The sequence below is a fragment of the Rhinichthys klamathensis genome, unplaced genomic scaffold (assembly GCF_029890125.1).
Source record: "Rhinichthys klamathensis goyatoka isolate OS25496 unplaced genomic scaffold, OSU_Roscu_1.1 h1tg000299l_1, whole genome shotgun sequence".
Lineage (NCBI taxonomy): Eukaryota > Metazoa > Chordata > Actinopteri > Cypriniformes > Leuciscidae > Rhinichthys > Rhinichthys klamathensis.
In genome coordinates, this window is record NW_026606818.1 from 455,035 (window position 1) to 527,123 (window position 72,089).

At 40.4% G+C, this 72,089-nt stretch overlaps 1 protein-coding gene and 1 long non-coding RNA gene across 2 annotated transcripts; both read right to left on the reverse strand.

Moving 5' to 3' along the window:
- Positions 1-27,569: 27,569 nt before the first annotated feature.
- On the reverse strand, positions 27,570-41,528 carry si:ch211-195m9.3 (galaxin). The gene is made up of 6 exons (XM_056270220.1): positions 41,420-41,528; positions 35,927-36,064; positions 30,987-31,072; positions 30,644-30,864; positions 27,990-28,348; positions 27,570-27,887 (listed from the first exon to the last, which is right to left on the reverse strand). Exons 1-6 carry the CDS (start codon positions 41,487-41,489, stop codon positions 27,628-27,630), a joined length of 1,134 nt encoding a protein of 377 aa, XP_056126195.1. The 5' UTR covers positions 41,490-41,528; the 3' UTR covers positions 27,570-27,627.
- A 58-nt stretch (positions 41,529-41,586) lies between these two features.
- Positions 41,587-44,133, reverse strand: LOC130103877 (uncharacterized). The gene is made up of 3 exons (XR_008809405.1): positions 44,037-44,133; positions 43,901-43,942; positions 41,587-41,701 (listed from the first exon to the last, which is right to left on the reverse strand). It is a non-coding gene; the product is annotated as an uncharacterized LOC130103877 (long non-coding RNA).
- Between the last annotated feature and the right edge of the window lie 27,956 nt (positions 44,134-72,089).

Consider the following 72,089-nt stretch of genomic DNA (forward strand, 5'->3'; position numbering starts at 1 on the left):
GTATCGATTGGATTTTTAACACCCCGGCTGCATCACATCATGGCGGCGTTTGGGAGCGCCTCATTAAGATAGTCAAGCGAGTTCTGTATTCTGTTCTGCAGCAACAGTCTTTGGATGACGAAAGCTTCCATACCATTCTGTGTGAGGTGGAAGCCATTCTGAATGACCGTCCGATAACCAAGGTGTCTGACGATGTTAACGACTTGGAAGCGCTCACACCCAACCACATCCTTTTGCTGAAAGGAAAACCTGTTCTTGCCCCTGGAATCTTTCAAGAGAATGATCTTTACATTAGAAGACGATGGAGACAAGTTCAGTATCTTTCAACTTTGTTCTGGAAAAGGTGGATAAGGGAGTACCTGCCGCTGTTACAGGAACGGCAAAAGTGGGCAAGGCCGCGAAGAAGTTTTGAAATGGGAGACATTGTAATCATTATGGATCACACTGCTCCGCGTGGATCATGGATTATGGGAAGAGTGACAAAGACTTACCCAGACAAGAAGGGCTTCATACGTGCCGTGCAGTTGAAGACTAAGACAGGGCAGTTGGAGCGCACTATTTACAAGCTTTTCCTGTTGCAAGAAGCTGTGTAATGGTCATGACCCAACGCTGGTTAACATCCAATCCAGAAGAAAGAAGACTTGAAGACCTTCTTGAATGACTCCCTGTTTTGTAGTTTAATTGGGCACACTTTCCCAATTAGGGGCCGGTGTGTGGGAGCCATTTGCTATTGTTGATGAGTGGTGGTGGTCAACACTAGAGGGCAGTGTGCTTGCGCTATAGTAGCGAAGGTCACGGTGGCACAGGCGCGCCAGCTGATTTAATGCACAGGTGTAGCGAGGGAAAGTATGCTAGGGTGGCGGGGAGATCACACGGTTTTTACCGCTGGCACGCCACAGCTAGATTAGTCCTCACGTTTGCATATACTTTGAACTCTGTAAACCATCTTTCTATTAAATGGGAACATCACCCAAAGACGTTAAACGTTGTGGACTTCAAATTCATCCGAAGTGGACAAACAGCGCGTCAAAAACAGGATCTAGCCCTCACCCTGCCGAGTGTCTGATTTGCGTTAAGACAGTCACTACAACAAGGAATCCAATTCTGATATATTCTTCTTATTTTAAGTCCATTTTCATGTTAAATCTATTATCATAGTCATATTTAGCTCAAATAAACTGTCAATATCTCTGAAAAAGTCACATTGAAATATTACTCAGGGCTCTAGACCCATATTTTTTACCTCCAAGGTATGCTTTTCTTTGTTGATTATGTCAAAAATCACACGTTGTGACCAAAAGGACCATTGTTGAGGCTTTAACCCTCTGGGGACCAAGGTGTTTTTGGGGTCCTTGAGATGTTTTGACATGCCCTAACATTTGTGCTTTTTTCAGTTGCTTATAAACATATTAATGGCACAGGTGAAATTACACTATTTAGCACAAACAGGGCTACTATAATATGTGAGCAACATGTATGTACATGTTTGTATTTTTGAGAGAATATTGTTTATGCATGGTTATTGAAAAAACAAAAAAAATTAGTTTCTGAAATAAAGCCACAAAACACATACTAAATATGTGTCCACAAGACTTTTGACTAATGGAAGTTGTGGCCTAGAGTTTTTGCTTAAAAATGATCTGAAAATCATCCTTTCTAATCATTCACATAAAACCATAGATTCTTTTAAATTGTGAAAAACATTTTTTGTTAGCCATGGCAATAAGCGAATGGGCGTAAACGGTCCAACCCCATTGTGAATAATTAGGTGGTTGAGAAGACAAAGACTAGGGCTGTGCTCAGAATATCGACACGACGATACATCGTCATGAACTCCTGACGATGCGCGTATCGATACAGCAACTGCTGTATCGATACTGTCGTGCTTTTAAATGTAGCCAATTCAGGGCTCGAATTTCAGCGCGGGATTGCAAGTATTACGCATTATTCTAACCATTCCCGCAGGTCTCCCACTTATAATGATTAATCCATACAGGTTATAACATCAAATTAGTCATTTTAAAATATTCGAGACACAATTTCACAAACAGCGTGAGTGTTCAGCTGTGCCGCGTCTTCTGTCTCTGTCTCTCAAAATGGGTTGCTTTCAGGAGTTGGGACATGACGGAATATTCACTTGCATATTCGGGCGAGTATTGCATTGTCACTTAAGTTTACCATTCGCTCGCCTTTTTAAGTCTTACCACGCAAAACATTCAAGCGATTTTAAACTATTCAGTGCTCGCACGCTCTCTGAGAGATGGTTTTCTCTGCATGCATACATAGAGTAAAGCTGCCTCACAAACAGCCTGTGAGTAACAAAAGTTCTTTTTCACGGATTATATCGCTTTTACGGACAAAAACAAGCAAAATGATGTCAAAAATATCAATCTTGGTGAGTATCTAATACAGTCGGTTAATGCATGTGACAGTATAATGAACACAGGATCCGTGCACTAGCTCTTAAAGTGACAGCAGCCATGTGTGTCTGTCATTAATATTGTCGTCAAAACAACAAAAGATAGCTTTAATTATAAGGAATCTGGATTTATAGCCAATGTATTTAATTTAGTCAGGACTAAAATACTACCCAATGTTATTTTACATTTAATTACTTTAAGTGTCTGTAGTATTTCTGAATACTACTGCTAGACCTATTCAAAAACGTTTCTCTTTATTGGTAGGCTATATTTATTCTATTGTATTTATTTGTTTAAAATGATTTCAACGTAATGTAAAGAAATTACTTTGTTTGGTGCACATTCCAACACTTATTTAATTGAACTCTCATTGTTTTTTAATGACAAAAACGAAATAGTTTTTCAGTTATCACAACTGTTATAACACTGTTTATTCAATGACGATATTACTGCTACTAAACTCTGCTCAAAAGAAATTTAAATTCCAAATTGATTCATATCGTGATACGTATCGTATTGTGGCTTTAGTATCGTGATGCGTATCGTATCGTGACGTTGTTGGTGATACACAGCCCTAACAAAGACCCCGCATATTAATGAGCCTTTCATTCTGGTGTCTCACACAAAGAATGCAAGGACAATACACCCACCCACACACACACACACACACACACACACACACACACACACACACACACACACATACATACATATACATATATAAAATCAAAATATAAATGAAAGTCAAAAGCACATTTTTAGTCATACCTGGAAACAAATCCTGTTCAAATAGGTTATATGGGCCATTCTACAGAATTGGTTCAAAGTTAGAGTTGGAAACATCTTGAAAAGAAAATTGTCTTTTTCCATAAATGTCTTAGTAGGCCAATACATTTTATCATACATATTTCAAAGTTAAGGATTCATTATTTTGATATAGCTTGCATTGGAACAAACTAGTGCTGCACGATTAATCATATCGCAATCATAATCGCGATGTCAAGCCTATGCGATTATATGACGCAAAATACTGCGATTTTATATGAAATAAACAAATTAGGGCTGTTAACGCAGCATCTTTTATTTTTTGTCATCCTTTGGCTAGTGTTACATGATCCCGCTCTTATCATGCGAATGCTTTAAACCATTCAGCGAGACAAGTCAAAGGCGAGCGCGCTGCCTGTGAATGTCCTGACTGAAAGACGCGCGCCAGTATCATGCGCATGCACAAGCAGTGGAGAGGCTTTGCCAGGTTCTCTCAGGTGAACAGAAAGGGAGACAGCGCTCCGCGAGTGAATGACAGGCGCTCTATGGATAGTAACCATGGCAACGGCTTCTGTGCGCTATGCAACTGTAGCCTTTTTAACTTAAATTAAAGTTATACATAACTTTACCTGATAGGCCTGCGTTTAGTTTAGCGGGGATGCTCTGCCATGTGAATTCCCTCCTGTTGATATCCTGATAACTATTTCGATTCTGGAAACTCACAAACAGCGAGCCGAGGATCATTCGGCAACGCGCGGGCGCGTGCGTGAGGCGAGCATGACTGCAACAGTTTCACAGGAACGCACCCGCTTGTCGCTGCACCTATGCTCGACCACTTCACCTCACTGTAGGCTGATTTATACTTCTGCGTCGGACTTACGCCGGAGCCTATAGACGCTACAGACTACGCGTTGGTTTTCATTTATATATCTGCGTCGTTGTCCGCGCTGACGCGGAATTACACATGCAGAGGGAGAGTGTGAAACCCGGGGAGCGGTTCTAGCAATCACAGCGCTTGCGGTACGCGTAGAATTGACGTTACATTTTTGGAGAGATGCACGTCAGGGTATGCGCGCTACACAGCTACGTGAGTTCGACGCAGAAGTATAAATTGGGCTTTACCTCTGTTTAATCTAATCTTACGTGGGAAACCATGGCATGCCATGACCAAACCTAAGCTGCTACCAGAGAAGTAACGTTGGTCGACTTATATCTGTAGTAGTGATCATGACCCTTTGACTACATAGACTGTTTCTGCTGCTCCCTGATACAAGATACCTGTTCAGAAAAAAACACACAAGAAAACAGGACTCGTTTTAACAAGCTAGATAAAAGGTAATGCCCTGGCAGTGGCAAATAGCTTTGTTTAAATATTTAATTTGATTACATTAATGTTTAAGTTGAGATTTACAAGAAATATTTTATTGATACTGTGTAAAGGGAATACTGCTGGTATAAAAGCTGTGACGATGTTCGGCTGGATTGCCCTCGAGTGCCACGAGAGGGCGCTCCACCTCTGCACTGCCTTCCCTTGGACTGTTCACGCACACACCCTGGACTGATTACTCACACACCTGTTTCCACTGATCACTCTCACACCTGCATCTAGTTCCACACGCAGCTCCACACACATTTATACCTCACTGTCACTATCACTCTTTGCGTAGTATTGTATGACTGTATGTCACTGTCTATTCCTAGTGTTTCCTAGTCTTGATTCCAAGTCTGCTTTAGAGCATTTCCATGCCTGATATCCTGCCTGTGTTTCCCGACCTTCTGCCTGTGTTCCTGGATTTCGTATCGTCTGCTGCCTGCCTCTGATCTCTTGCCCGGTATTTGGACCACGATTTAGCTTTGTCTCCTATGCTGTGTCTGCTGTCTGTGACCCTTGCCTGTCTGACTACCCTGTAAATAAACCTACGCTGCACTTGGATCCCTCTGTGTCTGGTGGTTCATGACAGAATACTACGCCATAACCAGATCCAGCAGCATGTCAGCCTTGTATGCCTCCCAGTCAGCCAGTGCGGGTCTGAGCGCCGTACACCAAGATCAACTGGACGAACTCACCTCGTCGCTGGAGAGGTTGGCCAAGATGGTTTGCGGTCTTCATGTTCCTCCACCGGGACCATCCCAGTTTCAACCCGTCTCCACTGTTGTCAGCCCTGATCTGATCCCATTTCCAAGTCAAGCTCGCCCAGTGAAGTACGACACGGATACGGGAGCTGATATCATGCGACTCCAGCAGGGAGATCAATCAATTGAGTGGTATGTCGAAGAGTTTGTTGAACTGGCACGTCTCACGCTTATGAGCACCGAATGTCTAATGATATTTTTCCGCGAAGGGTTATCTGAACCGCTCCGGTCACTGATGCCCATCCATGATCCTCACGGTACTTTAATGCAGTATATGGACATGGCCCTTCTTCTGAGTGGTTCAGCTCTCACTGTGGGTAAGATGGGGAATCTTCAGGTCCTGCCAGATTTTCACGACATGCCAGAGCTTCTTCCCGCCGAGACCGTCAGGCCTGGGTTTCGTCCTGCCGAGTCAAGTGAGTCAAGTCCCGAGTCAAGTCCCGAGTCAAGTGCGTCAAGTCCCGAGTCAAGTGAGTCAAGTCCCGAGTCAAGTGAGTCAAGTCCCAAGTCAAGTGAATCTAGCCCCGAGTCAAGTGCCGAGCCGAATGAATCAAGTGAGTCAAGTCCCGAGTCAAAACCCGAGTCAAGTGAGTCAAGTCCCGAGTCAAGTGAGTCAAGTCCCAAGTCAAGTGAATCTAGCCCCGTGTCAAGTGCCGAGCCGGATGAATCAAGTGAGTCAAGTGCCAAGTCAAGTGAATCAAGTGCTGTGTAAAGTGAATCGAGTGAGTCAAGAGCCGAGTCAAGTGAGTCTAGTGCCGAGACAAGTGAATCGAGTGCCAAATCTAACCAAGTGAGTGAATCCAGCCAAGTGAAAGATTCAAGCCCAGTGAAGCGCTGTCGCAGAAGGAAGAGGAGGACTCGTTTGGCTCGCCAGGCTCCGGAGGGCGTTCCCAGATGCCTCGCCCTGCCGGCCCCGCCTCGGCGCCTCGCCCTGCCGGCCCCGCCTCTGCCGACCCCGCCTCTGCGCCTCGCCCTGCCGACCCCGCCTCTGCGCCTCGCCCTGCCGGCCCCGCCTCTGCGCCTCGCCCTGCCGGCCCCGCCTCTGCGCCTCGCCCTGCCGGCTCCGCCTCTGCGCCTCGCCCTGCCTGCGCCCTTCAAGCTCCGGGAGGGCTTTCCTGAACCCGTGGATTTCCCCAAGTATTTTTGGGGGGGGGGGGGGCAAGGGTCCGGTGAGGAGACCATGAGGGCTGCGCCGCCATGGTCGTCTGCAGGGGCTTCAACTCCATGGCCTTCGCCTCGTCCTGCTCCGCCCTGGCCTTCGCCTCGTCCTGCTCCGCCCTGGCCTTCGCCTCGTCCTGCTCCGCCCTCTGCGGCCCAGGCCCGCCTTGCCTAGGTCCTGGTCCCGTTCCCCTGCACGGGCCTGGCCCTCCGTCACCCTCCCCCAGGATCGTCTTCGCTCTGCCCCCCGCCTGGATCTTCTTTGGAGCGTCTGGAAGCCGCTCGTTAAAGGGGGGGTTATGTGACGATGTTCGGCTGGATTGCCCTCGAGTGCCACGAGAGGGCGCTCCACCTCTGCACTGCCTTCCCTTGGACTGTTCACGCACACACCCTGGACTGATTACTCACACACCTGTTTCCACTGATCACTCTCACACCTGCATCTAGTTCCACACGCAGCTCCACACACATTTATACCTCACTGTCACTATCACTCTTTGCGTAGGATTGTATGACTGTATGTCACTGTCTATTCCTAGTGTTTCCTAGTCTTGATTCCAAGTCTGCTTTAGAGCATTTCCATGCCTGATATCCTGCCTGTGTTTCCCGACCTTCTGCCTGTGTTCCTGGATTTCGTATCGTCTGCTGCCTGCCTCTGATCTCTTGCCCGGTATTTGGACCACGATTTAGCTTTGTCTCCTATGCTGTGTCTGCTGTCTGTGACCCTTGCCTGTCTGACTACCCTGTAAATAAACCTACGCTGCACTTGGATCCCTCTGTGTCTGGTGGTTCATGACAAAAGCACCTTATTTGTTTAAAGTTTTTGCAAACCACATGTTATTGCACTTTTGTAGCAGTACATTTAAATCAAAAGTGTGCAATACACTACTTTAGAATTCATTATTCAATTTTGCGCGTAACAATGCGATTAATCGCAAGAAGATCATGCGATTAATTCGATTACATTTTTAATCGTTGCCCAGCACTAGTTATTACATATCGCGATTAGAACAAAGCACAAGAATAAAAACACTTACAGCCCAGCTCGCTCCTCGAAGTGAAAATAAACCAGCACTTGTTCTGAGGTAGGTAAATGTCCCAGGATTATTCCTCACAGGAGCAAGACGACAGTACATTAATCTGACTAAATATAGTGTGTTTACCGAGTTTATGTGTCATGTTAGTGGGCGTTTACACGTCTCAATGTGTTGCTTCAGATCATTAGCGTTTGAATAGCGCGCGCTCCCCGTGGGCGTGTCACATTAGCGGAATAATGAGATGCGAGAACGATAATGGGAACGGCTGACACCTCTCTCTTTTTATATAGATTACATAAACAGAGAATATTTATTTTAGTTTTAAATTAGATAATTTAAAAGTACAAACTTAAATGATCATAAACATATATTGCTCATGTCTGGGTGAATAGTATTCGCTGAGTTTTGTTTAAGTTTAGAGACGTGCTCCAGAAAAAAAGTTCACGGACACGGAGAAGCAGAACGCACACCCTGTTTATTTTCTTTATTTTACAAAAGCACAATATTTTATTTCGATTGTAGAGTGGGCACATAAAAAAGTAGACATTTAACAGTGTATTTTTTAATATGTCTTAACTCTGTGTGACCAGAAATGGAGTAGTTTAAGTCTATTTTTCTTCTATGTGAAAAAAATCTGCCAAAACGCACCGATGCGTTTGCCGTCCCCAGAGGGTTAAATGAACACAACTTCAGAACTATGCCAGAGTGAAAAGTTATATTAGGCTTTTCACCATGTTAAGGATCAATATTACATTTTAGTCAAATAACACACAAAAAAAAACAATACATACTTAAACATCATGTATTTATTTTAAAAAAAAATACAGTACAGCGAAGTCCATCTCGGTGGCACTTACGGTCACACCAAGGCTTACCTAAGGACAGTAGATAGTGATGTGGTTGTGCTGGCTATCAATCTGTTCCAGGAGTTAGGTCTCTCAGAGCTGTGGATGTAAAGATATTCCAATCCACCATATCTCAGAAATGTTGGGATCTCAAAAATGCCAAGCACTGCCCCTCTTCCACGCGTTCACAGGATGTGACGTTGTATCAGCAATGTATGGAATTGGCAAAAAAAACTGCATGGAATGCGTGGGCAGCTTACCCAGAAGTCACCGACACCCTCATTGTGATCACCCAAGACCCAACCAGCCTCACACTGGAATCAGTGCACATGCGAGTTCTCGAACGCTGGACTGTACTCATGTATAGTAAGAACTGCGGTGTCAATGAAGCCTGTAAGCTTCTTTTCACTAATGGCCTCAAGTCCCTGGATTCAATCCCCCCGACCCAGCATGCCTTATTCCAGCATGGGAAGCGTGCCCTGCACACTGCAGCTTTTGTCTGGAAGCAGTCCCTCTCCAAAACTCCAGAGATTCCAGACCTCAGTGAGTGGGGTTGGGAATGGAATGACAGAACCAAAGTCCGGGTGCCATATTGGACAGATCTGGAAGATGTTAGCAAGGGATCCTCACTCCTCCTAAACTGTGGCTGTGTGGTTGCCAGTAAGGGCAACTGTAAGTGCCACCGAGCTGGACTTTGCTGTACCACATTGTGCAAGTGTGAGGGAGGCTGTACTAATAATGATGAAGAGTGAAACAATTTTTTTTTTAATAAACACAAGGGGCCCTATCTTGTACTCAGCGCAATTGACTTTGTACACCGGCGCATGTATCATTCGTATTTTGCACCCGCGCAAAGCGGGCTTTTCCCTCCACAGACGCACGCCGGCAAACTAGGGAATAACTTGCGCTCCCCTGGCGGTTCAGCGCAAAAAGGAGGCGTGTTTCGGCGCAAACATTCCCTAGTGCTATTTTGCAGTTCCAGAAAACAATTCCGCCACTGACCAGAAAAAACCTAGTCTAAAGTCAATGGGGCGTTGCGCGTTGTTCATAATGCTATTTTAAGCGCGCATGCTTGGCCATAATGTAGCGGGTGCACAACGCGCATACACTTTGATTCTCTCATCAACACAGATGCAGCAGTTTTTATTTTTGGAAATCATACATTATAACAAGGAAAAATATTAACCCATGAAGGAAATCCTTTGTGGTGTCCATGAAGATGTAAAAAAATTTAGTTTTTTTCCTCCCATGCCTGTTTAAGCGACGCTGATTTGGGTGGGTTTCTCTCATCCCCATACAAGGTCATTTCTCTGTCTTTCACGGTCCTGACAAGAACGTCGGTCTCCTCGGCTGTGAACCGCTCCTGGCGCGCGCTTGGTAAATCCGCCGTTATAATAGCAATCCGCCATGAAACATGCGCACCTGTTCTTAAAGGGTATGTTGGACGACGCTCTGATTGGTTTATTTCACGTTACGCCCAAACCACACCTATGAATAATGAAGCTACTTCAGACCAACCCCTTTTAGATTTGCGTCAGGCGCAAGAGGCATTTATCCCGCCGGGAAAATACTAACAGCGCCGGGATCCGCCCACAAAGTTACTTGCGCTTTGACACTTGCGTTTCAGATCGTTAAAATAGGGCCCATGATGTTTAAGTATGTATTTTTTTTATTTATTTTTTGTGTGTTATTTGACTAAAAAGTAATATTGATCCTTAACATGGTGAAAAGCCTAATATAACTTTTCACTGTGGCATAGTTCTGAAGTTCTGTTCAATTAAAGCCTCAACAATTGTCCTTTTGGTCACAACATGTGATTTTTGACACTATAGTGATAGTGACCTATCCAATCAACAAAGAAAAGCAGGGTAAACGTACCTATTAAGCTCAAGTACCCATTAAGCACACTGCCATCTTTGAGCTCAGATTATAAAAAGAAAAAGCAATGTATTTTCCTATTTGATGTTTTAACCAATTGATGTGTTTGTTACTACATACCTCCTGTAATTTTAAACCAATCAGACCATTGCACACTGAGATATGTGTTTCTATGTGTTCACACTGTCTGGCGTCCATTTTGAAAGCTGTCTGGAAACTTTCACCAGAAGAGGAGCCCCTCAAATGTGCATTTTTTAAATATATTTAAGCTTTTATTTTGGGTTAGTTCATCTACTTATTGCAAAATTTAGAGATTAATGTTTAGACTTTTGCATATTTTAACCTGGAACCTGGATGTGGGAAATAATTACAGTTAGATCTAAAAGATAGTTTTAGCAACATAGTGCAGATGCTACAGAACATAGCTAGCTTACTAGCTGTATAAGATTGTGTGCTACACTAATATATTTCTTTACAGGCATTAATGCCTTGTACTTTTAAATCCATAATATTATAATTGTACATTTTATTGATAGTCTGTGGTTTTAAACTACTGTAATTTGTAAAGAATTAGTATTATTGTTAGGTGAGCTTAAAGGGTGCACTACTATGAAAATCACACAACTTCAGTGTGACATCAATTAGAAAAAGCATAATTTCATAGATATTGTCAATAATAGTTGTTCATATTCAAATTGGTATAAGCCTAATACATGACCTAGATTATTTATTTAGCTAAATATTTTCTTTTAAATGTCATGTAATATTTATTAATTAACAAATAGTTGTTGCTCCAATTAAGCACAGTGTGCTCCCTTTAAGCTCATCCACATTGAACGTCTATGTAAATACTTCATAATCAGACTTTAAATATTAACTGATGGTTATCAACAAGTTAATCTTCATAAAATGATTAATAAACTTATTTTCACAGTCTTAAGACCCTTCTACTTGAAGAACCACCAAGATATAGACGATCTCTACAAAAAGAAGAGAATATAAATAAGTTGACATTATGAAGAGGCTTCATAATGTGTCTAGTTTCTGTGTTCATCTAGCCTGGTTAAAACCAGACCATTCTCAGTTGTAACTGAGTTATGGTCTGGCAAAGCGTTATAGACAAATCATTTCCAGAGGGGCGTCACCAACGGACGTCGCGGATAGACCTAAACCCAATCAGAGCGATGAAGGAGATGACGTATGCAGAGCGGTGGAGAAACATCTCAGAGTGTTGTTCTTTGCTCGGTTTTTAACTAAAAGGAAACGTTCAAATCGCTTAAAACAGACGCGATGGCTGATTCGAACGAGTGATGTTCGACGGCGGCATCCATCTTTGTAATGTAGGCTACAAAATCTGCTTCAAAATCTCAGCGCTGTCGTCATCGTGTAAAGCCCGCCCCAACGTTTCTGATTGGTGCCTCGATTTCGGCGGATTGGAAATGGGCTTGAATGAGCTCTTTGCCAGACTAACTTTCAAAGCAAATCTAAATTTGCCGGAAGTTGTCTGGGTTTTCCCAGTCTAGTGTTCATCCCCACGAATTAAATGTTTTATTGGTTTGTTTTGTTATTTAATTGTTCAATATGTGTTACTTAGCTGAACGTGGACTAGTCTAGATGTTGCAGTTTGAATGACACGTCACTATGAATAGGATAGGCTACCTGATCAAATTGAATGCCTTGTTGCTTGATTTTAGTGTTGTTTTTTTGTGATTGACTCTGTACCTTCAAATAAAACTTTTTTCAATTATTCCTTAAAAAGGTTGTTTAAAATAAACAAGATTTTATAATAAAACTTGTTGTGAGCTTATTGGGAACAGGGGTGTGCTTAAAGGGTACACAAACGTACCCATTAAGCCCAGTCAGACTTTTGGCATTTAATGATGTACATTTTAATTTTAATGCTTTTGTCATTTAAAATAAAATAAAATATTGTAGTTTAAGAGATTAATATTTTATTTTAACATAACTTTTTTTACTAAAACCAATATCCTGTGCCCTAAAAATGTCTGAATGTAGATTTTGGTGAGCTTAATAGGTACGTTTACCCCATACCTTGGAGGTAAAAATATGGGTCTAGGGCCCTGAGTAATATTTCAATGTGACTTTTTCAGAGATATTGACAGTTTATTTGCGCTAAATATGACTATGATAATAGATTTAACATGGAAATGGACTTAAAATAAGAAGAATATATCAGAATTGGATTCCTTGTATCAAACAAAGTAGAGAAAATTACATTATATAACAATTTAAGACTAAAGGAAGCTGAGATTTAACCTTTTCTCTTTTCGGCGGGGGCCAATTTGGATTTTATGGATAACTGCCACTAGGGGGACCACCCCAGCTTGTATCCATGGTTTTTTAAAAACCTTAGGCCCATACCTAACACCCTGCCAAAAATCAAAAACTTTTCCAGAAATGCCCAATCTTCATGAATTTTCACGTATTCCTTCCCAGCTATAACAGTGTCAGGTTTGGTTGCGCCATTTCGTTGTCTCGTGCTGCTGAATTCCTCTTCAGTAACCGGCGATTGATAAGCAGAAAATGAGTGCCGCAGCGAGCGAGGAAATTGTAAATAAAAGAGGAAAAGTCAGCTCGCCAGTATGGAAGTTTTTTGGATATTATAATTCTGACCGTATAGTCAGACTAATCTAGACTGCAGTTATGCTAGACCGTCGTCCCCGCCAAGACTGGTAATACCACGAACTTGTTTTACCACCTTAGCCACGCTCACCCTTTGGAGCACAGCAGTAGACAACCAACAACATCTGCAGCTGCAACACCGCACAAGCAGCAGAGCAGACCACCATGGAGAGGTACTCTGCATACTTTATTAAGCATTTCTTACATTTTCTTTCATTTTGCACCTTAAATGTTAAAGGATAATTCCGGTATTTAACACTTTGAGTCTATTTTCTAGTTTGTTTTGGATGAACTAGAGTGGTGGACTTAGAAATTTTGACGATGGGTCCTGTCTCGACTTTTTGACTATTTTAGAATCGCCTCTGAGTGCTTCAGAGTGGCTGTCTATGGGCATGCTCAAACATGTCCTTAAAACAACCCTTAACGTTCGTTTTCAAAACTGTGCAACTCACCGAGTGGTTAGTGGTGTTCGTTGATGTTCCAAAACAAGTAGCGTAGCGAAATACAGTTTCTGTCGTGTTTTATTTGCCATTTTTTAAAATCGTATTGATGTCTGCTGGAGGACTCAGTGCTCGTTGATATTACTGCGCTACCGGAAACGGAAAGGGGTCTGTTTACATTTGGTTGTAGTCTTTTCGCTCGGTTCTCCGTCTCTCAGAAGGCTAGCGTGAGCTGAGCAGCTGCGGCAAAGTGGTTGTCGCCATCAAGTGGCCGGGAGTGTGCAAATGCTTCAGACTCAAATATCGAGCGGAAGTTTATACGCGGTTGTGAGGTATCTGAAAAAATAGTTCCACTATAGCAAATAACACGGATTGAAAGCATGCATTGCGCCGATATATTTGTTTTTAATCATCAACGAACACCACTAACCACTCGGTGAGTTGCACAGTTTTGAAAACCAATGTTAAGGGTTGTTTTAAGGACATGTTTGAGCATGCCCATAGACATCCACTCTGAAGCGCTCAGAGGCGATTCTAAAATAGTCAAAAAGTCGAGACAGGACCCATCGTCAACATTTCTAAGTCCACCACTCTAGTTCATCCAAAACAAACTAGAAAATAGACTCAAAGTGTTAAATACCGGATTAATCCTTTAAGAGATAATTGTTAAGTGTTCATTGTGAATTTAGACTTATGTTTACATTTTAATTATTTGAGTTCCCTTTCAAGGCGGTCACTTCGACATTACGTCATACTGACGTATATGGGAACTCCTCCCTTCTCCATTTTCACTGAAATCTTATAGGATAACGCCAGCTGGAGACAGCTGGCCAATTGACGCAAAACATGCAAATGCTGACCGGTCCGCGGGCAGTATAAAATAGCATGGGCGCGACAATTACGTCAGAATCTCTTTCTTCACGCTAGAAGTCTTATCTGAAGTCATCGTGGAAGTTGCAATAGAGGTTACTCACCATGTTTCCTCCCCGCATCCGATGGCTGCTACATGCCAGATATGTGCGGTATTGACTCGCTCTACCCAAACAAGGATCTACCGAGGCCGCACTCACGGACGACTGGCATACGTGCTGGTCTACCAGTGCGCGCCCTCATAAACTCCGGGCATCAGCAGGGATGAGGCCCACTGCCGCCAGCGGCTGCTGGTGGGCCCTCTCACGCCCAAAGAAGAGTTGACAGTCGTTCTCCCCTGTGGCCCAGTGGCGGAACCTGAAGCCTTCGCGCGAGAGACCCGTGTTTGATCCCGGCTCTCGCAGCAGATACATTTTAAACCTGCCCGTCGCCTCTCCGGTCCTTTTCGCGGGCTCGCTAGACGGACTCGACGCGATAGGCTTCGTCGGAAAGGATACTTTTATTATTTTACTTAGCCCGGTATCTAACAGCCAGGCTACTTCAAGAAAGATTCCGTCTTCACGACGTCCTATGGTAAGTCATGCGAAGACGCATCCAGAGAGACGAGGCAAGGCGATGGCTCTGTGTCTAAAGGCGCGAAAGTGGTTGTTTCCCCCTGTGGCTCAGTGGCGAACCCCAAAGCCGTCGCACGGGAGACCCGTGTTCGATCCCAGCTCTCACAGCAGATAAAATTTAGTCGCGCCGCGGCCAGACATTAAACCGAAACTTTTGATCTCTATACGTCCAGCCTTCCTCGATGTCTCTCTTCGTCGGCACCTCGTCCCGCCTAATTCAGCTCAAGCCGCCAAAACGGTTCGAACCCATAACGAACCGGATCTTCACCGTTGGCAGAGGGCGGGACCGGGAATGTGGCGACACAGGCCACGGAGAGCGCCGCGTCAGGACGCCCCGCTCTGGTAATGGAGGTGCACAGCTTACAGTTTATGTCGTCAGACTGCCCTGTATCCTTCAGTGCAACTGGCCATTCTGATTTAACCACGTATCCACAGTTGTTGTCGCTACGCCACTGACGCTGTGTTTATGTTCAGACTACACACTGATATGTGCTATGATTTGTGCCGTCATATATTGCCCTGTTTCTTTCAGTGCGAATGGCTATTCTGATTACCACGTATCCACAGTTGTTGTCGCTATGCCACTGACGCTGTGTTTATGTACACACTGCACACTGATATGTGCTATGGTTTAACTGTTATATCCTTATATATTGCCCTGTATCCCTCAGTGCAACTGGCTATTCTGATTTAACCACGTAATCACAGTTGTTGTCGCTACGCCACTGACGCTGTGTTTATGTACACACTGCACACTGATTTGTGCTATGATTTAACTGTTATGCCCTTATATATTGCCCTGTATCCCTCAGTGCAACTGGCTATTCTATTAACCACGTAATCACAGTTGTTGTCGCTACGCCACTGACGCTGTGTTTATGTACACACTGCACACTGATATGTGCTATGGTTTAACTGTTATATCCTTATATATTGCCCTGTATCCCTCAGTGCAACTGGCTATTCTATTAACCACGTAATCACAGTTGTTGTCGCTACGCCACTGACGCTGTGTTTATGTACACACTGCACACTGATATGTGCTATGATTTAACTGTTATGCCCTTATATTTTGCCCTGTATCCCTCAGTGCAACTGGCCATTCTGATTTAACCACGTAATCACAGTTGTTGTCGCTACGCCACTGACGCTGTGTTTGTTCACACTGCACACTGATATGTGCTAAGATTTGCGCCGTTATATGCTGCCCTGTTTCTTCAGTGCAAATGGCTATTCTGATTACCACGTATTCACAGTTGTTGTGCGATGAAATGACGCTGTGTTTACGTGCACTCTACACACTGATATGTGTTCATGATTCATGCCGCTATAAATTGCCCTGTATCCTTCAGTGCAACTGGCTATTCTGATTCACAGTTGTGCGATGCCACTGACGCTGTGTTTATGTACACTGATATGTGTGTGTTATGCTTATGCCACGATATTGCCCTGTACCCTTCAGTGCAACTGGCTATTCTGATTACTACGTATTCACAGTTGTTGCGTTGCAACGGACGCTGTGTTACGTACACACTACGCACTGTTATGTGTATGATTTACGCCATTATATATTGCCCTGTTCCTTATCCTTCAGTGCAAATGGCTATTCCGATTACTACGTATTCACAGTCTTGCGATGCAACTGACGCTGTGTTACGTACACACCGTACACTGCGTTATGAATTTTGCCGTTGTTGCCCTGTATCCTTCAGTGCAAATGGCTATTCTGATTACTACGTATTCACAGTTGTTGTGCGATGCAACTGACGCTGTGTTACGTACACACTACACAGCGTTATGTGTTGGGATTTATGCCATTATATGTTGCCCTGTAATTTTCAGTGCAAATGGCTATTCTGATTACTATGCAGTACGTATTCACAGTTGTTGTGCGATGCAACTGACGCTGTGTTTATGTACACACTACACACTATGTGTTATGAATTTTGCCTTTGTATTTTGCCCTGTATCCTTCAGTGCAAATAACTATTCTGATTACTACGTATTCACAGTGTGGTGCGATGCAACTGACACTGTGTTACGTACATACAACTCACTGTTATGTGTATGATTTATGCCATTATATATTGCCCTGTTTCTTTCAGTGCAAATGGCTATTCTGATTACTACGCAGTGCATATTCACAGTTGTCTTGTGATGCAACTGACGCCGTGTCTATGTACACTCTACACACTGTATGTGTTATGCTTATGCCGTTGTACATTGCCCTGTATCCTTCAGTGCAAATGGCTATTCTGATTACGTACACAGTTGTTGTGCGGTGCAACTGACGCTGTGTACACGCTACGCACTGGTGTGCTATGTTTACGCCGCTAAATATTGCCCTGTATCATCAGTGCAACCGGCTATTCTGACTTACTATGTATTCACAGTCGATGTCGCGATGCCTCTGACGCTGTGTTTTTGTACACACTAATGTGACTATGCTATCGCGTTGCCCTGTATCCTTCAGTGCACCTAGCTATCCTATCTAACTGTGCATAGTCACAGTGTGTCGCTACGGCGACTTGCGCTGCATCTGTGTCCACACTGAAGCGATTATGCAGTTATGTTGCTAACGTAACTGACCATTATGTGAACTGTGCATATTCATGCAGTCTCGGTCGCTTCATCGACTTGCACCGCATTATACACTCAGATGTTTGATATGTGCACACTGATGGGTAATGCTGTTATGTTGCCCTCTATCCTTCAGTGCAACATCCAGCTATCCTATCCAACTACATATTCAGTTCTGTCGCTATGGCGACTACACGGCACGTACAAGGACGTGTTTTTGCTATTTTGCTGCCCTGTTTCCTTCAGTGCAAAACTAGCTATCCTAATCTAACCGTGCATATTCACAGTTCTGGATGTATGTACGTAAACGGATGTGTTATGCTGTAATGCTGCCCTGTTTCCTTCAGTGCTGCTAGCCATCCTAATCTAACTATGCATCTTAGTTTCTGAAAAATGCTGTACGTGCATGTGCTACGCTGTTTTATTGCCCCGTTCCTATCAGGGCAACTGGTTATTCTGTGCAAACTCATATATTCACAGTTGTAGCTACAGTTATGACTGTTTGTTTGCTTACTGAGGTGCTATGCTATTATGGGGCTATTTTCTAACTGCGTATATTCACAGTTGTCGTCGCTACGGCCACTGGCACTGTGTTTATGTACATTCAGTTATGTGTTGATTTGCACTTCTGTACATTGGCTATAGAACATCGGCTATGTTCTACAAGGTGGCACCCCAGCCCCAAGCTGTGGAACCTTCTTGTGTGTCCGCTGCTGGGTCCTTAGTTGAGCAAGACACTTCACACTGACAAGTGCCGGCTCTCGCCCCAGCGAAGCACTTGGAGACTTACGCTCATTCTAGTGAATGTTGTCGCATTGTCTCGGACCTGATGACTGCAGCGTCACTCCCAGTCCGATACCAAGCTACGTTCCGAAGTCGCTTACACTGTTCAGAGCACAGGTTGATCCCTGCCCGCCTTATCTGCTGAGTTTCAGCCTCGCATGATGCCGATGCTCAGAGTAATGTTGGCCCTGTAAGGGATTTGTGGATGTACGTGGATCACTTGGCAGCAGTCTACCAGCTGTTGTGTGCTTGGTGGATGGTACTAGGGACGTGCTGTTTTATACAGAGACTTCTCTCTGAATTCGATGCTTTAAATGGTTGCTTAATGCCTACGGGATTTAGGTATGCTGGCTGTCTTCTCAGAACACATTCGCCAGGGTTCCAAGTTTGATGCACCACCTTAGCGTCGTGGGGTCGGTGAGTTTTATCAATGTACTCATAAAACTGTTACCACCAGCTGTGCAGTAGTCTGTATTGCAGAGTTACCATTGCTGCTAACTCTGTGTTATGACTATAAGGTTACATAGCTGTTTCCACATTACGCAGTAGTTCCAACGTACTGTTAACTCTGTGTGTGGCTTAAGGTTATGCAGCTGTCACCGCTATGCCGTCGACACTGTGTTAGCTCTTGTGCTCGAGTGCTTATGGTATTCTGCTGCCCTGTCCAGTGCAGCCTTCGCCTCATTGCAGTGGATGCGCAACTTGGTAAGCCGGAGCAGACGTTGGTCTAGTTTCGCCTATCAGTTTTGAGTGCTCCTAGCGGCGCTGCTGGCTTAGAACTGTTGTTCCTGTGGGAGTGTAGCTTGACCCCGTTCAGGGCTTATCTTCACTGCGCTCACGGCGGGATTCTATACAGTTCCCATATACGTCAGTATGACGTAATGTCGAAGTGACCGCCTTAAAAGGGAACGTCTCCGGTTACTATCGTAACCTCGGTTCCCTGAGAGGCGGGAACGAGACATTACGTCAACCGCCGTGCTCGCCGTTTGATCAGCTGTGCTAGCGTTCAGTCTTGATTCTGACGTAATTGTCGCGCCCATGCTATTTTATACTGCCCGCGGACCGGTCAGCATTTGCATGTTTTGCGTCAATTGGCCAGCTGTCTCCAGCTGGCGTTATCCTATAAGATTTCAGTGAAAATGGAGAAGGGAGGAGTTCCCATATACGTCAGTATGACGTAATGTCTCGTTCCCGCCTCTCAGAGAACCGAGGTTACGATAGTAACCGGAGACGTTTTCCATGGTTGTGTTGACATTTCTGTCTTGGGATTATAATCAGAGGAAGGTTAAGTTTAAAATAAAAATGTTGAAATGTAATATATTTTTCTCCTGGTCCTTTTTTTAAATGGGTAATAAAAAAATCAATAATAATCGACAGAGCCGGCTTCAGACTGCGCTCAGCAGGGGGGCATTTATTTTCGATGGGTGGGCACTAGGTATGGGGACTTTTTTCCGGATATCAGATATCCTATATTTATTATTGCTACTACCTTTTCTGTTAGCTATTACCATGAAGTGATGCAACCCATACAATAAACACATAAACCATTACACATTGTTGCAAGACGTGCAACTCTTAAGAAATTTGATTAAATAAGGGTTAAATAGGCCTATACAAACAAATTGCAAGACCGACTCTGACCACTAGTCCAGTCATTTTGCAAATTGCAACAAATTGCAACAGAAGCAAACTCAACTGATTTTGTATCCTCAATATGTCCTGAGTAAGGGAAAAAAGCCCAGAAGAATCCCATTAGGGGAAAGTTTAGGAAAAGACCCAAATATATCCCATTCATATGCCTAATCATTCTTTTTCTCACGTGAAAAGGGTAAAATTTTTAACCTTTAGATATCATCATGAAAATCACTGAGTTGATTACTTACATCAAGATAAACAAAAAATGTATTACAAGTTTTTCGAAATTGTTTGTCAACATGGACAAACGGTGCATAATATAATTACATATGTGCTAATTTGCATAATTACCCAAACAGATCTAAACATTGGGTGTAGCAGGTGAAAATGTTTTTTTGAATCTTGTTGACATAATAATAAATAGTTTACTGTTTTATGTCAACAAAATTCTACAAGACATTTTCACAAGAGTTTGCTTCTGTTGCAATTTGTTCAAGGTTGACCCCCATTTTGGCTTAAAATGACTGGACTATTAGCACACTACATTATACCACTGCAAAACCAGAATAATGTATTAATTATTCTCTATGGAGTGCACACACTATTATGTTCATGTAATGGCAGCCTCTTTTGACAAACATGGAAAAGTTGTATATTTAGGATTGGGATCATATTCTCAGCTTGTATAATTTCCTTTAAGTAGTAAAGTAAAATAACTTGTCCTTTAAGTGGGATTGTAAGAACATCATTGTTTCTCTGAAATATGGCTTTGACAAATGAAATGAAAACCAGCCCTGTGTATGTGGTAACCAGGAAGCACGAGGAGAACCGGGAAACAGGAACTGAATCAAAACCACAGGAGTCACAGAAACCACACTATACATCAGTGTTTCCCAACCCTGTTCCTGGAGGCACACCAACACTACACATTTTCCAACTCTTCCTAATCGATCACACCTGAATCAACTCAACAGCTCGTTAGTAGAGACTCCAAGACCAGAAATACATGGGTCAGAAAAGGGAGACATCCAAAATATGCACTGTTGGTGTGTCTCAAGGAGCAGGGTTGGGAAACACTGCTATACATAACCGAGAACGGACAAGGAGTGAGGGAGAACACAGGGTTTAAATACACAGAGGACAGATTAGGGAAACAAGGCACAGCTGGGGCAAATTAACTAAACACAGATGAATGAACTAAACACTAACGAGGAGCGGTAAAACTGTGACAGGACTAAACCAAAAACACTAAGCAGGGGGAAACACGGGACATACATGTAACACCCTGGGCAACATACTTTGATATGTAGTCTTTCTTTGTACATTTCTATCGTTACCTCATTGCCTCTGTAGACACCTGACATGACCGGGGATAGCAAATCCTCTTTATCAAGGATACAGCACTGTCTGACCTGCCTGCTTCGTGGAAAACTGACACGGTTACTCAGCCTGCTCTTTGCTCAAACCAAACCTTACTGGCAGATTGCGCTCTGGTTGCCTCTTCTACTGCTAAGGACTGAAAGTTGAAAAATGTAATGCTATTTCAACAAAATAAAGCTATTAATGTAAACATTAAAACTAAATACAAATATTGGTTAATGATCAATGAAACTCAAAATATTAATTAGATTACAAGACTTACAATTTGTCAGGACATACCTCTTGCTCAGTTATCTGAAGATTGTCGGCTGGATTGAAGGCTGGAAGTACGCATCAGGTATCGCGTAGGGATCACACCCTAACGATGTTGATATTTTTTGAAAGTAGCGTTTCTTCTCATGGCAGTTGAGGTGCGAAATGTCTTTCGTAGCCATTTCCTTTATTCGTACGAAGCTGTAAATCATAACAAGCAAGCTAGCTAATGCTTGTCAGTACCATAGACAGTACTCGGTAGGTACTCAAGATGGCGGCAGTCAATTGGAAAAAGAGCGGATGACGTAAGAGGTCACGTGATTGGCATTCATGTATTAGACCAGGCAACCTTCTTCCACTGCTCCAAGGTCAGGTTTGATGCTTGTTTGCCTATACTTGGCTCTCGACAGGGGTCATGGGCACTCTGGCCAGTCTGCGCCTATACAGCTCCATATACAGGACTGTCGCTATAGAAGGGAGAAAGGTGGTGACATTTCTTGCGGCCCCCACAATTTCAACTTAGGGGGACAACCCCCATTCTTCAACCGCTTGAGTGTGTTTCGGAAATGTCACGGCCCTTATCAGAACTCCAAGTTTCAACATACTATTAACACAACTCACCCAGGCATTGTCCCCTTTTATGTGTGTATGTGTTACGGAGGCAGATAATGCAGGTAAACCTCACTCCCCTGATCTCAAGTGGCGCACTAGTGACTGCAGTCTTTAGGGTACTTATTAGCGTGCCTGCCTCCCACGCCAAAAACACCAGTTCGAGTCCCGCTCAAAGCACATGCCTTGTGACATGATCGTCTACACAAATAGTGGCATACAAACAGATACTTCTTTGAACATTGGTCCCCGTGTTTGTGATCTCAAACGGCAATGAATAGTGGCCCACTGTTAATGTGTAAGAGATGCCCTTTGATTAGTCTAGTTTGCTTGACCCATCATACCTTTGGATTTGCTGAGGGCTAAGAGAGCACAGCCAGATAAAATATACTTGAGAAGGTGAGGAGACAGGGGTAACAAACCTCCTTTGCCAGCAATAACTAACTTACTTGCAAAATTGTATTTATTTTTTTCCAATAAATTTTGCATTAAAGCACAGGTCTGTTCTGAATACAGAGAATCATGCCTTTTGGTGTTTACTGAGACCTGGTTCAGGATGCATGCATTGCCATTTTGTATTTGATTTTAAAACATTTTGTGGTCCCTGAAGTAAATGCTTGGCTGCTTTTTTTTAATAGTAATTTCTGTTCTGCTTTTACATTTACATTTATTCATTTAGCTGACGCTTTTATCCAAAGCGACTTACAATTGCTATATATGTCAGAGGTCGCACGCCTCTGGAGCAACTAGGGGTTAAGTGTCTTGCTCAGGGACACATTGGTGTCTCACAGTGGGTCTCTCACACCAAAGGCATGTGTCTTATCCACTGCGCCATCACCACCCCTTTTAATACTATTCAGGCAGGTGTAACTCCTTCAATTACACATTTGTATCACTCCTTATTAACAAACAGAACTCACAGTATGTTAACATACATACAACATACAAACAGTATGTTAAAGTAAACAACAGTTTAGAATTAAAATTACAATTAAAATCCTGCAGTGTTCTAGCTCACCGGTCCTTTTTACGCTCTATACAAATGAGTACTAAAGCAGTCACTCACCGAATTACATCCTAAAATATAATGACACTGCAATTTATTGCTATCATTCTGAGATTAAAATTGTTTGTTGACTGGTTTGATGTCAATTATTTAAACTTAAATATAAAGGAGATACTGGAGATTATATTTGGTCCCAAGTGCATTGGCTACCATGGACCAGTGCTTAAACACAACCAGGAAATGACACAAGTGAAGTCTTACAAATATCATGAAGTCAAAACCCTGTCACTTGTTTGTAAATAAATCCTATAAGCAAGTAAGCTCATGTCGGACAGTATATTTCTATGAGTGCGTGTAGGTGGGGGGCTTGACATTTTTTTTCTCTACATAAGAGGGGCCTGGCAGAAACAGTTTGGGTATCCCTGTATTAAAGTGTGAGAAGGCAGCTGTGGTCTAATGGTTAGAGAGTTGTAACTTGTAAAGATTGCGGGTTTGAGTCTCGGTACAGGTAATAAATGTAGATGAGGGGAGTGAATGAACAGTGCTCTCTTCCACTCATTACCCATAACTGGTGCACTTGAAATATAGCTGCCCACTGCTTCGGGTGTGTTTTCATGGTGTGTTTGCACTTAAATGGGTGAAATATATTCCAAGTACGGGACACCATAATTAGTTGGCTACACTTCATTTGAATTAAATTCGGTCTTTGATGGATGTGAAGATAAATTACGTCTTTGTGGTGTCTAGAGCAAAACAGGTTTACAGGATGTGAATAGTGCTAATGTCTCCAGCTCTCGTGGCAAGGTGCCATTCTCCTATTTGCCATTGTTGTAGTGTTTTAATGACAAGAACCCATGTCTGGAAGCAGACAGACTGGCTGTAAGCTCTCTTGAGGAATGGCAAAGAAATCAGGTAAAGTACATCACATTTCAATACATGATGAGACTGTGCCATACAGTCGTGGGTGGTGTGGGAGTGATTTTGGAGCCAGACATTTCATTAACAGAAAATCATTCACAGATATTTTGCTTATGACGGTATAGACAAATAGGCCTGACTAAAAGGTAAATATATACTGAAAGCAGCAAAGAAAATGAGGTCCAAGCATAACATGGGGGCTGAAGGCAGAATTGAATTTGAGAAGAACCTTTGCCCTATATTACAGGACTATGATACCATTTATCAAATTGAAGCAGAGGCATAAATTACTAGCCTGGTAATACCAAACTCTGCTACTTCACTTTGCTTCGTAGACAGAGTCTGGCATGGCATAATTGAAAAGTGTTTTCTTTCTAGGAAGGGGGGGGGGGGGGGGGGTCGGGCTTGTCTGAAGTATAAAATCATTGGTTACCCGTAACGCCGCCTTCACACTGGCAGTTGAAATCAGCTCCGATACGGCTCCGAAACGGGTCCGACCAAGTGCGGTGCGAAGAAAATCGCGTCCGTTGGTCATCCGGATGCGTTCAAAAAATTGAACTCTTGCGAAAAGCTACGGACGGTTCCTATCCGACAATTCCAGCGGAAGTTAGCGTTGCTATGATACTGATAAACAAACCTGAATTCTTATCGTAATAAAATCATTATTTATTTTATTAAAAGTTAAGTTGTCATGTCATTTTTTTATTTTCATGATTTGCTAACGTTATTAGGGCAGTTAATACAATTAAATTGTAGGCAGACGTCGAACTAAATGTGATATAGTGGAATAAATTATACCACTATATCACATTTTTTAGCCGACCTGACACGTCAACGTCCTGAGCAACTTTCCTCACGCAGCAGCCTTCCTATTAATATCTCTATAACCCTCATCAGAGAGATCATACAGAACTGACAGAATCAAACTTTCTAATCTCTCCGCCATTTTTGTTCTACCCGCTTCCGACGCTTTTCACTGTGTAGTACGACGTCCGTTGGGTCCGTATTGCGTATTACGGAGCTGATTTCATCTGCCAGTGTGAAGGCGGCGTAAGCCTATCACATAACGTCTGGTTATGACGTGTGTTTTTCGCCAGCTCAGCCGCATCGAACTTCCACTGTAAACACATGTATGATGCGAAAACGAAACCATCGAGCGAAATACCGGAGTGAACATGGCTGACCGAGTTTTGCTGCCTCCTGAACCTGATCCTCCATGAGTGCAACCAAGGGGGACACAATCACAACTATCGCCTTGCCGGCCTTTGGCCTCCCCAGTTTCTCGCTGACGATCGGTAATAGTTGATAAATTAAACTTTTCCCAAAACCTGTCGGGAGTAGGGCCACAACATCACCTCCATTCAAAATGTTTAACAAACACTCTTCTTGTTCGGGCTTCAGTTTTCAAATGCCGGGAATATTCTCCACAACAGAGCGAATTGTATCCCGTGTCTCCATATTTTAGGTTAGGTTTTCGATTTCCCTAACCTAAAATACAATCTTAAACTCGGTGCTTAGCGTCTACGTCACGGCTCTCAGCCCGCCCTCTGTTCGTTGATTGGCCGGCTGTTTACAGGCCGGAGGAAAACTGAGAGATGTTGGCCCCCCCGCCCAGAAATCTCTCTCCTGGTGTTTTTCAGAGTCGGTAGAAATGTCTCTTTAGTGTCCTAAGTTGTTGTAGCTGTGACCTTAATTGTCTACCGTCTGTAAACTGTTAGTGTCTTAAAGTCCCCGTGAACCGGAAGTTGCAAACGACTTTTCTCCAGTGTTGTGAAGTATTTCCGAGAGAAACGGAATACTAAATGAGGCAAAATGGTGGGCGTGGCTTTTTCCCCAACTAGCACCTGATTGGATCTAGAAAAGTAGGTGTTTTCATTCAGCCTGTCTACTGTCAGTTGGAGGGGCGTGATTACGGATGTTAAGAAGACGCCCAAACCGTGAAACCTACGTCATCAGGCAAGGTCCTCCAACGCAGAGGGGAGGGGAAATTTCAGATTTTGATTAAAGATTACGAAGCCAAAAAATTTTTTTGTGTGGATTGACTTGCATGGATGAATTGTTCACCACAAAACGATCAATTTAGGCAAACAAAGTAAGTATGGTCAATTTTGAATTCATGGGGACTTTAAGGACTGTTCCACAGGTGCAAGTGGAGTTTATGGTTCATTGAATAAGCATGAAAAACATTTACAAAGTTTTCAATAATGATCTGTAAAGCTTATATGGATTTTACAACATATTTAAAATGCAGTATGAAAAAATTATATTTCTAGTTTATAAGTGTATATAAATTTATAAATTTAGTCCTCAGCATAAATGGGTAAAAACGTCTAAACAACGATATTTCCCTCTTTCTAATGATCTCTATTACAATTCATTGATTGATGACAACCCTAATCTCCAACTGTAATCAAACTCACTTGAAGCAGCTAATAAAGCTCGTCAGCATCGCTTGAAGACGCACATGAAGGTGTGCTGAAGCAGAATGGAAATAAACTTAAGACAGTGGGGTTGAAGACCTCGGTTTTAAAATCCTGATAAAATATGCAGTCTTTGTGCTTCTCAAACATTTTTATTTAGAAAGAATAGAATTGAAATACAATCACAAATGGCAATATATTATATAATTGTTTTGCAAAATTCCATATCTGTATTTCTATAATTAACCTGAACGAGTGATCTTTCTTCACACAACAATAAGAAAGCTGTGTGATTAGCTTGTCTTCACAGTTATATATAGTTAATACATGGAAATTGATACATACACAATTTGTTAATGAATGTATATATATATATATAATCCGCGTGCATTTACAGTATACACACACACACACACACACACACATATATATATATATATATATATGTGTGTGTGTGATGTAAATGCACAGATTTTACATACAAATCACGTGTTTGCACAGTTAGTGAAGGAGAACCATTGTTTAGAAAATAGCTACAAACCTATACAGTAGATTTGTCATTCAATGAAAAGAAATGATTAGAATATAAAAAGGAATACATAGCTTCTACAACTTTACAGTTGAGTTGTCATCAATACAATTAAAAAATATAAGTAGGAAATAACTGCTGTCTTTTTGTGAATCAGGATACAAGCCATTAATTGCTTTTAAACAAACAATTGCAGTTAAATGTTAAAAGCACTTTTGAGCTATAATGCATAATGGCCAATTAAACCCCGAACAGACATTGGAATAGACCTGAGACTGATAAAATATCAAAATACAGTACGATCGATTAAAATTGCTCATTAGGTATTGCAGTGCTTTTGTAATACATAAATTTAACACTGCACAGCAATTTAAATTTTAAAGGAGAGAACACAAAATACTGAATTACAAACCTAAAAATAACCTGAATGACTAAATAGCTTAATGCATCACTCCAAACAGGATTCATCTGTTATTGGGATGAAAACAAAAATCCAATGAGGGAAAAAAGCACAGATGCAAAACATGCAATGCCTCTGCCATGATGCTGAGATATTGTCAAAGGTTCTAGCTTTCAAATACAATAGCTTTCACATTCAGTGGTCATTTAGCACTAATGATGAAAGATAATATTTCTCTCTAGAAAAGACATCTAATGAAAATCAACATGGATGGGCTTCGAAATGACTGGAAATAGACATCAATCCATATTTCTATCCTCCTTTCTGACACTTATGTTTACACACAGTAAAGAACATGTGAATGTCAGAGATGAGGTCAAAGGAGATGGAGAGAGGCTTGTACACATTGCTGTTTTTCTCCCAAAGGTATGTCATGCCGTTCTCCAGGACAGGAGAGCTGCAGTGATCCAGGGACACGTTAAGCCAAGGGTCCTCGACGACATTGACAACTTTCAACACAATGTGCCGCTTATGTGGGCCAAGTGCCACACTCTCCACTTTACCAAAGAACACTAGAAACACACACACAAACAAACAAGATCATTTAGTCAAATTCCCCCAAAATGTATTTAGTTTTTCAGGTCGCACCCCAATATATTGTTAAAGAACATCACCTGTTTTATTGCATATGTCAGGAATCAGCTCCATCAGTGGTTTAAGTCCGTCTTCTGTATGAGAGCTATTAGGGCTTGGTGTTGGTTTGAGATGTTGAGCACAGCAGCTCCACAGGGACGTGTTGTAGTAGTAATGCCCACAGCAATGGTGATTTGGTTTGGTGTCATAAAGAATGGCATTGGTTGAGGAAGAACAGCAAATTTGATTGGTTTTATTCACCAAGAGGTTTCCACAGCACTCTACTTTCACGTTGTATTGGGTAAGGTTGTAGAGACGACCCGAGCAGCACTTCATAAACTTTTTGTGGTGGTCATAGACATTTGAACCACAACAGAAATTACCATTCGTCTTGAGGTGGCTGAATAGAAAAAAGTTGGAAAGAAAAGTCATTCAATAGGCAGCACAGATACAAAATACAATTTACAAAGTCTATTTCACCAGCGCATGAGCCCCAGAAAAATACTGCACTCACAAAACTTGTCTGATTAGGGAAATTATTGTATTCTGACATGAGAAACATTTTCCTTCACACACTCTTCTGTGATCGTGTTGTTGACTATATTTGAAAATATTTGTTCTATCATGCAATGAAAGTAAAAAAAAAAAAAAAAACACCGCTTTGATCAGACGCTGTTACTGTTTTGTGGCGGCATTGGGATGTTCGCTAACGATATACAGCTGCAAACGTATTTTAAACCTCTTTTTTTTTTTACTGCCACAAACTGCCGCAAAGAAGAATTATGCCCAGTGACAGAAGAACATTAAAAAATGACCAGATGTTTCTTGCTGGTCTGCTAAAAACAATAGAAAATTACAGGTTTTGTGAAAAAGCTTATTTATAAACTTGCTTGTGTTTATGTGAAGTTCTAAGATAATTTGAACATGTTTTCCACTCCTTTGCAAATGTATGTTAAATGATATATTTGGAATACTTGACTGCTTTTGTTATTTACATAATATTATTTACATGCTTTTGTAAAATAATAATAATAATAATAATAATTTGGTAACACTTTACTTGAAGGAGTTTAAGACTGACATGACACCTTCATAATCATGACATGACACATGTCATGAATATGAAGGAGGTTTTATGCATTTTTACGACAACTGTCATTAAGTGTCATTCGCTCAATTATGACATTTTTAATGCAAATATGACATTGTTTGGTAATGACACCTTGACATAAACCAATACATCATAACCTGTCAGTGTCTTGGTAATGACAACTTGACATTGACTAAGACAACACAACCTGTCATAAATATGTCATAAACATGACATAGCAGATTCATTATCAAACTTAAGAAACCACTTAGCTTTATGGGTTAACATTACATTAAACTGTCAGGTGGTTGGTTTTGACATTGGCTGTCATGAGGCCATTATAACATTTTAATGACAAATTCAATTTGTACCACTGTAGTTAAAATATTCATGACACAGTTATAATGGGCTCATGACAGCCAACCACATGACAGTTTAATGTAATGTTAACCCATAAAGCTAAGTGGTTTCTTAAGTTTGATAATTAATATGCTATGTCATGTTTATGACATATTTATGACAAGTTATGATGTATTGGTTTATGTCAAGTTGTCATAACAAGACAACTCAAACAATGTCATATTTGAATTCAAAATGTCATAATTGAGCGAATGACACTTAATGACAGTTGTCATAAACATGCATAAAACCTCCTTCATATTCATGATTATGAAGGCGTCATGTCAGTCTAATGCACACCCCTTCAAGTAAAGTGTTACAAAAATGGGTACATGATGATGAAAGTCTTTTGATTTTTGACAGATTTTTTAATTCTGCATCTTAAAATTTGGCAAAATTTTTTTGCAAATCAGCAGATTTTCTTTTAAGGTTTAATTTTTTATTATTAATTTTATATTTAATTCAGGTAATATTTAATTATTTATTAAATAATTAGTAAATCATTTAATTCAGTATTTATTTAACTGATTTACATTAAGAACAGTACGGTTATTTTGTTATTTGAGGTTGTTAGTGGTTTTAAAACTTGTTGTTGGTTTATGGTGGGTGGCCTAAATGACTAAGAGACACCTGGTCTCGAGCTGTGCCATTAATTATTTTTTGGCATTTGCCTCTACATGCGTTAGTTAGACTTGAATTTCCAGTTAGAGACAAAGACTCATTTGTCAAGATTTATCCTAAAGCTATTAGATTTTCAGAGAATCACACTGGTTCAAGCTATTTTTTTTTTTTTTTTTTACTTATTTGAGCAGGACTATACATAGAAAAAAAAACCGGTGAGTAACTATTTACATTGTATAAAGTGCGTTACCTCTGAAGAAAAGATCAGTACTTTAGACAAATATGTCATTCTACATAAGTTTGCCCCCTCATGGTGGACGTGTAGTTGAAATCAAGGGTCAAGGTTTGGCTGTTCAGGATCTAATCCCTTTACCGTCTAAATATATGGCTCTTTGCCCATTGAAGGTCATTTAACAGTAGCTGTGCATTGTGATGAAATGTGAAGTATTGCAGATGGCCCTTGAGAATGTAAATTGCATGACCAGTCGAATGCTACTTACATTTGGTTTCAAAATTAAATTATTTACAACATGAGCAAAAATACGACGTTTTTTTTTTAATCCAATCAAACCTTTGTACTCGTACCTGTGTCCATTACAGCAAATATGTGTTAGAGGACTGAAGGTTTTTCCTCCACAACAGTGCTCGCCAAGACGGGGCCGGGCAGACAGGTTGCAGTTAGAGTTGTCTGGAGAATATACAACGCCTCCGACACACTCGGATTTCTTAGAAACGTTTCTATGAAGGGTTCCATTACAGCACAGCACATGGTCATCGATCAGACGGTAAATATCTGTCCCACAGCACTGAAGAACACAGGCAAACAGTATATTAATGTATGCAGGGTTTTTGTGTTCACAGAAATCCCCAATTTATTTGAATGGGATGTTCTATAATGCTTAGTCTAAGTGTTAAAAGGCAATACTACCTTATTAAGTGCCGATGCTCTATACAGTTTCCCCGAGCAACACATTCTTTCCTTGGGATCGTAGGTTTCTGATCCACACTTCAATCCTAGAAAAGAAAGGAATTAGTGAGAGCATGGAATTAAATGCTACAATAATCCTAAAAGTCACTAAAATTACCAGTGATGTCGAGAAAGATTTATTATATAAGTTAATGCCTGAAAAATATCAGCTTAGGCAACAATCAAAAGTTACTGAAACGCAACAGTCTCTCAATCACTGTCTGATCGAGAGAGGGAGATTTGTAAAAAACAATAGTAGACAATGAGGATGCCAAGAACTTTACCTTGTTTGGTGGGACTGCTTGTAGAGATATCCAGAAGCACATAAACAGACACACAAACACATAGTGGTGTAAAGTTTTTGAGAAAATATAATTAGTTTTGTACTTAAGTATATTTTGGTTTCAAAGATACAAAGCAACTCTCTACTTGACTACATTTTTTGAGAAGTATATATACTCATTTTTCCATAGACAGTAAAAGAAATGGACACAGCGACCCCATAGACTTCAACGGAGAAAAGTGAAGTCAATAGACCTTATTCGCAAACACGGGAAGTAGCTAACCGCGGCCATATTGTTGACATGACATCTGTCTTGCTGCCCCTAGCCGCGCACAGATTTGAGTTGAGGGGAGCAGTAGCCTGGCTTCATCTCGTCGGTATCAAGAGAAGATAAGCTTGATTGGTGTGGACCCACATCAAATAGACCCAATAGCATTAAAGGATAATTCCGGTATTTAACACTTTGAGTCTATTTTCTAGTTTGTTTTGGATGAACTAGAGTGGTGGACTTAGAAATTTTGACGATGGGTCCTGTCTCGACTTTTTTAATATTTTAGAATCGCCTCTGAGCGCTTCAGAGTGGATGTCTATGGGCATGCTCAAACATGTCCTTAAAACAACCCTTAACATTCGTTTTCAAAACTGTGCAACTCACCGAGTGGTTAGTGGTGTTCGTTGATGTTCCAAAACAAGTAGCGTAGCGAAATACAGTTTCTGTCGAGTTTTATTTGCAATTTTTTTAAATCGCATTGATGTCTGCTGGAGGACTCAGTGCTCGTTTATATTACTGCGCTACCGGAAACGGAAAGGGGTCTGTTTACATTTGTTTGTAGTCTTTTCGGTCGGTTCTCCGTCTCTCAGAAGGCTAGCGTGAGCTGAGCAGCTGCGGCAAAGTGGTTGTCGCCATCAAGTGGTCGGGAGTGTGCTAACGCTTCAGACTCAAATATCGAGCGGAAGTTTATACGCGGTTGTGAGGTATCTGAAAAAATAGTTCCAGTATAGCAAATAACACGGATTGAAAGCATACATTGCGCCGATATATTTGTTTTTAATCATCAACGAACACCACTAACCACTCGGTGAGTTGCACAGTTTTGAAAACGAACGTTAAGGGTTGTTTTAAGGACATGTTTGAGCATGCCCATAGACATCCACTCTGAAGCGCTCAGAGGCGATTCTAAAATATTAAAAAAGTCGAGACAGGACCCATCGTCAAAATTTCTAAGTCCACCACTCTAGTTCATCCAAAACAAACTAAAAAATAGACTCAAAGTGTTAAATACCGGAATTATCCTTTAAGTAAAGATCCGTCCTTATTGCCAGCCGTAACTTATCCGGATTTTTATAACTATCTCGTTCATACAGTATCCGTATACAAACTACAATTTACCTCAACAAGGCAACATAATGAACGACACTCGTCTCATTCAGGGAGGTGGAAAAACAAGTTCTTTGTGACATGCCAGATTCGTTGTTAAAATGTTTGCGATTTTAATATAAGTAGGCTACATGGTTACATATTTGACCACTTGCTTGAGCAACTTAATATATAGAAGTAATGCATGGAATAATTGACTTACGTTGTTGAAATAATGAGTATGTGGTAAAAAAAAAAAAAAGTGAGTACCGGGGTGTTTGTGGTACGTACAGCCGCGGATCAGTTACGCACGGCAAACGCAGCATATAAAGCACTATAGGCAGAGACTATTTATATAGAGACATGCCACTTCCTCAATCCTCAATACAACTATATAGGGAAAACCCGTAACGCCAAAGATGGCGGTTGTCTGCACATGTCCCGCCCCTCCCGCTGGAAAGCCAATCGTCTGCTTTTAACAGTCAAGCCGGGAAGCATTTAAGCCTATCGTCTGGTTCCTCTGACGCATGCGCACATATGGTTTGCGACAGTGGAAAATACGTTACTGTTTGAAAAGGCAGCAGATTTGATATGCAGTGTATGTGTGTGTTGTGTAAATATCAGACATCCCAAGTCTCCCGGCAGATTGATAGCGGCTCCCTGATGCCCGCAAATTAGTTCAAATCTCCCGGAAAGAGCTCGCACATACTGTGCTTCAAACTGTGTAGCACGCGCACGAGAGAGAGGGAGAGAACCCTTGCGCATGCGTAGTAAAAGTATAACCTGTGGGGAAAAAGGCGTTTTAAACCTTATTTTGGGGCAAAGTCATCAAACTTTTTCAGCTATTTTTATCACATTTTACTGCTGTTTCTATACATGCAGTTTTTATGTCCCGGTGACCAGTGAAAGTGCAGTTCTGACTCTCTGCCCATTCATTTAGATAGGAGCCTGGTCTTGTTAGTCTGAAATAGCTGCCCGGAGGCGTTGCCAAGATGGCGGCCGAGTGGCATGACTTGCCTAAAAGGACTTTGCTATAGGCTAGCGCATCCTGCTTCTGTACCGTATATGCACCACACACGCATTGCACACGGATTGTGTGTGAAATGATGGGAACAGACTTTTCTGTGGGGAGTTGGCTGAAAGTTTAGCCTATTTATCCTAGCTAGCCTCTCCTGCGCTGGCTCAACTCTGTCTCCTTCCCTTCATGTTTTCTGACAGTCGGTAACTTATCGCATAAAAACTAACTCCGGGGTTCTTATTGCTGTTGTTAGAACAGCCGTGTATTACACAACACACCATCACGCTGTTTAAAAAAAAAAATACAGTGATAATACCATGGATAATACCGACGCTGCCTCGCTTGTCAATTGACAGACTGACAGTTGCCGTGGTTTCTATGTCAACAATATGGCCGCCGCAAACATTGATGACGCAGAGCGAATAACATCTTCCTGATGGCTGAGCGACTGTGCAGGCTCAAACTGAGCTTGACGACGGGGATGTGACGTGAGCAACCTGTCTGACAGCTGTACGTCTTCTAGTAGCTGTGCCAAGAGGAATCTGAATCATTCCCTTCCGAATCTCGCAGAGCCGGAGATCGTGAGTATTAGCTGTCCATGAGCTTGCAGCAGGAGCAACTTTATCACTCTATATGGGCTTCTCCCTTGACTTTATTCCTCCACGTCCCCCCGATTGCCCGCGAGCTTCTCCTCCTGTCTATACGGTATTTTCTCTACTGTGCGACAGAGTCGCGTGTTACGGGGCAATCGTTAGCCTGTTTTTACAAAAACTGCTTCTATGGGGCCATAACGTAAGATACAAGGTAATGGAGCCTTTTATACATTGTCGTATTTCTTTAGAAATAAACAATGGACAAATGGAGTCTTTAAACGCCTCAGATGTAAAGTTATTCGCTTGCTAGCCAATGGCGGCCCCCGGGGAGGCTTCAGTTTCCAGCTGGTGGATTACACCCTTGCATTTTTCATGGCACCAAAATTTTTCTGCAGCAGTTTATTTCTGCCACAATAGAAGCAATGTTGCCATCAACAGGGCATTGAAGGTACCATATCTTGTGCGTTTTGCCCTTGCTTGCCCAAACAAGGCTACTTAACACGAATGCAGGTGAATCAGCTGGTAGTTGCTGAATTGCAGATGTTTCATAAATTAGATGAGGACATGACTGCAGTCAAGCAGTCTATTTTTGCCTATTTTATTTCACTTAACATTATTTTATTTATCCGTTATATTGAAGAGACCTTTCTGAAGGATATTAGTTTATCTTTTGAGCACTTAACTGAGACTTAAGTGTTTGTAGACGTTCGTAGGCTGTTGATCTTGATTTATTGCAATATTGAGGTGTTTTATTTCAACTTTAGAAAATAAACAAGTGCATGCTCTCCTCACAAATCCACTGTCTTGGCATGTCTCTTAAATGTCAAGGACTAGTGCATCTTTGAGCCAACGTTAATACTTAAGTACTGTTAAAATCAGATACTCTAAGGCCTGATTTTACAGACAGGGTTTAGATTTTGTGAATTTTATTATACATTTTTATAGAAACTGCACTCACAAAGAGTAAAGCTAATAATTCACTATTTAAAAAAAGATTGATATTTTCAGGCTTTCCATGGTTGTGGGAAACCTGAGCATAGCAATTTTTGCAAATCAATTTAAACTTTAGGTTGCTTTAATCATTTGTTTAATTACAGAAGAAGGGTTCAGAATGAAAAGTGCTGAAGTATTCTGATATTTTTGTATTCAAGAGAAGGTTTTACTTTGTTGTCTCTTGTGTGGCACAGAAGCGCTTTTGAAGTGGTATTTAGGTGTTTTTACTCAGACTGTTTAATGCTGCTCAGATGTGGCATAAATGCATTTACAACAGAAGTTTCACTAGGGACTAAGGAATAATTTAGTCATGCTGTTAAGTAGCATTATGTCTTTACATGGAATTTTGAGCAGACACAGAGCAAAATTAAATCAGCTGTGTAAAGATGCCATGTAAAGAGAGGATTTTTGATCAGGACTGTATGACTCACCTGGTCAGAGCAGAGCTTTCTGAAGGATCTGTGAGAATAAGATTCAGAATATATGTCGTCATTAGGTACAGGGCTGTAAATGAGTGTAAGAAGTTACACTCCACTTCATTATAAAAGAAGTGATTACACCTGCTTGATCTAATGGTATGAAGATCCAAAAATCTTGATAAATCTTAACCATGTCAAAACTGAACAATGCAAAGCGTTCAAGTCGCATCAAGTCTACCTTTGCCCCCGTTGCATGTCATGTGAGCACTGGTTCGAGTGAAAACGCTGCCATTACAGCAAATCTCATTGAGGGGATTGTAAGCTTCAGATTTACAGCAGTCAGCCACCAGCTGGCTTAATCCCCGAGTTAGGGTACCTGCAACACATTAAAGTACAAAAAAAAACAAAAACAAAACATCCTAGTGTTCAGTCTTTGCAATTTCCTTGTAAATCATTACATGCATCACATATGTCATATACAGGGGTTGGACACTGAAACACTGGCCAATATAGGCTGCGTCTGAAAATGCAAAAAAAAAATGTTCGGAGGACGCATTCCAAGGTAGGAAGGCATCAAGGCACGTCCAAAACCAAAGTTAGCTGCACTCCCTGACTGTAGAAAAACTTTATTGCGAGTTAAACCCCAAAAGACATCGGTGCCTGATGGAATAAAGGGCAAGGTACTGAGGGAATTGTGTCAGCTTTTACAGCGGTCTCTTTTGTAATATTGTACCCCAGGCCAGGCCTGGATGGAACTTTCCAATATCATTACCATTATCTCATTGCCAAAAAAAGCCACATGCTAAAGAGCTTCAGGATTATAGACCAGTGGCTTTAACATCTGTGCTCTGTAAGTGTGTGGAGAGAGTCGTTTGTCAGGAACTTTCCCAGACACTGACTGTTAACCTTGATCCTTTGCCATTTGCGTAGAGTTGGGCGTGGACCCAAAGATGCCAGTCTCACTCTGCTGGACGAGGTGGCAAAACATATGGATGCGGCAGACTCCTGTGTTAGGATTTTATTTATGGACTTCTCTTCTGCCTTTAATACGGTGAATATAACACACTTCTGAGGCGTTTGGAGGAATTGCATGTGCCTCAAACTTTTTATTTTAATAGTTTCTTACTGGACCGACCACATGTGCTGGTTAATGGCAGAAAGTCAGAGAATGTGGTTTTAAATACTGGTCTCCCACAGGAATGGGTTTTATCTCCAAATCTTTTTTCTATTTATATTTTCTTGTTTCTATTTATACAAATGAGATGACGTGTAATAGGGATAATTTGATGCTTATAAAATACGCAGAGGACATGATATTGGTGGGATGTGTGAAGGATTCTCAATAATTGGATCATTATTTTAATTTTGAGATTTTTTATACAACCTGGATGGAGGAGATTTCTTTGCAGCTTAATACTAGTAAAACTAAATAAATGTGCTGTGGGACTAATAATGCAGGAATACTTTTTAAGCCTTTGTCAATTAATGGAGAGGAAGTTGAGCAAGTACAGTAGGATCTTTTAAATATCTAGGTACAGAAATTGACCACAAGTTTACATTTGATAAGCATTAAGAAGGCTTATCAACGTCTAGGCTTATTGAGGAAACTGAGGAGTTTTGATATTGAAAAGGACATTCTGATGTTGTGATGTAGTATATAAATCACTTATTGAATCTGTGTTCACTTTTAATATCGTATTTTGGTTCAACTCTCTCTCGCTCTGTTAAAAGTAAAAACAGACTTTTAAGGATTGTAAATTTGCCTGGTAAAGTAATTGGGGAGAAACAAGGATCGCTTACAGATATTTACACAGTGGGAGTAAAAAAGGAAAGCCTCAGTTATTGTGACGGATTCTTCCCATCTCCTGTATAGTGCATTTCAGTTACTTCCTTCTAGCAGATGGTATAAAGTACCTTTGGTAAAAAAGACCACATATAAGAAGACGTTTAAAGCAACACCAAGTAACTTTTCCCCTTTGCCGTCGCCCTACAGGTTGGAAGCGGAATTGTCCATCACCGCTGTCGTAAATAATTTAGCCTACCGCAGCCTACTGTCGCACGCGCGCTCGTTGTTTATCCAGCGCCGGCTTTGGAATGAACGATGTCCACAGACAAGGTAGAGTATGTTGCATGATTTCATGAAAGTATGATGTATTGCGACATCAGAAACGAAGAAAAACAAAATAATGACTATTGTAACGCTTGACGTAAAGCAAGTCAAATTTGTAGTTTTCTTATGTCTCATTAGAACTACAGAAACGCGACCCGATCTGCCAATCTTACATTGCGTGGTTATAGCAGATATAGGACCGCAAAGCGAATCCAGAAGTGGCTTTCACCCTGTTACGACTTGATGAACCACTGAAACGATTTTAGAAACATTATTTTAAAGTAACAACAGGTAACTTTTCAGCCTTCATAATATATTTCCAAGTCTCTTGTGATGGTACATCGACTTACAATAGGTTGAATGACACGTCTGCCATAGCCTGATGGGGTCTGTAGCGTTTTTAATCGTACTTTTAAACTTCGGGTCTCGGGTAGTAACCGGCGAACAAAGAGAACTACAAAATTCGACTGCTTAACGGCATATACGTCACTTCCACCACCACCCCCACTTCCTTAAAATCGGACTTGCGAGCCAAATGTTATAGTCATGGCCGAAGCAGCACAGAAAAACAAGAAAGCAAAGGTTTTATCGGAGCAAAGCAAAAAGAGAAAAAGAGAAAGTGATCGCGTTAAAGGCAGAACGAGGATCAACATTGCAGAGCTGCCAACTCTCACGCATTGGCCGTGAGACACCCGCATTTGATTGGTTTCACACGCTCACACGCCACACCCCCGGTTTCTCACGCTAAATTGTCAACCCGGTCGGTCAAATGCCTGAAAGATGAGTTTATCTATAGATCTCTACCTGTTGAGCCACTCGTGATCGACAAGTTATACCGCAAATTAGTTCAAATCTCCCGGAATCTAGAGCGAGCGCGCACGCGAGACAGAGACTGTGCTCCAACGCGCGCGGACGGCAGAGAGAGAAAGCGAGCGAGAGACCTTGCGTGTGCAGGGAGCATCGAACCCCCCATCGAAAAAAGAATGCCTCTCTCTAACCTCTCTAATTCGCTAGAGTAGTAGCGAATTATCAATCTGGTAGCTAGTAAACGATATTCTAGTTTTTGATGGTTAGCTATCGCTAGTATTCTCGTTCTGATTTGAACTTTGCAATCGATGAAATGCAAATAGCAAATGTTTGACCTAAAAAGTGTAGTCTACTCAACATGTACAAAGAAAGGAGGAAGATTATTAATAAAATCATATTTTAGGATACCTAACATGTCTGTGATATTTGTTTATTTGTCTTGCCTCAAGCTATAATGCAAATCGATTTGTAAAATTTGCAGATTCATTTATGGTAGCTTGATATTATAATATTGACGATATATGGTTATTATCAACCACTCAAACATTGCATTGAAGTATCATATAGATTCAGTAAAACGGTAACCAATAGACTAGGCTACTATAATGACGCTGGCTTGTAAACGCGATCATTTGTCGTTATAACAAAAATAAAACACATGAAATTATATTCATATGACATGCTGAAATATATGCCACTGTACCTGGGATGAAGACATTTCACACACGCGAGAACACCTGCATGTGACCTCCTCCTACAGTGTTCAGGGCTATCATGGTTGTCAACAAATGCACGTGCATGTAGGATGACAGTTTACGACAGTAGTAGAGGACAATACTGTTTCCCAACTGTAGGGGGAGCCCGAGAGCAAAAAACGACCTGTTGTTACTTTAAGGTAAAAAAATCTTACTTAGTGTTGCTTTAACTACTATTGGTATTTTAAATGGGATCTTAAGATTAATATTGTTTTTCTTAAGACCTGTGTAGGTCTTAATGTTTTTAATGATGTTTTAAAACTAATGTTATGTGTTGGGATTTTTTTGTATTGGATTGTTTGTGGGGATAGACGAAGTTTTTTTAATTGAATTGAATCTTCACTGATTGGACATTGATTCCATCAATAAGAGCTGAGTGTGAAGGTTGAATTAGCAGAGCGATAGCACAGATGTACATAAAATATTGCAATTAACAGTTCAGAAGAGGACAAATTGTTGGTGTGCATATCTCTGGCTCATCTGGGACCGGGACAGCAAGTCTTTGTGGTGTATGCAGAGCCACGATATCCAGGGTAAAGTCGGCATAATTAATTTGTTACATTTATATAGCGCTTTTCTAGGTACTCAAAGCGCTTTAACACATGGAAGGGGGAATCTCCTCAACCACCACCAATGTGCAGCATCCACCGACGGCAGCCATATTGCGCCAGAACACACACCAGCTTACTGGTGGAGAGGAGACAGAGTGATGAAGCCAATCAGTATAATATGGGGATGATTAGGAGGCCATGATGGACAGAGGCCAATGGGCAAATTTGACCAGGATGCCGGGGTTAAACCCCTACTCTTTTTCGAAGGACATCCTGGGATTTTTAATGACCACAGAGAGTCAGGACTTCGGTTTAATGTTTCATCTGAAGGGCGGTGCTCTTTTGACAGTATAGTGTCCCGATCACTATACTGGGGAATTAGGACCCACACAGACCACAGGGTGAGCGCCCCCTAACGGCCTCACTTACACCTCTTCCAGCAGCAACCTGGTTTTCCCAGGAGTCTCCCATCCAGGTACTGACCAGGCTCAACCCTGCTTATAGCTTCAGTGGGCAACCAGTCTTGGGCTAAATGGTGATATATGGCTGCTGGCATACTTCCATGAAGGGCGAACCACATCCAACAGGAGTAACTGTTGACGAAAGAGATGTCCACGTACTAACCCAGATTGTATCCAAAAAAACCAAAACCACAGCCGCCCAACTCAATGCAGAATTAAACTTGCAGCTCGCCTTTTCTGTTATCACAAAAACTGTTTGTCAGGAGATTCACAGGGTCAGTAATCATGGTCAGGCTGCTAGAGCCAAACCTTTGGTCACTCGTGCCAATGCAAAATGTTTCATTAGATCCAACAGTACAAATCTTGGGCTGTGGACAATGTGAAACATGTACTATTCCCTGATGAGTCCACCATCAATGTTTTCGCCACATCCGGGAGAGTTACGGTGTGGAGAATCCTCAAAGAAGCTGAACTGTTGCTGGCCAGAGTGAAGCACTGCGGTGGATCAGTGATGGTTTGTGCTGCAATATCATGCCATTCCCTAAATTCCTTGATGGGCGTTACTGCCAAGAACTACTGAACCATTCTGGAGGACCATGTTGCCATGCATCAGGATGATAATGGACCAATACACACAGCACGACTGGTGACAGAATGGAACATGAAAGTGAAGTTGAACATCTCCCATGGCCTGCACAGTCAACAGATCTCAATATTATTAAACCACTTGGGGGTGTTTTGGAGAAGCAAGTCAGAAAGCGTTTTCCTCCAGCAGAATCACACAGTGACCTGGATACTGTTCTGCAAGAGGAATGGCTCAAAATCCTTCCGGTCGCTGGGAAGGACTTGTATCTGTCATTTCCAAGAAGAATGGAAAAAGAGAATTTTCTGAGAATTTATACCTATACATTATTGTGGTCTAAACCCAGGTGTTTCAGTTTCATTGTCCAGCCTTGAACCTTATCTCATTGTTTACTTCCTATTTGTGAATCACATTTTCCTGTGACTCAGCAGCCACAAACTGAGAGTTGCAGGAGTCTTTCCTACCATTACAGCACGAATTTCCTGAGCTGATGAGAGACAGATTTCCACATCGCAACGGGGGGCTGCTTTCCATAGGCCAACTGGAACCCGTGTTGCTGCTGACATTATAAACAGGACAAATCAGTCTGATTTGATATTTACCAAAACATTCTGTTAATTTAAACTGTTCAAATAAATGTAAAATAAATAAATAATAATAAAAAAATCTCTCTAAAACTATGTTCAGAGGCTCTCTTATTAATGGTCTGTGTAAGGTCACTTACTGGCTTCCAGTGTCAGCAATTCCTGAGGAACAAAGAGATTATTCATTGTAAAAAGTGGTAACTGGAGTAATGGAGTAATTTTTTATATGAAATGTACTTAGTGCAAGTTCCTGGTCTTATTGTGAACAAATAAACAGTGCAAACTATTTGAAATCTTGAATCAAAATGCAGTAACTTGATATGCCTCTTTTTTTGCTGATGTCATCATAATGGCATGAAAAAGGGAATGAGAAGGGAGATCCCTCTATTCTGGTATGTAACACACACTTTTCAAAATACCTGGCAGGCAAATGTAAACCTCTCCCTACACTTTTAGTGACAAAAAAAGCATTGTGAACAGCATTTCATGATTTCCTTTAATAAAAATGAAAATTCTGTCATAATTTACTCAGCCTCATGTTGTTCCAAATGTCACAATGTTTTTTTCTCCTTTTTTTCATTCATACAATCGTCAGAGAGGTCCAAAACAACTGACTTTCATTGAATGGACAAAAACAGTTCTTCAAAATATCTTCTTTTGTTTTCCACAGAAGGAAGCCAAACAGGTTTGTAACGATTTTATGTGAGTGCATGATAAAGTGATACATTTAAAAAATGAAGTATTTCATTTTCAATGAAATAATTTAAATATGTATTAATGAAGTATTTCATTTTTCAGGTGAACTATCCCTTTAACCTAACCTATCCATGAGTCAGTGAATTTTCTTGCAAAAGTGAATACTTTTATTAATGGGAATCATGTTGTGTGGTTGAATGTGGGGTCTGATTTTCTTCTTTTAATATGTGAATTTTTTTAAGCAGCAGTTTCCACGTATTAATGATTTAAATTCTTGTACTCTCACCTTACGCCCTACTGATAGGCTAAAGGCCAATTAACACACTGCTCTGACAGGCGCCAACCAACAGCAACAGACAAGTTTGTTGGTTTTTGTTGGAACAGTGTGGTCTGCACATATTTTCACAGAAAGTCTTGGAATATCTTGTGTAATCTGGCGACTGTCAGAGCAGTGTAAATTGGCGCTTTACCCATCACAATTTACTCCCTCAAGTTGTTCCAAACCTGTACGGGCTTCTCTTTTTCTGTTGGACACAAAATAAGACATTTAAAAAAATGTTGGTAATCAAACAGTTGTAGCCATTGACTTCCATAGTAGTAAAAGAATGACTATTAAAGTCACTGGAGTCAATTGCATGGTTACCAACATTCTTCAAAATATCTTCCTTTGTGCTCAACAGAAGAAAGAAACTCATACAGGTTTGGAACAACTTGAGGGTGTGTAGATGATGATAAGATTAATACTTAAAGTAAATATATAATATTTCTTTCTGAAAACAGAGAATGAGAGTATCTATGGTCTGCATTCAACAAAGCGTAAAAATACATGTCAAAACAGAAAGCAAAACAACGGAATTCATCACAAAATCTAATCCAAAAGTTTGGAAACGGCACAGAAGTACAGTAAACAGGTTTTCGCGTTATTAGAAAACGAGAGGCACGGGTCAGCGAACGAGATAATAAACACCGCACTGCCTAGAGGCGCGTTTTTTTAAAAGTTGAACTTCTTGAACTCGTTGTTGAACTTTAGCGCCGCGTTTTTAGAACGCCGTATCGCGCTGCAAAATACGCCAAAACACGTGTTTTTCAAAGATAAACAAGAACACATGCAGTAGCGCAGTGGAATAAGACACCGCGTTCTGTGTAAATGGTCCCAAATCATGCCAAGAGTAATCAACTGCTCCACTACCACAAACATAATGTCCCTGGAAGCAAAGTCAACCCGTATCCAGTCTCGGTGGGTTTGTAACAGTTCCTTACTTTTCCTTGCACTGGCTGTCTGTAGCCTACTATTTGCCAAACTCCCAGATACAGCTTTCTCTCTCTATGCTACTTCGAGCGCGCTCCACCGGGAGCAACTTCATCACTCGACACAAAAGTGCTTTGCTCATACAGAGCATCAAAACGTCCCGCCTCCATTCAAAAAAAAAAAAAAAAAAAAAACCCTGACACACTAAATTGTAGCTAATCATTCTCCACATGCGTGGTTGCATATATAAATCCTTAACAAGGCACTGCTTTATATAAACCACTAATATTGAAATGACTCAATTATTCATTTTAATGACTTACTCATATAAATGACATTATCTGACACTAAAAAAACTAATAGTAGCCTAGCCTAAATACAAGCATGTCTAAAGTTTAATTTTAGTGTTTACTTACCTTGTGCAGAGAATGTGGCAATAATGCACAAGATTGTCACACCTGCAATAAAAAAAAATAATAATATTTAAAAATAATATTTATACAAAACAAATCTATAAGGCAACTCAAAACTTTAAAAAATTTGCTGTCATACATGCAGTTGATGTGTAGACCTCCATGTTCAATCCCTGCTCAATAAAGATTGAATATCCAAAGAAGATGCGATGATTATTTATTCACTCTAAAATAAAACTTTAGCCACGCCCTCTTCAGAGTGCATCATTGAAACAAGGAAGGACTACAGATTGTGATACACAACAGCACTAACGGAAGTTACAAGTATGGACATAATTCAGTTGACAGATTCATATTTCATTTGGCTGACGTTTGGCACCAGTTGCATCATTGCACGGGAGTTTGATTAGTGAACTGAACAGTTACTTAGATACATTAGTAATGATCTCTGAAGAGTTTCTACTAGTGCTAGTTGTTTTGGATAAGTTTGTTGTACTGGCATGCATCCTTTGGGCATTGTTTAATATCATTACATTATAAGTTAAGCCCTGTTCCCGGATTCGTGGGGATCATGTTTCACTAAATTCCGTTCAGCAGGAGTGGCTAGAATTTTTTTTTTTACTGCAAAAATATGTTTTCCACTTATCTTCTCCATTTGTTCTACAAAGTGTTTACACAAGATAAATACGTGTGTAAGATATAGACATAATCATAATGACAGCAGTGTAAAAATTTGTATCTCCTAAACTGTTTAATAGACCAAAAATAGTTTTGATAAGTTTGTCAGCATGGTCTAGAGAGCTTATTTGTGGAAAGTTTAGTAAAGGTCTGAAAAACGGCAAAGGAGTTTAATTTTTTTTAATTTTTTTATTAGAATGGGGGGGGGGGGGGGGGGGGTTTGTTAGATAATCATAAAAAAATAGCTTTACCATTGTTCATGCTTTAAGCAAGGATGCAGAATAAATTATTTTGATTCTGTAGAGTTATTTGCTTAAATGTGAAGTTGCTTATTATAGTGCCACCATGTGGCTGATTTTGACCAAACAAACCTCGCATATTTCCCTACTACATAGGTAAACACAGTATGTGACAAGAGTAGTATGTCCAAATTCACAGAACTCATAAAAGTGTAGTCAAAAAGTACCCGGATGACCTACTTCTTCCAGCGAGATTCTGAAGTGTGCCTCTAAAGGACACTTTACAATCCCATGAGGCCACGGGAGATGATTTGTGAATGGCAGAAAAGCGACACAACTGACGCTGGTAGTGATAATAACCATAGACATAAGACCCCCCTTTTACTGTCTATGCATAAGACTAATCGTTCGACTTTAACCGGCACATACCGATCTGTTTATCAAAGTACCGCGAGATTCAAAAGCACAGGGCCGTATAATTTAGTAGGGTCGCCAGAGGGACGTGTCCCTACCAGTGACACTGATTTGGTTGTGTAAAGCGGCAAAGCTTCTCCGAAGGAAACCTAGATGCGGTAAGCTAGGGAGTAATTTACAGTTCTGTCATTTTCATTTTTGGGTGAACTATCCCCTTAACTATCTCTTTAATGACAGATGCAGACATGTGCTTGGCTTCTTCAAAAAGCAAGGAACAGAGTAAAGTAAAGTAAACTTTATTTTATTTAATGTGAAAATTACATTTTATCTCAGTATGGGGTCTTCACAATTCTTATCCAAGAATAAAAAGCCAAATACATGACAAGTCTGAGCTTTGACAATTCCTTATTAAAAAACAATTTTTTACGTCTAACTATCAAGATTTTAAATAACTAGAGATGTAACTTTTTGTACACCGCGTACGAACCACTGAACGGTTGATAAATGTAAACGTTATTTTTGCTTTTATCCAGAAAATCCGCAGCTCACCCATTTACTTGCCTTTGTTTACAGTGCAGTCTTGCCCTCAGCAAAATGGCGGACGCGTTGACGTATCGCAGCAACGTTCCAAAGCGGCCAAGAGGGCGTCTGTGTATTTATTATGTCTATGATAATAACAACATGGTGAATGTAGTACGTCCAGGTTACATTCATAATACACACATTTATACTATATAGAACGCTCTTTTTAGTGGCTGTGAAGTAATTACGTATTCAAAATAAGTACCTACTCAAGAGAGTAGGCCTATACGATTTCGGACGCAGCCATCGTGTACAAATAGTTCCACTTTTGTGAAATCAAAATACTGCCATTCTATATAGTATGCAAAAAACTGTACAGATTCGATGGACATTTTACTATCGCATGAAGCCACGGGAGAGGATTTATGAATGGAAGTGAAGTGATGCAACTGGTGGTAGGTCACATGACAATGGCAACATGGTGGATGTAGTACGTCCGAATTTAATTTATACTACCCATATTCTTACTATATAGAACAATTTTTTTTAACTGTCTTGAAGTAAATTCAAATTCCATTGTAGTACCTACTCAGACAGATTTCGATTTCCTATACGATTTCGGACGCACTGCAAGTCATATAGGATACGTTAGGACGTCCATCAGAGAAGATGCCTACCAATTTTCAACTTCATGGATTATACGGCTGCAGTTATAAAGGTTTTTTTGTTGTAGCGCCCCTTATCGGAGGATAGGAAAATTGTAAATTGCAGACATTTTATAGGTGGAAATTAAATCGGAGATATATATATTTTTTATATACAAGTTTTCTGGTATATAGCCTACACATATTTTGTTTGTTTCAAAGCAAAATGCAAATTGTTTTATTTTAGCGCCACCTAGTGTTATACGTGTGTTTACCGCAATGTTGCAGCACAGCACCTTGCAGATTCTTCTAAATCCTCCTCTGATGTTTTATTCATCTGCATGTCAACGATTAGGCCTACATAAAACTACATAACATGAAGTTGGATGTCCTGGTGCTCTAGTGTTGATACCCATATTTTATAGCTCGTTTGATATGTCACTCCTCTCCCGTGGATTGGGGATTCCCTCTCTCAACAGCACCCATAGACTCTAGTTTTCCAGCACTCACTTCATCATGAAATGTTTTGCGGTTTCTGTTGAGCTTCTATTTGAACCCTGTAGAAGCATCACATTTTGTTGCTAAAAGACAGGTAACTGACAGCTTTCTCAAACCCATCCTCTCTGCACAGGGAGAATAACTTTTTTCATTCTGTTAATACTCGAGTCACAACCGCATTTTCAGCAAAATAAACAGTGTGAACAGAGTATGCTAAAATAGGAATATTGGCTATACTTTCATATACTTTTCAGGGTTCAACAATAAAGACTGCCCAATGGCTCAGGGCCAGCGTGGAAGACACCCAGTTGACGTAATTGTCATTTTGATCTCAAAAATTAATTATTTGCACATGTTTTAGTCTTGTCAGTGTAAACAAGTACAGGAAGACATGTTTGGAAGACAATTTGGCCATATCTGATTGTTGGGGGGGGGGCTTGTGTGACTATGGGGGTTAAGGAGTTGTGGTTTTACTGGAACATCTTTATCACATGCATAAACTGGACATAAATGTTTGTAAACTGTTTAGATTATATAAATTAGATTATTTAAATGCTGTAAATCAAATCAAAAATTATATTTCTTTTTTAAGATCGAGGTCATGGCAAAGTCAGGCCAATGTGCCTAATTGGCCTAGTTTTTGTGGTGCGTCACTGGCTGTTGGCACTAATCGAACTGCCATATGAGACTTTTTGACTGATTCAGCAAGTTGTAAGGAAATGTCATGATTCTGCCCTCGTGTCCCTGATTTTCTCTAGTCTTGAGGCAGGATCATGACAGAATCATGTTTTGTGTGCAAGCACATGGTCTTGTGTTTTGGCCATGTGCTTGTGATGTCTCGTTATGTAACTCCGCCCCCTTATTACCCTCGTCTTGTCATTATTGTCTAGTCAGTTTCACCTGTCTTTGTCATTAGTGTTCCCCTATTTCATCCCCTTGTGTTTGCTGTCCTGGGCCGGTTCATTGTGTCACACTTTGTGAGAGTCTACCTGTGAGTACCTTGTCTTAGAAGAACGTCTTGATCTTGTATTTGCTGTTTAATAGTCTAGTGTTTGTCAAGTGTTATCTAGTTTAGTTATCCCTCGTTTGTATTGCCTCTGTTTTGCCCCATCGTGGGCTTTATTTTCCCCTGTTTTTCTGTTATAATAAACGTTGTGTAATTGTCTACCGTCTGCGCTTGGGTTCTTCTGCTATCATCATAACAGAATGAACCGGCCAAAACAGAACCCAGCAGACTGTATGTCTTTTCCTGCTATTCGACAGTCGACTGACCAGGAATTGTGGTGGCAGTCGGCCATCGCCGACAGCAGGTTGGGCAAGCTTCCTTTCCCTCCCCAGGGAGAGAGGTCCCTGAGGATATATGCCCAGGCCGTGGAAGCAAGGAGGCTTTTCTTACCTGAGATCCTCACCAACCGTTACCTCATCGCGGGTCTCAATGTTCCCCCTCCTCTGGCTGAACGGGAGAGGCTGGTCCACCGCCCGTTCCGGGACATGGTGGACTATTTGTGTCAAAAGGAGCTGCAGGGTCCCACCGTGTCGTCACCCCTTGCCACACTACCTGTGATCCCGGAGGGTCACGTTCTTGCTGTTGCTACGCTTGGGGACCAAGCTCACTCGACTCCCGAGACACCTGTCGCATCGGTCAGCCTCCGCGGTAAGCGAGGAAGACATTTATCGTGGGAGTCAGTTTCGGAATCCTCCTCTCCAGAGTCTTCCTTGCCGGTGGTGGTTTCCCCAGTTCCAGCGAAGGACCCCGGTGATTCTTCATTGCCGGCTACTAGTTCGGTCATGGCCTCTGTCCCGCGGCCAAGGAGAAAGAGGAGGAAGAAGAGGGCTCTCTGTCCTCCGTCCCTATCTCCCCCTGTGTCCGCTATGAGTCCTCAACCTGCCGCGGCTACAGTGAGAGCTGTTCCTGGACCTGCTGCAGGAAGCACAATGCCCGAGTGTGTGGCTGAGAAGGCTGATCCTGAGTCTGCTGCAGAGAGGACGGTTCCAGAGTCAGTGGCAGAGAGCGCTGTTTCTGACTCCACTACAGAGAGCGTAGTTCCAGATTCAACCACTGATAGCGCTGTTTCTGTGACTGATTCGAGGAGCTTGGTTTCCGAGTCCGCTTCGGAGAGTGCTGATCCCGAGTCTGTTTTCATGAGCGCCGAGTCCAATTCAGAGAGTTCGGTTCCCGCTCCACAGCCGCCTGCTACACCCCCTGTTATGTGTCCTGTTCCTTTTCCCGCTGTTTCCCTGGTCAAGAGTCTTGTTTTGCCACCCTCAGCTTCCCCTGTCGTGATTCCCGCTCCGTCGCCCACTGTACCTCCTGTCCCTGTTCAACCCCGGACTGTTTCCCCCAAGACTTCTCACACTACACCACCCAAACCCGCCCGGATCTCTCGTCCTAAGCCCACATCCCGTAAACCCAAGACCACCGTCCCACCTACCCACCCTGGACAGTTCCCCAAGAACTTTGTTGTGCCTCCGCCTCCCCTTCCTTGTTTATTATTTTTGATGTTTCATCCTAACCCTGTTGTTGTGTTTTCGTGTTTGCCGTTACTGTTATTTGTCATGTTTTGTTGGTTTGTGTCGATGTCTCAGTCTGTCATGTCCCGTGTTTGATTTCCCCTTGAGGAGCGTCTGGTAGCCGCTCCTTAAGGTGGGGGTTCTGTCATGATTCTGCCCTCGTGTCCCTGATTTTCTCTAGTCTTGAGGCAGGATCATGACAGAATCATGTTTTGTGTGCAAGCACATGGTCTTGTGTTTTGGCCATGTGCTTGTGATGTCTCGTTATGTAACTCCGCCCCCTTATTACCCTCGTCTTGTCATTATTGTCTAGTCAGTTTCACCTGTCTTTGTCATTAGTGTTCCCCTATTTCATCCCCTTGTGTTTGCTGTCCTGGGCCGGTTCATTGTGTCACACTTTGTGAGAGTCTACCTGTGAGTACCTTGTCTTTGAAGAACGTCTTGATCTTGTATTTGCTGTTTAATAGTCTAGTGTTTGTCAAGTGTTATCTAGTTTAGTTATCCCTCGTTTGTATTGCCTCTGTTTTGCCCCATCGTGGGCTTTATTTTCCCCTGTTTTTCTGTTATAATAAACGTTGTGTAATTGTCTACCGTCTGCGCTTGGGTTCTTCTGCTATCATCATAACAGGAAATCCCTCAGTTTGGTTGTTCAGCTTTTCTAGCCAGTGCACAAGAACAAAAATGAAAGTAACGAAAGCATGCAATTGATGAAGTCAAGAGAGCCCCTAAAAATATCCCTGAACCTGTAGTGACCCGGGTAGATCTTAATCCGGCCCTTTATTCCCCTTCACACAGGTGCAGAACGTACGTGCTAGTTCTCTGGTGGTTTCTGTCCTTGCGGTGTGTTCAAATGAATATCTTGCAAGGGTCGTAAGGAGACTCAACAGTAAGCTTCTGTAGTTGCTTTTTTTTTTTATGTCGGTTTGGTGTGTGTGGGTTTTGGACAATTTGGCCAAATCTGATTATCTCAATGACTAAGGCGCCACGGTTCTACTGAAAAAATCTTTATCATTTGTTTAAACTGGCCACAAATGTGTGTAAGATAAAACAGGGCCAATGTTAAGCCTATTCGGTCCAGTTTTCAGTGTGTTCTGCACTGTTGGCAATAATTAATCTACCATCTATTACTTTTTGGCTGATTCAGCATACTTCATTTATGATTTGTATCCACAGTAAGCGTTTTTTTGTCTCTATTTCTTTTATGTTGGTCTGGTGTGTTAGTGTAACCCCTCCACCCGGGTCCTTCTCACCCCGCTCTGAGCGGGTCTCCGGCGTGAGAGTCAGGCGCTCTAACAAGGAGGCTAAAGACTGCAGCCTCTAGCATCTGTCGCTAGAGCGCCTATTGAGATCACTGCAGCCTTTAGCCTCCTTGTTAGAGCGCCTGACTCTCACGCCGGATACCCGGGTTCGAGACCCGCTCAGAGCGGGGTGAGAAGGACCCGGGTGGAGGGGTTACATTGGTGCCGTGACCCGGACTGGGAGTCAGGCGCTCTAACAAGGAGGCTAAAGACTGCAGCCTCTAGCATCTGTCGCTAGAGCGCCTATTGAGATCAGAGGAGTGAGGTTTACTCGCACAGCAACTACTAGCTGGCCTCCGTTACACTCACCCCCCAAAACCTCACTCCCATCCGGGTCACCGCACCAATGTAACCCCTCCACGCGGGTCCTTCTCACCCCGCTCTGAGCGGGTCTCGGGCGTGAGAGTCAGGCGCTCTAACAAGGAGGCTAAAGACTGCAGCCTCTAGCATCTGTCGCTAGAGCGCCTATTGAGATCAGAGGAGTGAGGTTTACTCACACAGCAACTACTAGCTGGCCTCCGTTACATTAGTCTCAACCCATTCTCACTCCCAAGGCGCCAAAAACTGAAGCATGGTCAAGCGCCCCAGGCGTCACAATGAAGACGCCGAACGCGCCCCTGTGCGTCACTCTATGACGAATTAGGAACTCCATTGCTTTCAATGGGAAACCTGTAGCGTCAATAACAGACGCGAATTTTATCAGTAGGAAATAACAATAATGCTGAAGAAGTCTCATTCCAAACACATCGCGATATTTGGCATCAGTTCACGTGTGCCAAGATGTTGGTAAGTAGTAGTTGTATGCATTTACAACAAATATTAGGCTACTTTAAAACTACCAATACTGAGGTAGGCCTAAAAGGTAAGGTTTGTGGTTACTATCGTTTCACAGGTTTCCCATTGAAAGCAATGGAGTTCCGAAGGGTTGTTAGTGTTGTGGATAAAACGTTTTTTTTTTTGAAAGTCATTGCAGAGTCTTGCATCAGCTGCCTTTGTGAATAATTGTATAGAAATAAATCTGTTTTGTTATTAAAAAACAAACAAAAAAACAGTCACTCTTGGCTCATGTTCCTCAGGACTCCTAAACCCCAAACAGTTTGTGCCAAACCGATGCACATCTGTAACTATTTTATGGTCTAGCTTTAACACTGCAGAAAGAAACTACTCTTGGTTATTCTGGTTGAAACTCTATCTTCCCATCCTGCTAGCAATCAATAATAGAAGTGGTCTAAATATTAGAAAATGTACATATATTTTATGTGGAAATATTTTTTGTCTGAATGCAATAAGATGTTCTGTCTGTCAACATCTATGGTCAACATATGTATTTTCGCACCACCGCACACCACCACATCACACATCATCAGCATGTTTCAAACGGTTATAAAAACCTCAAACAAACAACATCTGCCTTTTACAGTTCCTCCTGAACTAAAACAACGAGCTTGTAGTTACCGTAGTTCGATGGCAACCTGTGACGTCCTCAGACTCAGATTTATCTATGACCAAATCTATGACTCAGTTTGGACAATACTTGCTTGTCAGGCAAAACAATGAATGATGCAATCTGTAGCTGGTATTGCATTATACAGGATATGAATTATATCATGTTATTCCAGAAGTCATGGATGAAATAACAAAGCTTACATCACTCTGCTGAACAAACTGCCTTATATCAGCTCTAGAAATCATACAGCAGGGGTGCAAAACTCAGTTCCTGGATGGCCACAGTTTAGTTGCAACCCTGCTTCAACACACATACCTGTAGGTTTCAAATAAGCTTGAATGACTTGATGAACTGGATCAGGTGTGTTTAATGAGGGTTGAAATTAAACTCTGCAGGGCTATAGCCCTGTTTCGCACCGCTGTGTCATACAGAGTCGTGCTCTCTTATTTGTCAGTGTTTGATTTTGCAAAGGGACACATTTCTGTTCTGTTCTAGCTAAATGAAGTGAGCAGAGAGGCCGTCTTGTGTGATGCTGGTAATGTCACATTGTCACAAATGTGACATAGTTTGTCTGCAGCTGCTGCGCTGCTGTGACTAACAACCAACACTTGTCCAAGATCTAGACCAAAAATGTGTATTCACCTCCTGATGGAAATAACATCACATTTATTTTCCACCAAGAGGTGCATCAAATTTTGATTCAAGTCCTGCACTCTGTAAAGTCTCCTCCAGCACATCCCAAAGACTTGTAATGAATTTAAGGTCTGGACTCAGAGGAGTCAATAATGTGTGAAAATGATTCCTCATGCTCCCTCCCAACCATTCTTTTACAATTTGAGCCTGATGAATCTTGACATCGTCATCCTGTAACATGGCCATGATGTGTCTTCCTACATGTTTGTTTCAGAAATGAAAAGCTACACACCATCAATTAGGGTTAGAAGAACTGTTGCCAAACATATAATATAACATGCTAGAAACATAATCACTGAAATAATGATCCAGTCATAGACTCTTAAGCATTTGCCATTTACATCCAAACAGGGAATTTTGATTTGACCGGGCAGTGTATATTACAGCATATTACAGTATATACACAGCTATGGACAATTTAGTGCCCCCCAATTCACCTATCCTGCATGTTTTTGAATTACTGTGGAAACCAATATTGAGAAACAACATTGGGAAAAACATGCATACTCCACCAAAAATGCTTGAAGCTGGGAAAACCCTCTTGCTGTGATGATTTACTGTTCGATCCTTTTTTGGAAAACAAATAAAATGCCACAAGGTATTTTCCCAACGTGCCAACATTCCAGCTATTACTGCTTTCTTTATACTCCCCCTTCATTATTAAAAAAAAAAGTGGTAACACTTTATTTCGATAGTCCACTTTAGACAGTATACTAACTATAAGTAACTTAGCAGCTACATGTCAACTAACTGTCATTAGAGGATTAGTAGACTGTCTGCTTAATATCTGCTAACACTTTATTTTGTTGGTCCCCCAACAGACACTCTACTAACTATAAGTAACTTAGCAACTACAAGTCAACTTGTTCTTCTAACCCGAACCCTAACACCTAACCATAACCATAACACCTACTGGCAGTCTACTACAGTCTACCAATACTCTAATGACAGGTAGTTGACATGTTGTTGAAAAGTTACTTATAGTTAGTAGAATGTCTAAAGTGACTATCGAAATAAAGTGTAACCAAAAAGGTTTTACATTTGCCCCTTCTGTGGTTCTCTTCTTAATTAACCTGCATTGGACATGACATTGGAGAAAACAGTGAAAAAAGTTACAGTAGCCTATTGTACGAGAGGGTGGATCGAATCAGAACATGATCAGACATGATAGGCTTGATTCATATCTACTATCTTAAGTAGTAAGTAAGTAGTAAGTAGTAGTAAGTTCTTGTTAAATAAACTGTTCTCCCCCAATCAATGATGAACTGAGTCAGACCAGACCTGTTCAGCACGGATCATTTGTGGTAATCCAAGAAACAAGGAAAAGAATCCAGATCGCTTTTACATGGCCAGAAGAAGCTTCATTTTGCGTTGCAAGCGAACATTAAATGACTGCTCTCGCCAGCTAACAGAGGATACTGGACCCAATGTGCCTCAGTCAGCTTTAGTGAGGTAAGGATTGCTTTCAAACTTTCTCAGTCCAAATCAATGCTGGCATTAAATGTCGTTGCTGGAATGAGTCAGTTGGCGGCGGCATTTTTCTGCATCTAAAAAAAAAAAAAAAAAAAAGGCATTTAGTGCTTCAGCCTACTATTCACTACTATTGCACGTTATTTTGTACGGAGACGCATTGCTATGAAGGTTGTTATGGAAGTTTTATATTCTATTTGATTTTTGGCTCCTTATTCCTGAGTTACGAGAACAGCGAATCTTGTTTTTCTGTATCATGTTTATACAGCTGGAAAACCCACGAGAAGACATCTAACAGGGAGAATACAGAGCCCACACCTTCTGCCCCCCAGGGGAGCAGAAGGTAATTTAGGTTGCAAATGAAGACCTTTTGACTTTTCAAGAACAAAGGACAATTTGACCTGCCTGGGAAGGAGGGGTCTTTTACAATGCAAAAGACTATATAATGTGCTGCCTGCAAAAACTGGCAGGTCTTGTTCATGCCACGAGGCAGCTGTCGTGGAAAGTTTTTGTGAACAACCTCCTCTAAAAGAATAAACATCTTTTAGAGTACAATTTGACTCTGATGTCTCTTACTATGATGCTCTTTGTTTAATTATTGATTTTGCCTTATCAAGGTCAAGGAGTAGCAAAACTCGAGAGCACGTAGATATGAATTTTAGAACTTGTACAATAAATATTCATACTTGTATGCTAAAATATACACTCACAGCTCCAATGTAAAAAACCTGTCAAATAAAAATCTGAAGTTGAAGTCACAAACCTGTATTCTGAATTTGAAGCTGCAGACAAGCAGTCATAAATGTGTAAAATGCCAGACAAAGCCTGGCCTAAAAGATTTAAACAATTTCAAATGCTTTGTTTGACAGGCTTAATATTAATATTTTCAGATGCAGAAAAATGCCGCTGCCAACTGACTCATTCAAACAACGACATTTAATGCCAGCATTGATTTGGACTGAGAAAGTTAAGTTGAATGAAGCACATTGGGTCCAGCATCCTCTGTTAGCTGGTGAGCAGTCATTTAATGTTCGCTTGCAACGCAAAATGAAGCTTCTTCTGGCCATGTAAAAGCGATCTGGATTATTTTCCTTGTTTATTGGATTACCACAAATGATCCGTGCTGAACAGGTCTGGTCTGACTCAGTTCATCATTGATTGGGAGAGAACAGTTCAAACTTACTGGCTGTGGAAATCAGTGGGCATGGCTCATTATACTATAAGCAAAACGCCGTAAAATAACACGCGCTCTGTGCAAACAAAACAGCGTTTTTTTACGCCGTCATGTTCCAGCATCTGAAGTTGAACGGCGTAAAGAGAGGCGCTTTCCATGCACACTAAAACGTGCGTATTTTGCGCTGTCAAATACTGTTTAAAACGCCGTATTTGACGGAGTTTGGCTGTAAACGCGATTAATCTATAGCGTAATTCTGAACCTCTTGGCTTGCCATAGAGCAGGACCTCTAGACACGCATAAATGCGTCTTTACATTGACTTAACATTGAAATCACTCGTGCCAGAAGTCTTTCCCTATATGCACGGTTAACAACCTTAGGATCTGAAGATATGTGGGATCTCAATGGATTGTGCATAGACAAAAGACAAGTAGGTGCCAGTCCGTTTAAATAAAAGAATCTTAAAATCAATTCTATAGCAGACTGGAAGCCAATGAAGGGACCTTAAAATCAGGGTTATAATCATGCTTGTGTACATCCAACAAAAGTCTAGCTGCAGCATGTGAAGTCAAGAAATAGACAGAGGGTTTATACCTACATAGAGGGAATTGCAGTAATCAAATCGGGTAGAAATAAAGGAATGAATAAGAAACCCAAGTTTTTTTGTTTGTTTTTTACAGATGGTTTATAGAAGCAAGATAATTGTTCCAGATTAAGATTTTGGAAGTATGAATGAAGCGACCGCGATCCGACCCCGGATAAGCCGATGAAGATGGATGGATGGAAGTATGAATGAAGAATAGATCCTTGTGAGACACCATGAAGGGAGCCGAAGCAGAAAAAAAATTCCCCAAGATAAACTGCAAAACTTAGTCTATTACCACTTATCTCTTATCTCACTCCACAGTGTTTAAGGCGAGAGATAAGGATATTATGGATTACGGTATCAAATGCTGCACTCAAGTCTAGTAAAAAGAGAATAACATGATCACATAAGTCCACAGTTAAAAGAATGTAATTTAAAAACATCAGCAAAGCAGTCTCAGTGGTATGGTGTTTCCTAATCCCAACTGAAATGTTCAAAGACATTGTTCAAATGACTCTGTAATTGTTGGAATACTTTTTTTCTCTCTATAATTTTAGAAATAAACGGTAGTTTAGAGATAGGCCTTGAATTTGACAAAACAGTAGGATCGAGATTTGGTTTCTTAATAAGAGGTTGGACAACAGTTTTAAACACTCTGGAATAGTCCCTATGACAAGGCATTTATTAACTATGGAAAGTAGACTAGGTCCAACAGTATCTTGCACCTGTTTCAACATATGTAGGAATTGGTCATGGTTGGTAGGCTTTGACTGATTAACCACTTATTGAAGGGTTTCAACTTTCAGAGGAAATGGGTTCAAACCGAGAAAAAACACTGAGTTGGATGGATCAAACAAAGGAGGTTGGATATGAGATCTAATCTCTGTTTAACAGTTATAGGTTTCAAAGGAGCAACATCATCCAAAATCTTTACACGGGTACAATTACGGTAGAAGTAAGATGTAAGTAAGATCTTCAGCACTCTGAGTTACAAGACTTGGAAGCCTCTTTAAAGGCCGAGACCATTTTGTTTACAGAGGAACAACAGAGCGAGGTTGTAAATATTACAGGTTCATGATCCGTAAAACTAACACTACAAATGTCAATATCATAGATAAGTAAGTCATAAGATAACACAAGATCAACAGATGGGCAAGGATGTGTTGTGTGGCCTTTCACTAGCTGATTCCTAAAAGTTTCAAAGAATTAGGTAGATATATAAGGTAAACAAGTGTCCCTTTAAGGCAGAGGAAGCCAACCCTTCTCCTGAGGATTACCTTCCTGAAGATTCCAGTTTCAAATCTGTATGAACCATGTAGGACTATATATTGAATATATATATATATATATATATGTTCAATTAACACATGGGTTAAACATAGAGCTGAACACTCTCACTTTGTTTGCAGTTACACTTTTCATTTGAAAAATGTAGGATGGGTATATAAAAAATAAAAGTTACATATATCATATATTTGGTACATATATTGCACATACATGTTCAAATGTATTTATACACAAAAAGTACCATATTTATTACATGTATTTATATTATGGTATATACAAGTTGAATATAAAATGACATACATTACGATATTGTCACATTCACGTTAGTGTGGAGTTATGTTTTGTCATCATCTGCCTTCTTCACTCATTTGTTGTCATGGACATTAATCACAGCTGTGCACTCATCAGTCACCATCATTAACACCTGTATTTTTTTTCAGTTCTGTTTCAGTTCAGTGTCCGTTGTCGTCTATGTTAAGTGTGTGTGTTGCTCTCAGTTCGCCACTCTGTTGGATCTGTTGTGAATATTGGATTGTATAAGTCTTTCTCATCTGTCTGCCGGCAACCACCCGTGACAGATATAAGTAAATGTATTGTCACCCATTTTTCAATATATGAAAAGTGGCAATTCCTTATTTATTATAGCACAATATTTTCAATATCTATTAAAAAAAGAATATACTGATCTGTTATATGGAAATATGTTCTTTGCGTAAAGGGTGACGAGCTACTGTCCCCCAATTTTTTCACTTTTGTCCTGACAGTGTTAAATAGCAGTTGACACAGCATTATGTCAAATCAAGTTTATTTATATAGCATTTTATTAAATAATAATCATATTCAAGTTAAAAAAATATCTTCAAGTTAATTTCATTATATTGTGATTGTCAAATGTCGACCTCATTTTATGTGCCCCCCCCCCCAGACAATATACCACCCTCCAGCTGCTCTACAGATAGTCCACCACCCCATTTACGTCAATATGGCTGTATTCACTGCCCAAGAAAACGTCACACCCAGGGCAGGACTTGAATCATTGTTCTGGCATTATAAAGCTAACACAGGTCAACTAAACCAGGCAGAGTCGACTTCAGAAAGCTGTTCCCTTGTTCTTGGGAGTATATTTTCACATACTTCAAAATGATAAACAAGCAAAAGGTTTGAAAATGGTATATTATCCTTATTGGCATAAATGATGAATGAATTTTTCGACAATATTTGTTAACGTTACAAGAGTTTTTGTAAAAATCATATCTTCAGAACACTTGGCGTCACTGTCTCCAAACGTCTCAGATACCTTCGGGACATGCGGTCACTGCTATGTACCAATTTATGTGCAGATCAGTCAAAGCATTAAAAAAAAAGAATAATTTATTCTACGGACAGGTGATTAATCTGTTCCTAGCAAATTTTGTATTGGCAGATTCGGCATAAACCACAGATCTATCTTTCAGATAAAGTAGACTACCTGGGGATTTCTGGCTTACTCTTTTCAACATAATATGCTATGTGACATTTTTTTCTAATCTCACATTTTGGGTGGATAGTATGCACATTGGGGCACAGGGTGTTTTTTTTTAAAGGGCTCATTGAATCATTCAATTAGTTCAGAACACTGATTCATTTAGAAACGATGCAGTGGCTTTATCTGGAGCTAGCCCCCATTCATTCCTGACTGCCTGTTCACCTGTGGCAGGTCAATGGAAGAGTGGTGACTATGCACAGTATATATACATGTACATGCCACTACCATCAGGGGTTTTCCTGCATTGTCCGCACATATTTTACAAAGGAAGCACAGTGCTTCTTATCAGAGCAAAGTATAAACAATTTCGTCACATAAGTATGTATGACAACACCAGATTTTAGATTAAATCAAGTTAAATCAGATTTAATTTGTGCTTAAAATAACTGAGTCACATTAAGAGTATAGCCCTATTTAGACAGGACTAGTTTACTAAATGACGTTTGAGTTACAAACTTTTATCACTCGATGTCTTTGATTTCATGAACTGATTTGGACGGGAGTAACATCTGTGTTTATTTCAGAGGTGCGAGTGTGTGTTTACGTGGGCATTACAGAAGGTCAAGTGCTATGCTTGTGTGCATTACATATGATGTATATGTCTTTTAATATATTATTTGTTATGTAATTTATAATAAAACCCCTATTTATGTCAACTTCATGAGTTTATAGCAGTGGTTGTTTAAAATAAACTTGCATAAGTGAGCAGAGAAATCGAGACAAGTACTGCATCTTATACGCTTACAGTGATCTCAGACGGTCCTCTGTCATTTCTGACCGAAAAAAATTCTGTTTTGAATTTCTAAAAATCACAGCTTCATCGGAATGTTATGAAACTTGGTGACTTTTATGGCATTATGTATGTGAATACAAAAAAAAAAATTGAGGTCATGATCCGAGCATGCTAAGTGGTCGTTAAAAAAATAGTGACGATTTTGGTCTTTCGGTCAAAAATGACCGACCATTGGAAATGAATGGGAAATTGACAAAACACAAAAATTCACCAATTTCTTTTTTTCACATTTTTTTTTTTTAAATATAGCATATATAGTACATAATTATAAATAGTTTAAATGTAGCATAGTATAAATATTGTATATTGTTTTCTTATTTCTTTCACTGTAACTTGTTGATTATTGCTGTTATAACAGTTGCCTTTATAACTGTTCACTGTTTTATGTTTCAATGACTTACACAAATATACATGTTCTTTATCTTTACACTATATAGCATAAATATAAATATTGTATATAGTTAATATAGTAGTTTCTATTTTTTCATCTTTCTTTAGCTTGTTCATTATTGCTGTTTTCTTTTTTACTGTTCACTGTTTTGTTACGTTCAGTGACTTACACAAATGTTCATTATATAGACATGTTCATTAAATATTATTTTACATAGTGTTATAATTGAATTAATTGCTTGAATAATTTATAATAGTGAATAATTTTTTGTTACAAATTCTGAATAAAAAAAAATGGGTGTAAAATTTGCTTCTTGTCAACACAAGCTTCTCTTTCTAACACAATGTTAAGGTTTGACTGTAATCATAATGCAAAAACTAACACTTTAAATCACTATTTCTAAAAAATATATATATCTAAAACTTGATAAGAAATAGCTTTTGAGATTGTTTAAATATGTATTCAAATCCACCGGGGGAAAAAAAGAAGTAAATGTGTCCATAAACAGCTGGGGAATTCACATGCCTCTCCATAGAGAGCTGTCGATGCCATCTAGTGGTTACACCATGGTCCTACTCTTTCTTTCCATACTCCCACCAGATGGTGCTAATCTGCTTAAAACATTTTTTTTTTGAAGGCCTAGACTCTATATTAAACTAAAATACTGCATAAAAAAAAAAAAAAAAAAATCATATATATATATATAATTGTTTTAATTAATTTTAATGGCAAAAATAGATCATAAATATTGCATAAATATTATTAAATTTAATCAAATTCTCTCAAAATTGCATTGGTTTTACTGGGATGGAGGAAGTTTCATTTTTAGGTCTCCGGTCACTTCTGACCGGGTAGGCCCAGGGTGTGACTCCGAAAGGAAGACCGTCTGAGAGTTCAAATGGGCAGTTTCCGCGATTTGGCTCTATTTTTTTTTCTTCGGATACCATCCATATTGAAGCTAAATTAAATCATGCAGAAGATATGTGCGCAAACAGTGGCTCAGGTAGGTCAAAAACGCATGAGGAGAAGCGTTAGAATAATACAACATCAGCAAACACCAAACACAGACATTTGCATTCGGATGTGATTAGATTGTTTGGCAAAAAAACAAAAGGTAATTTGCCCTGAAATTTTTACAGAGGTTGTGTGAGGAAAAACACTGATTTGGCAGATTTGGTTGGGATTCTAATTGCAAAGTACGACTGTGAAATATGCATTTCTCTAACGTCCCCCTGGAAAACTCGTCCCGTCCGAACAGGGTTTAATTCTCGAGATTTAGTAGGACTGTGTCCTGCCCAATTTATAGGCTACATTTAACACTTTCATTGTTTGAGTTTGACAAGTGTGAGCATAGTTCTGTTCACACAGTTAACGGCTTGACTTGAGTTCTGTTTGTATGAATGAGCAAAGTCAAGCCTGTATTCCATTCTCACACTGTGAGAATATTGTCCATTACCATAGTGACAGAGACAAGGTAAATATTAAATATGGTAACATCCATAAAACTCCACCAAAATTAAAAAGCACCATATAGGAGCTTCTGGTCAGAAAAACTAAATTTCACCTTTAGTAAAAAAAGTGCAACAATCACTGTACAGACATAAATTTACATTTATTTCTTTAAAAACAATGACACTGGGGCCAATTCAAAGGCTTTCATCAGACATCAAGTGTTTCTCAGGTAAACAGAGAACTTCAAAAAACCTTTACAATATGCAACAGGTGTGTGTCTCTAATAAAGGGAATGTCTTCCGCCCCCCAATCTCCCAAAAAAGGGATCAAAGTTTAAATTTAACAATATTTGCTATTGGGATTTAGGAGATATAGAGACAGTGCCAGCCCTGACTGGGAATTTTTTTTTCAAATGTCATGGTTGGAATGCTCAAATATCTTGCTTAAAGCTGGATCTAACTTTTTGTTCAATCCTGGTGACAGGACAATTGAAGGAAGTTTGCTGCCTTACATGCTTTGAACGCATTTCAGACATAAGGAGATGTCTGTCTAATACTTTGCAACAAACATGTGTCCTGGAACAAGAGGCAGTTGTCAAATGTTTCTCATTCTAGGAATGGAGTCTGGGCCAGACACATCTGCACAAAGCAAGCATTCTGCAGCTGTGTCAGAATACCCACAGTCTGATGCAGCTGGCCCAATCGCTTGCAGTGAAGCTTGTAATATTTTGGCACATCCTGAATTGTCGGATGATATAGTGCTAGTGAAGCATTGAATGGCAACAGCAACTGTGTCAATGCATTCAAGATCCACCGAAATTGGCCACAGCACTGCAAGTCTTATGTACAAGTGTCTTAGTCCGTTCATATTCTGGCTGTTATATTACAAGAAGTGATGCCACTATAATTTCTACTGGTGGCATTGAATGCAACCCAATTGACCCTTCATCTGCCATACTAAACAGCATGCAAGTTGCCTTATCAGGCCGCATGGTCAAAGAGAACTTGAAGCCAAATGATAATTCTTTAATGAAGTATCCACACTGTGGGACAACTAAATATTAACCTGACACACTGGAAAACAGGTTAGGAACCTGATTAGTTACAATAGGTGAAGCATCAAGGTTAAGTCTTGCCAAAGACGATCTGAACTCAGTCCACTACTTGAATGCATTGATACTGGACTAACAACGGTCTCCATCATGACAGGTTGTGCATCAAAAATGGAGTCTGATGGAGACACTGAAACCACATAATTCTCCATGCAGAAGCATATTATGTTTTTGTTAAATGCTTCCCTTCATTATGCTGCTTCATATAAGTCGAAAGTGCCTGAATCTGGCCCAAACCATCAGCCGGCGGATCTACCCTGTGCACCAACAAAAAGGATCTCCAGCTTATTTTTCTTAGGAGTCAGAGTAACTGCCATCACCACCCTTTTAACTTCACGTTCTGATGAGTTACACACATTGGGAGTAATGATCTAATTCAGCATTCAAACGTGCAATGAGGTCTTCATCAACTGCCAATGGCATAAAACCATACAGTTGAGCTAGGATAAGGATCTGAAAGGGCCTGCTTAAGGAGCTTAGATCCCAAACAAGATAGACAGTGATCCAGGGGAGTCACACAGCGTGCAGCTCGCCACTGAACAAAGAGCGAAAAAGAAAAAAATGTATGAATAATTTCAACACTGCATATCAGAACAGCTAAGCAGCTTAATCACTATATCTCTAACAAAATGATTTAATGATCAGCAGCACCAATGCGGCTTGCCAGCATGACTAACGTTAATAATTGAAATATAAACAAAGGCTCCTCAATTCACGCGGCACAGCAGCCGCTTAATAGTACAACAGGAAGCAAATAAAAAATAAAAAAACAGAGCGCTCGCCAACAAGCGTACCAAGATATTTATAGATCAAGCTCTGTAGTTTCACCCTCAAGAACTGAGGCAAGACGAGAATTGGAAAGAGAACGTACATAACGTAACAACATGCCTTTATAGTCTGTCATGGTCATGGAAGTTATGACTTTGAAATTGATTCTAAGTGAAGATACGAGCACTAGCGAAAGACTCCAATAGATAAGTTAGGATAGTGCTCTGGTGGTCTAAAACAAAGCAAAGTAGAACAAAGTAGATATTGTTTGAGGCTCAGACTCGCTGTCCCAGTTTAAAACTAGATTAAAGACGCATCTCTTTAGCCAAGCATTCACATAATGTTACCTTTTATACCACTGTTGAATCAGATCGAATGCATTAATATTATGAACAGCAGCTATGCTAATTATTTCTCATCTGCTTTTCTGCTGTTATCTCGGGACGCTAGTCGAGGTAAATAGCGTTCGTCAGCTCCAGTTTGTATCCAGCCTCTCACGGAGACTTCAGATGGCCCAACACCTGCGATGAGATGACTAAACGCCTGTGAAGAGACGACTCGACGCCTGTGAAGAGACGACTCAACGCCGGCGATATGTTATGCCCTAAATTAATACATGATTAACTAACTGTATTTTTCTATGTACATTTCTGAAATGCACTTTATGTAAAGGAGCTTTGAAACAATATGTATTGTGAAAAGTGCTATACAAATGCATTTGAATTGAATTGAATTAAAATTAACACTACCATTCTAGGCTCTTTCTCCTAAAATCATTGTAAGCCTAAAAAGATTATACACTGGGTTGATGAAATGCTGGGTTGTTTTAACCCATGGTTGGATAATAATGGACAAACCCAAATGTTGGGTTTTAAAAAATTTGATTAAAAAAAATGACACCAAATTAACAACCAGCAAATTAACAACCAGTTTTCAGTTGGGTTTTGGGCGTATTCACACTAGGCTCGGTTGGAGTGTTTGTTTCGGAACCTGGTGCATTTTCTCGATTCGTTTAGGTATAGATGACCACGACAAACGCACTCGGATCCAAACCAAAACAATCGCTCCGAGATCGCCTGAATGAGGTGGTCTCGGCCCGATTGAAAACGAACTGGTTCGCTTGAGGTGAGAAAGCAATCCGACCTAGCCAACCAAGCGGCATTTTAATTCATAACGGGAAATGTGTTTATATAAAAAGCAGCAGTGTCTGAGTTTGTTAGTAAGCACTTTAGTTATTGCAGTTGAAAACCAAAAGTTTATCAGTTTAACCGGGCATGAAGTTATTGACAGAAAAAGCCACAATAACCCTCCAGAGCGAACATGTCAATCCATCTTGATGGAGGACGCAGAGAAAACCAATAAGAGGACAGTTTTACTCACATGTGACTTGCATAAACACATTTTGGTACGCTTGGAAATGCTCCCTTGTGAAAAAATCAGAACTAGTGTGATGTCGTCAAACTTACGTTTCACCTACGTTTACGTTAGGCTACTAGTCTGGCAGCAGCATTTTGGACTACTTGAACACGAGAGACAGACAAATAAGAAATTCCAAATTAGAGAGAGTTACAGTAATCGAGGCATGAGGAAACAAAAGCATGAATCATCGTTTCGAAATTGCTCAAGGACAGGAAGGCCTTTACTTTAGCCAATAAATGAAGATGATTAAAACAGATTTTAATAACAGCGCTTATTTGTTTATCAAATTTAAGGCTACTGTCAAACGGAACACCTATCCTGTCATACAAAATACTATATGGGGCAAGAGAGCCCAGATCAAGGTCGAGTTCATTTTTTATTCGGTCAAAAAAGCCTAATTTCAGTTGACAATACTCTTGTTAAGGTTCATAAAATGTTGTGTAAGCCATTATTTGAGATTTTCTAAGCAAGCTTATGGCAGCCGTAAGGCATGTGTATCATTACGATTTATCGGGAAATAGATCTGGGTATTGTCTGCATAACAGTGGAAAAACATATGTCATATTTTTTGAAAATATAGCCTAAAGGGAGAATATATAAAGAAAAAATACAGGACCGAGAATAGAGCCATGTGGTACACCACAACAGAGGTGCGTTGCAGAAGGAGAATGTTATGGTCAATCAAATCAAAGACTATTAGAACCAGATCCATAGCAGAATCTGTGGCGAGAAAGATGTCCTTAAAGACTCTTAGGAGAGCAGATTATATCCTATGATGCGCTTTAAAACCTGATTGAAATGTTTAATAAATAAAAAAGGCCTGAAGTTGAAATAACACAGATTTCTCAAACATTTTAGAGATGAAAGGCAGATTATCTAATCAGATTATCTCCCTTATCTGACTCTTCCATTTCAGGTCTACACATACAGTCATTATAATTATTTAATGAATAATGCCTATGTAGAGTTTTATTCTACTCTTTAATCCAATAAATAAAAACGGGTTAAAAATGACAATTTGACATTTTGTAATCATTTGTAAGGTTAGCTACAGGTTAGGATTAACCTGTAGAAACCATTGCTTGAGGATAATAATAAACCATGACAATTCCTAAAGAGGTTATATGTTTTATGAGAGCTGTAAAATATGTGCAAATAAAACAGTTTATGCACATAGTGCGGCCTCTTTCCTGTTTATATAAGCTGTAAAATATGAACATCTTTTGTATGAATGCACATCATTAACTGGAAGACACTCACCGTGAGCTCTTTGATGTCAGATGTGCTGTTTGAAAAGAAGAATATCTTCAGACTAACTATTAACCAAGGCACACCCAAAACAGAAACTGTTGCATTTAAGAAATTCTACATATATCTGGTTCCTGTCATGGGAATACTTATATCTGTGAAATTCATTAGTTGGCAGAAATATAATGATCATTTTCTCTCTCTGTTTCCCGTGGGTTGACCAGTATTTCCAGACATTCCAAGCTAAACTTATTGTACGATTAGAATTCCAAAGCCATGTGAACAACAGAGAGAGAGAGCAACTCCACCTAACAAAACCTTTCAACCATAATAAATAACAGGAACCACCCGAATTCCTACACTGTATTCAAGAGGGTAGAAAATCAGTAAACAGATATAACACATGTTTGTCTGGAATCTCTGAAAGATTATCCAGCATATTTCAAACTGTTATAGTTATGTCTGTTCTGTATCTGTTTCCCTGAGTTTTCCCCGTCATTGTGTATTTGGTTCAGTCCTGTTCCCAGTTTTCCCGCTCCTTGTTAGTGTTCAGTTTATTCACCTGTGTTCTGATTTGCCCCAGCTGTGTCTTGTTCCCTCATCCCGTCTGTGTATTTAATCCTGTCTGCTCTTTTGTTCTTGGTCAGTTATTGAATGAATGTATGTTTTAATGTGCGTACCACGAGTATCTTTTCTGTTCTGAGTCTGTATATAATTAAAGTCTACTGCTGCATTTAGATCCGCCTACTGCCTTTGCTTCCACGCAAAACGTAACACAAACCCACTAACCTGAAGTGCATGGAGTCTGCTACTCTCTCCTCTCTCTTACTGCGTTTCTTTTGGTACTTTTTTGTGCTTTGATTGGTAGTTGGCAATGAGGAGAGAATCATAAAGGCAACATAAGTAAATGTCATAAATCATAAATCGACAAATGAGATAAAAATGCTGATATAAATGTACATATTCATACGAATTAGTAGTTCGACATTTTCAGGGTTCTAATATTCAGTAAGGTTTCAGTTGGTCACTTTGGCAACGTAATGTACAAACTTTGCAGTGTTTAAAGGTGCTATATGTATTTTTTAGCGGTCTCTATCGGTGATGTTTCAGATTACAACCAATTTTTACAAGAGCGCTCGTGCTCTTGCGCGTGCTCGAACACAAGAGCGAGCACTCATGGGACACGGCCACACTGAGACTTTCAACACACCGACACCGATACAGAAAGCATCAAACAACATGCTGGAAACTCATGTAAACTCCCACTGCAAGGTTACAATAATAGGCTTCTTTTATCAGCTTGAGGTTGAACTAATGCTCCATGCTCGTACCATGATAACGTTACATTTGTGGTGTTATCTAGCATAAGGCATTTCACTAACTATTCGTGTATCTTTCACAATCAGTAATGTCAACATAGGTGAATGTATAATATGATAACGAAAACGGTTAGTAACTAGACTGAACAATTTCAGTGCAACAGTAAGATCATAGGAAGTAACATTACTGAACGTGTCTGGAAATGTGTATAATAAACAATATGATAGTAGTGGGATGAGTGACGTTAGACAGTAGATCTAGTACATAAAATAAAAGTTACATCCTAAAGCACCTACTTTTTGTTATCCTGGAACAGTCTTTTGTATTCATTTCATGTCTCATATATGTTGTAGTTTACCTTGCTATTTCATTAGTTTACCATTATTTCAGCATATCTGAAAACTTGTAATTTATCACAATAAAAATAGCGGAGGTCTCTCCATAATTCAAACAGTCTGCCGATGTTGATCGTCCTAAGTCGATCCGATTCACGTTTGGCCTGACGAGCTTCAGCAGATACATTTTTGTTTTGTTTTTTATATTTATGTGTGTTGGAGTCTGTGTTGTGCTGGAGGCAGGTCGTTTTTGGTGTTATCAGACTCATGTCGTTCCCTGCAGTGCCGTCGCATAGACTGGTTATAAAAAGGAGAGAGGCTCGGGAGCGCGCATGCACGTCACATCCGATGGATTTCGCAGAAAATCCGACCCGGAGACTTCACATAAAAATAGGAATACTGGCCTTCAGAGGTAATAGCAAAACCCGACAAGTGGATCATTGTAATGTGTGATTACAACCCCTTCACACACAGGCAATAAAAAAAGGATTCATTTTAGAAGAAAAGTTACATATAGCACCTTTAAGTAGGTGTGTAAAATGAGTGAGATGATGTACATCAAGGACTGAGACTTGGAAATAGTTGTGTTGGTGGTGGAGTGGAAGGGGTTTGTATCTCTACTGAAAAATCAAGCAAACCATCATGAATGCCATGATCCAGACTGGTTTATGCCGGTGAGAGCTGTATAGGTCTGGTGTAGCTGGTCCACCAGCATTCCCACTTTCCATACCAGCAACCAGCATCCCAGCATGCAAAACATCCAGCAATGCTGATTTTTTCAGGAGAAATTTCTCATGCTTAATTCATGCTCTTATTATTTTAATGACATGTACACATCCATTTCTCTAATTTTTCTTGTGGGGCACTCTTATATATATGAGGACTTAATTTTTTACCTTCAGAAATGTAGGGTTCTTATAAAAAGTCATGCAAACATGCCATTAATCAGACTTGAACAGAAACATTTAACATTAAGCTGATGCTAAATAGCATAATAAAGGGCTTCAAAGACACAAAGTGGAACATTGAAACAAAAACTGCATTCAGCAAGACTTACTTGAATAAGATCTGATGTCTTCTTAATAACATCTCTAAAATGCAGGCTTTGATTTTGGGATGACTGCATTGTGGTCTGTATTCTTCTCCTGCAGCAGCAGATATAAAGACTAGCAAATATTGTCAAAATTGTAAAGTAAAGACTGGGAGGGGAGGGAATACGGAGAAGAGCGTAAGAGAATTTGGGGCATTAAAGCCCTGCCCTGCATTCAGATGGATGTTCATACACTATTTGCGAACCGCATGGGAATCACAAAGCACGTTTCTATGAAAAAATTCGATTAATTATTAATGATAATTTTAAAAACTTCTCATTCTCTCTTTTTTTTTACTTTTCTGAATGGTCACTTGAGCTCTTGCATTTGCATTTCTACTCCTGAAAACTTGGCATTGCAATTCTGCAAGTATTGTTCTCTCGTATGATAACTTGCTTGTGATGTTCCTCATTTGTCATTTGGGATAAAATCATATGCCAATTGACTAAATTTAAATGTAATTTTTGGGTTCATCTAAAGAAGACTTTGTGTAGCTATAAATGTATTTAATAAACGAAAAGGGGGGATGACAGAGCGAAAAAACAAACAAACAAACAAAGAAGTGCAAGAAGGAATGCAAATAATTGTACCCATCCATCCATTCTCCACACCACGTGTAAATCATAAATTAACATTTGCTGAGAAAAGTCCAAATGAAGATTTAATAATGCATTGAGATGGCATTATTAGACAAACAAAGCATTGAATAGACTTTTTTAAAGCTTTGCTTGAGAAGTTAATATGTTGTTTATTTAATTTCCGAGTCATTAATCCATTATCCTCACACTCGCGACCTGCTTCATACCACAGTCATGTTAAAAAACATGAATGTTTTCACTCATCTATAAACATTAGATCAATCGGCATGAAGTTCCATAATTCCGCTTATGCGTCATTAACCTATACGCCTTTGTTATTGTAACTGTACATTCACACCACCGCCGACTTGAGCTTCCAAAGCGGTCGGAAGTCATTCATTTTCAATGGAAGCTGGCTTCTCTCAGCTGCAAGGAGCGTCAAATCCATCGGCGTCGCGTTTTGAGCGTTTTGGGCGTCAATCAGAAAGTTGAAAGAAGCTCAACTTTATGGAAATGAGCTATGACGCGGTTCAGCGGCAAAACGGCAGCAACCAATCAGAATATAGACGTCCTTCGCGCTGGCTGATTCCGGAGAAACATACGATGTAAACTTTCGTTCCTACCAAAACATTAAAATGGAGCAGAAGCTAATAATCGCCGTTGCTGGGTTTCCTATCATGACATGACGTTGTTTGCTTATAGGGACCAGTTACAAAAGAACTGCACCAGCCGGTGATACTCTCCAAATTGATAACGGTCCTGGAGGGTGTCATGAACCCAAAAATCTCTGAGTCCGACGTCTTCTCCGCAAATACAATAAAGCAGCACCAAACACAACAACTTCGTGATTTTCCATAATGATCCAGTGATACACATTTGAGAATGAGCGCAACTTTTATTTGAAATATTTACGAATGCTCGTTTTAGGCAGGAATGCAATTCATTTGCTCACGGTGACACCGATTTGACCAATTGCACTAATGCAAATAATAGCCTAATGCAAATAATAATAATAATAGCTAATTAATCTTTTTTTTTTTTGACCAAATGTGACCAAAACGCTTATAAAAATGCTGTCATTATAAAAGGTTTCTTCAATGTATTGCTTGTTTTTTCTGTTTATTACATTTCAGGTTGTGACACTTCTCTTCTCCCTCTACGTCAGAGCGTCCAAAGCGTCAACAAGCTTCCCCGTACTTTTTGACAAGCGTCCTTGACAGGGCGGTCAGAGCTTCTTTGCCACTCAAGTCGGCGGCGGTGTGAACGTACAGAAAGAGGTTAGCGACCCCTAGCAGCGAAAAAATTACATATATATATAGCTTTAAATGGCTTTCCTGAGGTAAATGTAACGTTTTATTGACCTCTTTCCGCGGTTGAAAAACATGATTGATCGATATTATGTATAAGGCACATCTTGTATGTATCTTTTGACATGTTTATTTACTATTTACTAGTAGTAAAGAGAGATGATCGGTTCACATGCTGCTTGAACTGTGGCGGTACTGTGATCTGTCATATTTGAATGCGCCAAAAACGGTATTTATTGGATGGATGTGTGGCATGAGAGCGTGTGAAAAGTGTCAATTGTGTGAGTCTCACGCTGAATGCGTGACAGTTGGGAGCTCTGCTTAAACATTTAGGGCCAGATTTACTGGCCCTAAATGGCCAGTAAATCTCGTTCCAGAAGAGCGGAACGAAATTGGAAAAAGGACAGGCTTCAGGTGTCATTTGAGATTTTAAAGGACGTTCTGCACAGCTACCAGAAGGAAGTAAAAAAAGCCAAATGTCGACATCTATCAAACATTATTAACAAGAACTGCTCCAGACCAAAGACACTTTTTAATATTATAAATGCTACTTTAAATCCATCGGCCGTACTCTCTCCGGGGGTTGCATCCCCGTCATGTGATGAGTTTTTATCTTTCTTTGAAAACAAAATAAGAGATCTTAGACAGAGTATAATTTGCACATCCTCTACAATTTCTCTTAATCCTAATAACCATCTTTTAAATGAAACTGACGCTGTGTCATTTAATGAGTTTAACTCAGTTACTGAGGCGGAATTGTTAGAAATAGCTAAGCAGCTCAAGCCTTCTGGCTCACCACTGGATAGTCTTCCTCCTTTTTTATTCAGACAACTTATTGCTGATATGGCTCCATATCTTCTGATTATAATAAATCGCAGTCTAGAATCTGGCATTATGCCTGACTGCTTAAAGCATGCAGTGATCCGTCCAATGATTAAAAAATCGAACCTGGATTCATCTGTTTTGACAAATTTTAGGCCAATTTCTAATTTGCCATTTGTTTCTAAATTTTTTGAAAAAATTATTCTATTACAGTTACAGAGTTATTTAGCTGAGAACTCATTATTTGAAATATTTCAGTCTGGCTTTCGAAAATGTCACTCCACAGAGACCGCATTGGTCAGAGTTTTTAATGATATTTTAATTACTTGCGACTCTGGTGATTTCACAGTACTTGTTCTTCTCGATTTAACAGCAGCGTTTGATACAATTGATCATACTATCCTAACTGACCGTCTAAGGCACTATGTTGGTATAGGAGGTACAGCTTTGAAATGGTTAATATCATTTCTAACAAATAGGAGTTTCTCAGTTAAGATAGGAGAACGTTACTCGAGTACAGCACACCTACACTATGGAGTTCCGCAGGGCTCTATTTTAGCTCCATTATTA

Excerpts from the sequence above, each read along its gene's own strand:
- si:ch211-195m9.3 (XM_056270220.1), bottom strand. The coding sequence starts at position 41,489 with ATGGAAAGCAGCCCCCCGTTGCGATGTGGAAATCTGTCTCTCATCAGC. Across the intron at positions 30,865-30,986 it reads GAGCATCGGCACTTAATAAG|TGCTGTGGGACAGATATTTA; the intron begins GTAGTATTGCCT and ends TGTGTTCTTCAG. Across the intron at positions 28,349-30,643 it reads ATTTGCTGTAATGGACACAG|CCACCTCAAGACGAATGGTA; the intron begins GTACGAGTACAA and ends TTTTCTATTCAG.